General features: G+C 44.4%; 1 protein-coding gene and 1 pseudogene across 2 annotated transcripts; one reads left to right on the top strand and one right to left on the bottom strand.

The window, feature by feature from the left end:
- The first annotated feature begins 23,573 nt into the window (after positions 1-23,573).
- On the top strand, positions 23,574-31,162 carry LOC307102568 (U6 snRNA-associated Sm-like protein LSm8; annotated as a pseudogene). Its single transcript has one exon. The product of its transcript is annotated as a U6 snRNA-associated Sm-like protein LSm8 (transcript).
- A 6,904-nt stretch (positions 31,163-38,066) lies between these two features.
- On the bottom strand, positions 38,067-56,518 carry DNTTIP2 (deoxynucleotidyltransferase terminal interacting protein 2). The gene is made up of 7 exons (XM_079777585.1): positions 56,089-56,518; positions 53,483-55,071; positions 51,691-51,829; positions 48,079-48,174; positions 46,420-46,584; positions 44,573-44,682; positions 38,067-41,437 (listed from the first exon to the last, which is right to left on the bottom strand). Exons 1-7 carry the CDS (start codon positions 56,158-56,160, stop codon positions 41,344-41,346), a joined length of 2,265 nt encoding a protein of 754 aa, XP_079633711.1. The 5' UTR covers positions 56,161-56,518; the 3' UTR covers positions 38,067-41,343.
- Between the last annotated feature and the right edge of the window lie 6,378 nt (positions 56,519-62,896).

Here is a 62,896-nt window from a genome sequence, read left to right as displayed (position 1 = left end):
CCCTCCCCTGCCAGCCTGGTCACCCCTAACTGCCCTTCCCTGCAGGCCTGGTTGCCCCTAACTGCCCTCCCCTGCAGGTCCGGTCCCCCCACAACTGACCTCCCCTGCAGGCCTGGTCGCCCCCAACTGCCCTCCTCTGCCAGCCCGGTCACCTCTAACTGCCCTCCCCTGCAGGCCTGATTGCCCCCAACTGCCCTCCCTTGCAGGCCTGCGCCCACCCCCAACTTCCCTCTCTTGCAGGCCTGGTCCCTCCCAACTGCCCTCCTCTGCCAGCCTGGTCACCCCTAACTGTCCTCCCCTGCAGGCCTGGTCCCCCAAATTTCCCTCCCTTGCAGGCCATCTTGTAGCGGCCATCTTGTGTCCACAATGGAGTGGCCATCTTTGACCACATGGGGGCGGCCACCTTGTGTGTTAGAGTGATGGTCAATTTGCATATTATGCTTTTATTATATAGGATATACCTTTGCAATTATCACTTTAATCAGGATGTAGAACATTTACATCACCCCCAAAATATTTCTTGTTCCCTCACCCCTACCCCAGCCAACCATTAATCTGCTTTCCTTATAGATTTTTTTTGCCTATTCTAGATTTTAAACAAATTAGAATAAGGCATTACGTTCTCTTTTGTGTCTAGCTTCTTTCAGTCGGCATGTTTCTCAGATTCATTCATGTTGTTATGTATCAGTAGTTTGTTCTCTTTTATTTATGAATAGTATTCTATTGTATAAACATATAACAATTTGCTTATCCGCTCATCAGCTGATGGGCATTTGGGTTGTTTCCAGTTTGGGGCCCTTGTGCATAGAATAAAGTTGTTGTGAACATCTGTGTACAAGTGCTTGTGTGGGAATATGTTTTCATTTCTCTTCAGTAAATACCTAGGAGTGGAATTGCTAGACTCTAAGGTAAGATTTAATTTTATTTTTAAAAAAGTGAGTGCTTCCACCCCAGCTGGTTTGGCCCAGTGGATAGAGCATCGGCCTTCGGACTGAAGGGTCCTGGGTTCGATTCCAGTCAAGAGCACATGCCCAGGTTTCGGGCTCGATCCCTAGTAGGGGGTGTGCAGGAAGCAGCCAATCAATGATTCTCTCATCATTACTGTTTCTATCTCTCTCTCCCTCTCCCTTTCTCTCTGAAATTAAAAAAAAAATTTTTTTAAATGCGTGCTTCTATTTTCATGCAGCAATTCCCACCATTTAGTCTAATAAGTAATCATGAATGTATGTAAAGATCTAGCTGCCTGGATCTTCATCACAACATTGTTTACACATTTGCTACAATTGAAGGTACAACCATGTGATGAGTTCCACATGGCAATCCAAATGGCTATTTCAAGCTTCTAGTTCAGGTTAAGGATTTAGCATAAATATCTTCTGAGACTCCTCTATTAAAATAACAATAAAGGCATTAAAATGGCACAAACCCACAATAAAGAAGAAAACAGAAAAGGGGCCATCAGCAGGGACAGCTTTTAACAAATTTCCCAAGTCTTTTCCATGGGCAGACTGGGAGATGCCTCAGGCGGGAAATGAAAAGGATCGCAGAGAGCAGGCATGCAAACGGAGCTGAAAACCACTGACGGTCCACAGATGCAGCAGCTGACACCTCTGTTTGCCCAGATCGGACAGGTGCCAATCACCTTCTCTGGGTCAGACATTGGAGGGCTTATTTCTGAAGAGATTGTACAGACCACCTGGGAAGAATAGTGTGGAATCTGGAAGTGCGGAGTGCAGCCTCTTGCACTCCTGCCCTTAGGGACCCTTAAGAAGAACAACAAACTGGCTTCCGGCCAACTTTCTCTAGCGAGAAGCCTGAGAGTGGACAAACTCTGTCTATGCGCCTCAAACTTCCTGTCAGCCTCCTTATCACCTCAATCTTAAACAAAAATGAAAACCCAAAGTAAACAGACCTGGGAGGAAAGTCACAATAGGAAAAAGTAAGAAGAAATGGACCAATAGGCAAAAATGTGATTCTAGAGGAAATAGAGATAATTCATAGAACAGAAGAGATTTATGAAAATAAACAAAAACTTCTAAAAGCCTCGGAGCAACTGGGAAAATGTGTCACAATGGTAAAACAAGAAAAGGGTGCTATGAAAAAGAAACAATCAGAGAACAAAAAGGAGCTCTTTAAAATGAAAAATGTTTGTCAAAATTAGTAATAAGAAAAATGTCAAATTATGATGTTAAAGAAATCTCCCAAATATAAATTTTAATATGTTAAAGGAAATGCAAAATATGACAGAAAAGACAAAAGATACAAAGGGGTGATTTAGAGGTATGAGATCTAAATAACAGGAATTCCAAAAAGAGAAGTTAAAACAATGGAAAGCTATAAAATAAAAATAGTAAATAATTTTCTAAGATGAAGAAGGGCATGTGTCTTTGATTGCTAGGGTGCAATGGATACTCAGTACAATGAATGAAAAAGGATCTACACCTAGATATAATCACCAAAACTTTCAGAATACCAAGAACAAAAAGTGGATGCTAAGATAGTCCAGAGAAAAAGAAACAAACTCTACTTTGAGGGATTTGATGTTTGGCCTAGAATTTTATACACATTATTAAATAAATAGGCTATGTTCCTTACCCCACATGTGATCCTATAAAATGGGCGCCTGCTCTCGAGAGTGTTATTAAAAGCCTCATTTTCGCCATGCTTCTGTTTCCTAGTCCATCATTTGAAATTTGAACAGGTGAACCATTTCTCACAGGGGGAAAAGGTGAAAAGAATCAATAGAAAAACAGCTTGAAAAACAGATTAAAGGCTTGGAAAACATAATATGAGGATAAAATAAAGGAAATCGGTGGAATGTAAAAAAAAATAAAATAACTTATTTGTTCGAGAAACATTCTCTGTTGAGTAGGGACATTGGTCCCATAAAGAAATAAAAGTAATCCTAGTTCACAACTTTGATCTGCTGTGACCTATATTTATATAGCCAAAATAAAATAAACATTAATTTCTGGCCTTTAACTCTTACAATCAACCTTACACGAACATAAATCACAATGAGGATTTCAGGACAAAATGTGAAAGTATAGATCAGGCTGAGGGAGGTTGGGAGGTGGAAGGGAAAAGAGGTGAAGGGAAAGGTGGGAGATCCTGGTCCTTCCCCTACAGAGTGAGGAGTAAAGAGATACCATCTATGGTAGGGGGGACAGGAAATGGGGGTTTAATTGTATTATTTGAGGTTGAAGAGGAGACCAGGGAAAGCTCTGAGAATAGTGATTTAACTACTATATTTAGGAAAGTTGTGGGAGGAGGTAGGAGTGGAATAGAAATGAGCGAACTCCACCATCACAGTAGAAAGTCAACAGAAAGACTGAAGTTGCTAAATTAATAAATAACATCTTATTTAGAAGTATGAATTCTAAACAGAAATGCTTTTTAAAAAATGTTTAAAATCTGTCTCAGGGGAGTAGGACTAGGGGTAGGGCATATTATTTGTTTTTTGTTATAAGGCATTTGGTATAATTTAATTTAAACCATTTGCATACATTACTAATTAAAATCTTTAATGAGGAATTTCTGAGGTAAGGCTGTGTGGAACATTTGACATGCAAAAAGTTAGAGGGCTATAAATCAAATTGGTGTTAGAAGTTGTCTCTGGGTCTTTGGATAACAGATTGTTTCATTTCTTTATAATTTATACATATTCCATAGCAATCTATTTTTTTTACTCTTATAATTAACAAAATAACATTTAAAGAGTAGCTCTTAAGTTTCTCCTGGGGCACAGGAAAACTGTCTCCAAGGGAAATACTCAGATGGTTATTCCTGATTTGAAGTGTCCACCTCACCCCATTCCCATCCACCTCTCAAAGACTCAGACAGGCAACCGGCCCAGGACAGCCCCATCTGATGTCATGGTCAGGAACCCTTGGATTTCTGCACGGCTTCACAAATATTTATGAAAACTTTGCCTAACTACAGCATCAGCCTTCTCCATGCCAGTGCTAACAGTCAGTAGCCCTCCACAATCCCCACAAGTTCCAGGACCCTCACAACCATGTGATTTTAGTCAGATGAGTGAGCACCCATCTATTGGGCCTAAATAAAATTGGCTAGGGCAGTGGTTGGCAAACTCATTAGTCAACAGAGCCAAATATCAACAGTACAACGATTGAAATTTCTTTTGAGAGCCGAAAACCGACTTCTGCGCATGGGCCACGAAGTTTCAATCACACTGTACATGCACGCCCGCACATGGTATTTTGTGGAAGAGCCACACTCAAGGGGCCAAAGAGCCACATGTGGCTCACGAGCCGCAGTTTGCCGACCACTGGGCTAGGAAGTAACCTTAACCTCTGGTCCAAAGGTCTCTAGTCTTCAAACCAAACTCATTCATGTCTAGTGAAATAGAGTGGGTACTTCACTATAACATACTCCATCCTATATAACAGTGATGGCGAACCTATGACACGCGTGTCAGCACTGACACGTGTAGCCATTTCTGATGACATGCGGCCGCATGCCGAGGATGAAACATTTGGTGCTCCTGAGGATGAAACATTTGCGACTAGAGTCTTGGAGTTAGTTTTTTCCTCAAAGTGACACACTACCCGAGTTATGCTCAGTTTTTTGGCGAAGTTTGACACACCAAGCTCAAAAGGTTGCCCATCACTGCTATATAATAAAAGCCTAATATGCAAATCGACCAAACGGCAGAACTACTGGTCGCTATCATGCGCACTGACCACCAGGGGGAAGATGCTCAATGCAGGAGCTTCCCGCAGCCCGCAGGCCCCAGGCCAGCCAAGGTGGGTGCCAGAGGGGCCCCCCCCATCACTCCACCGGTCGCCCCACAGAGGGAAGTGGTCAGTGACAGTGGTGGGGGGCAGGCCAGCAAGCGAGCAGTGCCAGGCTAGTCAAGGCTGGTGCCAGCGGGGACCCCCCAATTGCCCTTCCAGTTGCCCCACAGATCGGCCCTGATTGCTGGCCAGGCCTAGGGACCCTACCCGTGCATCAATTTCGTGCACTGGGCCTCTAGTCCTATCTAATAAAAGAGTAATATGCAAATTGACTGTCACTCCAACACACAAGATGGCTGCCCCCATGTGGACACCAGATGGCCCGCCACAAGATGGCCAGCAGGGGAAGGCAGTTGGGAGGGACCAGGCCTGCAAGGGCGGGCAGTTGGGAGCAATCAAACCTGCAGGGGAGGGCAGTTAGGGGGGACCAGGCCGGCAGAGGAGGGAAGTTGGGAGCGACCGGGTCTGCAGGGAAGGGCAGTTGGGGGGGACCCAGGACTGCAGGGGAGGGCAGTTAGGGGCAATCAGGCTGGCAGGGGAGCAGTTAGGCATCAATCAGGCTGGCAGGGGAGTGGTTAGGGCGTGATCAGGCTGGCAGGCAGAAGCAGTTAGGGGCAATTAGGAAGGCAGGCAGGTGAGCATTTGGGAGCCAGCAGTCCTGGATTGTGAGAGGGATGTCTGACTACCCGGTAGGATCAGGCCTAAACGGGCAGTCAGACATCCCTCAAGGGGTCCCAGATTGGAAAGGGTGCAGGCTGGGCTGAGGGACACACACCCCCGTGCACAAATTTCGTGCACCGGGCCTCTAGTATTAGGATAAAGACACAGGGTAGAGCTGTACATTAGAGCTGGAATTCACTTACATTCATTCCATTCATCTGTTAATTTGACAGATGAGAAACCAAGACCCAGAGAGGCCAAGGCAGTTGGCCAAGGTCAAAACAGATTCCCACCCAGTCTTTTGTCTCTACCAGAATTTTAAAAGGAAGATAATTAGGGTGTCTTGGGTTTGGGTAACAGGTAACAATCTCTAGATCTCTGGTCTTCCAAAAGTCTACCCTTCACCATATCTGCCTGGTCAATCTTTTGAAAACCCTGCCTGTGGTCATGTTGCCCACCAGAGGCTCCACACTGTCTTCAAACACAGTTCCAATTCCTGACCTGACTCTCAGCCCCCACCCGCAGCTGCCTTTGGGCCCATCATTCCCCAGGAAACCCAAATGATGAACTTGGATTGAACTGGTCTTCCCTCACGTGAAGTTCCAAGGGCAGGAAGTGGAGTTCCTGTGAAGTCAAAGCAGGGTGAAGAAAGCCCCAAGGGCAGCTTCTCTCCCTCTCTGGCTGGCAAACACGCTCCCAGGTCCGCCCCCGAGTGCGTGGGGCAGTCCTCAGAGATGGGACGATTGGTCCTGCTGGGCAGATACTGGGCCTGAGCCAGCATAGACCCAAGGAAGGGGTGATATTCGGAAAAGCTTCAGCAGGGGCGGGGCGAGAAGGGGAAGGATGGGTGAAGTTCTGACAAGTACGGAGTGCTTCTGGGCTATGCATCCTGCCGGGGACATGATTACTAGTGTCCTTGCTTTAAAGGCGAGGGACTGTGGCTCAGGGCAGTTACGCACATGGTTGCTAAGTAGCAGAGGCTCATAACTGGGTCTCCTTCCTCTTGGTGTCAGACTCTTTCCTTTATGCTGCTGGTCCATTATGGGAAACCATCCTCCTGGCATTGGGGGCCCTGGAACAAAGCCCACATCTCCCACGTGTCGTTTTCTCTGAGAAGAGCCTCAGTTATACGATGCTCAGTGCTTGCTGCTCAAAGCCATCAGGCCCGTGGGCTTCTCTCTGGGTTCTTGGACCAATGCTGAGAAGCCCCTTCTTGCCTAAGTGGCTCCATCCATTCCCTGGCATTCAGGAGTGTGCTAGAGCCTGCTCACACCGCCTCCCAAGAGCCAATAGCACACTTTTTGAATTGTACAAGCTGGTTGATATCATGTTGGCAGCTTGAAATCAGCCGTTGTGGGAGGATTTTAAAGCATGAACTTGACAAATGCTACCAATCAGGGATCTCCTCTACCCTCAGCCTGTTGTTAAATATTTACAGACCATCACTAATCTCCATCTGCCCACTTCCTGCCTGGAAGACTATTGAAGATGTTCATATGAGAGCTCACACTTAATTTTCAGTTCTACACTTTCTTTAAATAGATTTAGTGGAATGGTTGTTTTTAAAATATCTTTGTAAACTTGAATGCTTTGTACCAATTTTGGTGGTAACTCTAGGCCAAAAGCCTAAGAAAACAAATGGATTCTTTGTGTAACTCAACCCCCCACTTAACTACAATGCTTAAACTCCCTGTTTTCCACACTCATTGCCATGCCCTTACCTCAGATCTGTATCTTCCATGGAGCCTATAGGAAGAGCTGCCTATCTGGGTTCCCTCCCTCTAGTCTTCCCGAAGTCTACCCTTCACCATACCTGCCTGGTCAATCTTTTGAAAATGCTGTCTGTGGTCAGATCCCTCATTAGAGGCTCCGTAATGTCTTCTAATACAGTTCAAATTCCTGACCTGACTCTCAGCCCCCGCCCCCACCTACCTTTGGGCCCATTATTCTCAGGGAACCCAAATGATAAACTTGGATTGAACTGGTCCTTGCTCATGTGAAGGTCCCTCTCCCTAGAATGCCATCCCCCCCCCTCCACCTCCTTTGTCTTCTGAAACTCAGTTCATGTAGCATTTCACCCATAATTCTGTCTGCCCCTAATCGTTATTACCCAGCCAGGTGACCCAGTCGCCCTTGGACCTCTTAGAATACTTTGGTTGAGGCTCTCTTGTATCCTTTATACCATGACTCCTCCAAAGTGATCTGGACACAATCCTCTGCTACACCAATGCAACACAAAGTGTGGTCCAGACCACAACACTGGTGGTGTGTTAGAAATGTAAATTCTCAATCCCCATCCCAGGCCTCAGTGAATGAGAAATCTGGGGCAGGGGGGAGAGGGAGCCCTCCAGGTGATTCTAGTGCAACTGGTCTACTCTCTACCATTCCCATGGGCTTTTCCTACTCCATGTCCTTTTCTATGGCAGCTCCTCATAGTATCTTTTTACTGTTACTATCTTCCCCTGCTTATTCATTCTGGCAATTTTACCTTCTGGAAGGATTGTCCTAGCAAGGCTGTAGGTGGTGGTTCCACCCACCCCAAATTACATTCCTTTTCTCCATTTCACAAGCCCCAGAATGCTCCCTGTGTCCCCGGCCCCTACTGAGATGTAGAACCTACATTCTGCATTCAGCTAGGTCCACTGTTCCTTGCATCGGTGTGAATTACACGCACTCTTCCCAAAACACTTGCAGCAAAGGCCACCATCTAGGTCAGCAATTCTGTTATCAGTAAGCTTTGAGTGCCGCCACTGTGGCCAGCCCAGGGCAAAGGTCAGGGCTCCCCAGTGGCTGAAGCCATTTTCACTGAGAAGAGGCCCCTCCGTGCCCCCTCCCCCCAGAGGGAGCTCTGTCTGCCTAGAATCGGGTGTGGCTACAAGGTCCAACCCCTGCAGAACCAGGACAGCCGCTTTTTAATTTGGGGGGATAACTTTTTGTTTAGATATAATTCCAAAGTTACAGAAAAATTGTAAGTGTAGTATAAAGAAACCCCATATACCTTTTACCCAGATTCACCCATCACTTACATTTTGCTCCATTTCTTTTACTACGTTAGCATTCTCTTCCCGTATTTTTTCTTAGCCACTGAAAAGCAAATGAGAGACACCATGCCCCTTTACTCCTAAGTATTTCTAAGAACAAGGACATTCTCTTATATAGACACTAGTACAATTATCAACTTTAGTACAAACTTAACGTTGCTACAATACGGTTATCTAAACTATAGTCCAAATTCAATTCATCAATTGTTCCAATAATGTCCTTTACACTACCCTCTCTCCTCCCCCAGCCCAGAATCCAATCCAAGATTAATCATGTATTGCATTAAGTTGCTATGTTTCTTTTTTAAAAATATATATATTTTATTGATTTTTTACAGAGAGGAAGAGAGAGGGATAGAGAGTCAGAAACATCGATGAGAGAGAAACATCGATCAGCTGCCTCCTGCACACCCCCTACTGGGGATGTGCCCGCAACCAAGGTACATGCCCTTGACCGGAATCGAACCTGGGACCCTTGAGTCCGCAGGCCAACGCTCTATCCACTGAGCCAAACTGGTTTCGGCGCTATGTTTCTTTAATCTCCTTTGGTTTGGAACATTTCCTCAGCCTTTCTCTGACTTTTTTGACCTTGACATTTTCAAGGGCACTAACCAGTTATTTGGTAGAGTGTCCCTGAATTTGTTTACCCAGTGTTGCAGGATTCGATTTCGGTAAGCATTCTGGGGGCTAGAGAACCACAGGAGATGATGTTATATTCTTTTCAGTGTATCTGATCAGGGGGTCCGTGATGTCCCTGTGTCCCAATGATTGTACTCTAAGCTCTGATCTCTGTAAAGCCTCTTTGTGAAGGCTGCCCTCTACTGGCTATTTACAATATTGCAGTTGCTATGCCTCTGCTGCACTGGTTGACAAAGTGCCAGAAGCCCAGTACAGACCTTATTGCTCCTGACACCTCGGGAAAGTCATTCAGCCTTATTGAACCTCGATTTCCTCATCTGTAACATGAGCACGGCGGTGCCTGCGTGCTTCCCTCACAGGGATGGCTGGGAGTAGATGTGGCCATGCGGTGTTGTTTTAAGCGATGCTCTCCAGGACTCCTGTCCGCTACCTGCAGAGCCTACAGTGGGTCCCGTCTGTGGCGGCCATGGCAGAGCCGCCTCCTTACCTGAGGCTTCTATGAGCAACAGGTTTCCTTGAGTCTATTTTGAAGGAGCTCAGGGAGGACTAGGACCCGCCTTCAGTGTTTCTGCCCCGAGCGTCCATCTGGGAGTCCCCACTGGATGTGCACTAGCTGTTACACCCGCAACCCCTGGGGTTGCTGCCACACTGCTGCTCCCAGGCTGGGGCCACAGAGAACTCGCCCCCTTCCACGGAGGCGGAGCATGCGCTCCTGCCCTCCGATCCCCACCAAACCCAGCGAACCTGTGCTTTCAGCACATTTACCTGCAGGGCTTTCACCTGCGCTAACCCGGGAAGGGGGAGGCGTGGGGCGGAGATCGTGCAAACTGTTCTACACCAACCTAGTCTCTCACCCCATTTTTTTTGTTGTTGTTGCATCTTCGGACGCTACCTGCCTGCCTGCTTTCTTTCCAACTTTCAACAAAACGCCAGGCTCTGCACTGGGAGAGCGGATGCACACTTGCCCCACAGCTCAAGGTGCACTGGGGGAAGGGAACAAGCAGCGCAGCAATTGCCTCACTAAAAAGATCCCTGTGCCTGAGGCAGGCTTTCAATGGCCCATGTGACTCAGCCACACTTGGTACCTCCCGCCTGGCCCCCAGCCTCCTCATTATGGCTTTATATTTGTTAAGTGCTCTCCCAGGATGCCATAGCGATCGATTTTTGTATGGCCCAAGGAGAAGCTCAGAGAAGGAACATTATAAGAACCTAGTGGCCCGGTGCACGGATTCGTGCACATTGAAAGGAAATTAATTAGAAGAAATATTTTAATAACAAAACCCACGGCCGAAGGTGAGAAATCACACGGCCCCATGAGGAATCAGGCTCCCTCCTCTCTGGTTCCAGGGTGTGTCACCCGAGAACCACCGCTGCCAAGTCACCAAAGCTCGGCAGCACCTGCCTTGAGTGTCTGCCTCCTGGTGGTCAGTGCGTGTCATATGTATCTGCCGGTGGGACAGTTGGACGGTCACTTAGCCTTTTATATCTATAATAATAAAAGCGTAATATGCTAATTAGACTGGACGTCCTTCCTGACATCCTTCCGGATGACCTTCCGGACAAAGCCGGGCTGTGAGGGAAGCTCGAGTCCCGGGTGCCTGCTGGCAGCCGGAGGGAAGCCCAGGTCCCAGGTGCCAGAGGGAAGCTGGTGCCGGCAGCCAGGGGAAGGAAGGCCTACTCTTGCACGAATTTCGTGCATCGGGCCTCTAGTATATAGATAAATAGATCAAGAAAGAGAGGAAACATTTTTCCACATGAAATTAATCAGTTGTCTCTTACTCAGACTTACTCGTCAGAGCAGAAGCATCTGTAGTAGTGAACTTGAGCCCTTCCCTGGGGCCTCTGTGGGGTCTTGGGAGTCTTGAGAACAGTGACTTAATGGATGGAGCTCTGAGCCTGCTCAGAGGGAGGAGCATCACGCAGGCAGGTGATCAGTACACGCTGACTTACAAGTGCACGTCCCTTGTAAAACTGTGGAGGCCAGGCCAGACGGCACTGGCAGGGTGGGGAGAGGCCCTGGTGGAGGGCTGGCCCGCCCAGCTTCCCCTCACCTACATGACTGGAGGGAAGTGATTTCTCACCCATGTGAGAGATACCACTGCCTGATTCATCTGCCTCGCAGGCTGCTTCTGAGTGGAAAATGAAATAAAACATGGGAAGGACCCTGCACCAGTTGTGTAGAGATGCCTTACATACCAACAAATGTATAGGCAACGTGTGTGGACCAGAGCCCTGAATAAGGAGTCACTTTATGACGCAGTTTTACAGTGTTTGTTAGGGAGCAGCCATGCTTGTCTCTGCCTGGTTAGGAGCTGCTGGAACAGAGTGCAGATTGAGCAGCCCCAGTCACGGTCTGTGTCAGGTTTGCGTGGGCGCAATTCACACCTGCGCTGCTTCCTCATACATGTGTACACTCCATACACACACACACACACACACACACACACACACACACAGAATGCTGGGGAAGAATGTGAGTGGGATACTCACAAATTCATCATTACTTCTCAAGGAACAGTTAGGCGAAGAATTAGGCCATCCTGCTATGCAAAGAGCTGAATGCTATTTGGGAACGTAAAATAGAAAATTCCATGAAAGTAAGGACTAGGCTGTCTCTTTCACCACTTATACCCAGAACCTAGGGCCACAGCTGGCACATAGTAAGCACGTATGGAAGCCCACCTTGACCTCCACTATTCTATTACTAGAGGCTCAGTGCATGAAATTTGTGCACGGGGGGGGGGGGGGTCGCTCAGCCCAGCCTGCACTCTCTCCAATCTGGGACCCCTTGAGGGATGTCCGACTGCCCATTTAACGGGCAGTCGGACATCCCTCTCACAATCTACTTAACCCCTTCTGCCTGCCTTCCTGATTGCCCTTAACCCCTTCTGCCTGCCAGCCTTATCACCCCCTAACCACTCCCCTGTCAGCCTTATTGATGCCTAACTGCTCCCCTGCCAGCCTGATTGCCCCTAACTGCCCTCCCCTGCAGGCCTGGGTCCCCCCCACCAACTGCCCTTCCCTGCAGGCCCAGTTGCCCCCAACTTCCCTCCTCTGCCGGCCTGGTCTCCCCTAACTGCCCTCCCCTGCAGGCTTGATCGTCCCCAACTGCCCTCACTTGCAGGCCTGGTCCCTCCCAACTGCCCTCCCCTACTGGCCATCTTGTGGTGGCCATCTTGTGTCCACATGGGGGCAGCCATCTTTGACCACATGGGGGCAGCCATCTTGTGTGTTGCAGTGATGGTCAATTTGCATATTACTCTTTTATTAGATAGGCTAGAGGCCTGGTGCACGGGTGGGGGCCAGCTGGTTTGCCCTGAAGGGTGTCCCGGTTTGGGTGGGGGTTCCCTTGGAGTGTGGGGAAGCCTGGGTAAGGGGCCTGTGGTGGTTTGCAGGCTGGCCATGCCCCCCAGCGACCAAGCGGAGGCCCTGGTATCTGGGGTTTATTTATCTTTTATAATTGAAACTTTGTAGCCTTGAGCAGAAGCCAGGGGTGGCCAGGGCAGGGCAGGAAGCTCGGCTTCCTCCATCACCGGGGACAACCCAAGCCTCCTTCTCTCTCCGTGGCTGCAGCCATCTTGGTTGGGTTAATTTGCATACTCACTCCTGATTGGCCGGTGGGCATGGCTTGTGGTCGTAGTGGAGGTACGGTCAATTTGCATGTTTCTCTTTTATTATTGTAGATTGTAGTGTAGCTTCTGCTTTGGATCTGACAGGAGAAGAGAATTTATGCTTTCTTGTGAACATATCCCCGAAGCAATACTTTGAAAGTATGCTGCAATTTCTAGCTTTGCTTTAATTAGTGAATAATTAATAAATCCTTTGGAAACTAAAACTGTTTAAATAAGCAACTGATGGTAATATTGAAGCCATTTAAGCTGTTGTCCATTGAGTTCTTGTTTGACAATGTCTAAACAACCATCATAGCTAAGGCCAAAATATTCAGGAATGCAACAAAGACAGAACAAAACAAAATCCCCTAACCTATCAGCTATAATTAAAAAAACAGGTGCCAACTTGCATTTTGCTGAAATCCTAAAACTGCCTTCAGGGGCAAGAGAGCAAACAGTACACTAAGGAAAAAAGAGAGAGAGAGAGCAGCTATAATAATAGAACTGCTTTGTCTGTCCCGAGCCTAGGAGGGCAATACCTTCCTGGATTGTTCCACAACATTTACTCTTCAGCCATCTGTTTCCCTAGTCCCTCCACATCCTGTTAAGCCAACACTGTCCCGGTAACAGGAATCCCTGCTGTGACTTTATGGTATTGCTTCAGCTTCCTGTCCTGTTTCTACAGGAGTTTTATTTAGCCTTATATATGAGGGTGCACTTGCATATATGAGAAGAGGGCATCTAAGCAGGGGCTGAAAAAGATAACCCCCAGGGCAGGCCAGCATGGTCTGGACTTGCTTCTGGTTCTTGGGGCCAAGAGCCAAGCATTCCTAGAATGTCTATTCCATGATTGTTTTTTTTTTCCATTACTGTCGACATACAATATTATATTAGTTACAGGTGTACAACATAGTGATTAGACATTTATAGAACTTGGGAAGTGATCACTCCAATAAGGGGTTAATATCCAAAATATATAATGAACTCATGCAACTTAACACCAAAGCAAACAAACAAACAATCCGATTAAAAATGGGCACACAACCTGAATAGACATTTCTCTGAAGAGGACATACAGATGGCCAACAGACATATGAAAAGATATTCAGTATCACTAATCATCAGGGAAGAGCAAATTAAAACTGGAACCGGACAACCAAGGGGTCTGGGCTGCCTGTCACTACTTGAGCCAATTAAGTGGAGACAGGGTTGAATCATATATGAGGGTTTATTCCAATAATGCTGGCAGTGTGGGAGAGCAGCAGGTCATCCACAAAAATCTGCTTTACCCCTTCCCATAAGCCAGATGCTTGCATCGGGTAGAAGGGCAAATATGACGTGGAAAAGTAAGAATTACAGGCATGCGCAAAGTAGGCATGGTGTAATCGTTACAGGTTATAGGCAATGCGGGCTGGGGGTTGCAAAGGGTAGGTGCCTCCGGGCGCCCGCAGGACCAGATTACAGGCAATAGGGGTTGCAAAGGCCAAGCATCTCCAGGACTTTGTAAATCTTTCCATAATGGTAGGCAGTTCCTGGGAAAGGAGGATGGACTGCATTCCGAGGATAGCTCCCATGTCCCGAGGCATACAGCTCTCAGCCAGGTTAGAATGTGCTTTCTCTAATCAGAACAATCACAGTTAACAGAGCACGATTAATATTTCGTACAATTATAGCTAGTCCTCAATATTCTATTTCTGCCCCTAACAAAACCACAATGAGATACCACCTCACACCTATCAGAATGGCTGTCATCAGTAAATCAACAAACAACAAGTGCTGGCAAGGATTCAGAGAAAGGGAATCCTCATACACTGTTGGTGGAAAAGTAAATTGGTGCAGTCACTATGGAAAACAGTATGAAGGTTCCTCAAAAAATTAAAAAAATAGAACTACCAGCAATTACATTTCTGGGTATGTAGCTGAAGAAAACAGAAACACTATTTTGAAAAGATATATGCTCCCTTCTGTTCATTGCAGCATTATTTACAATAGCCAACATATAGAAACATCCTAAGAATAGACAAATGGATAAAGAAGAGGTGGTACTTATATATAATAGAATATTACTCAGCCATAAAAAAGAATAAAATCTTGCCATTTGTGACAACATGGATGGACCTAGAGGTTATTATGCTAAGTAAAGTAAGTCAGACAGAGAAAGACAACTACCATATGATTTCACTTATCTGTGGAGTCTAAAAACCAAAGTAAATAACAAATAAAACAGAAGAAACAAACTAATAGATACAAAGAACAAATTGATGGTTGCCAGATGTGAGGGGGTTGGGAGGATGGGTGAAAAAAAGTAAAGGAATTAAGAAAAAATATTGACATGATCTCACTTATTTGTGGAATCTATTGAATAAAACTGATCAACAAAATAGGGTCAGAGACATGGAGGCATGAAGCAGACTGGAAAATCTCAGGCAGGATACGGGGAGAGATTAACCTGAGAACTTATATGCATGTATGTAATATATGTATAGCCCATGGACACAGACAATAGTGTGGTAAAGGCCTAGGGTAGGGGAGGGACTGGGTGGAGGGGGGAAATGGGGGACATCTGTAATACTGTCAACAATAAAAAATATATATTAAAACAAAGAAAGAAAAACAAATTGCCAGTTATAAAAAGTCATGGGATATAAAGTACAGCGTAGGGAATATAATCAATAATATTCCATGGATTTTTAAAAATTTATCTTTATTGTTGAAAGTATTACAGGTGTCCCCTTTTTCCCTCCCATTGAACCCCTCCACCCCACTCCCACCCCCTCCCCAGGCCTTCACCACACTATTGTCTGTGTTGATGGGTTATGCAAATATGCATATACGTTCTTTAGTTAATATTCCATGGATTTTTTAAAGCTACCAATTATTGAGCATGTGCTAAGTGCCTTACATCTATAATAAGAAAAGCGTAATATGCTAATTAGAACGGACAGCCAAACACCTTCCGGATGTCCTTCCAGATGACCTTCTGGACCAAGCCAGGGCTGCGAGGGCCAAGCCCCTTGCACGAATTTCGTGCGCCGGGCCTCTGGTATGTTATCATATTACCTCATTAGATTGACCTCACAGCTACCTAGTGAGATGGGGGTGTTTTTGTTTGTTTGTTTGTTTGTTCGTGGGGTTTTTTTTTTATCATTTTACAAATGAGGAAATACGTCTGAAAGAAAAGTTGAGTGGCTTGACCTTTCACGTGACTCACGTGGCAAAGGTGCAATTTGAACTCAGGCTGACTCTAAAAACTGTGCTCCCAGCCACTAGGTTCTCAGGCTCCCCTGGTCCTACATCCTCGCTGGCAGCATTCTATTCCTTGAGCGTCAAAAGCATCCCAGCCAATTATCAACACTTTAAAGCCGGGAATCACATGATGAGATTAGCATGTTATAAAGACTCCTCCAGGGGCTCAGGAGGGTGGATTAGGGGAAGATGGTGAGGGAAGAAACACCCGGGAGGCGGCCGATGTGTCTCCATCCGGAGAAGCCCACCCGCAGAGACCTTCCTTTCCCTCCTACCCTGAAAGGATTATTGACTATTTTGGAAATGCGAGAAGGAAAATAAAATGCATAAAACGTTGTGCAAAATCAAGTTAGTGTTGATGCCCAAAAGTCTGGACTGTGCTTCTGCTCTGTATTGTTGTATCAGAGCTGAGAGGACCTGGTCCCAAGCAGCCTCAATCTGGTTGAGCAGTGAAGTCCACCAAAACCAAGCAAGCCAAGCCACACCAAGGCGCTTGCGGAACACACCTACAAAGTACTGGCCGTTCGCTTGTCTATCACCCCCGACCAGAATGTAAACTGGAATCCAAGAGACAGAGACTTTGTCTTATTTGCTCTCTTCTAGCAGACATTCGACAAGTGCTTGTTGAATGAACAAATGAGCTCTGGGCCGTCAGCCCAGGCCTGGCCACATTGGCCTGGCCACTCCACCCCATTCCTTCCTACAGTGCCCTTGCTCTAGTCTTGTGAGCTGGCCTGCCAGTGCATATCCTGCTCCCAAAGGATAAAACGGTTTGGACAGAAACAACTTCTCTCCACATCGTTCTTCCGATGCTGCTGCCCCTCAGTAAAGTGGTGCTTGGCAGTTGTGTGCGCAGGTGAGGGGCCAGGAGGTGGGGCTCATCCGTGGCCGTTGGCAGGTGGAGGCCGACTCCAGCTAAGGGAACCAGAAGGGGCCCATCCTTTCTTCTGTGCAGGACAGTGCATCTGACAGGGCTGGCCGGACCCTCCAACGTGGGCTGTTACTCTCCAGGCCCCCCGTGAAACTCAGTGTTGGGAGAAACACGGAGCAGGGCTCCGGTCTGGCAGCTCCGCCTTCCATCCTGGCCACCCACACGCTGAGATGCACCATCCCTGCCTGCTTTGTTCTTCCACCTCCTCCTGGCAAAGGTCCTCCTCCGCTCTCTGTGGCCCTCTTTCCCTCCCACTCTGTTTCCTGGCTTTATTCCTCCCTGGCTTCCTGGCACACTAACCTCTTTGTCTCCTCTGCCCGTTCTTCAAATGACATTTTTTTGGTGCCCGCTGTACAGTAAGCTCAAAGCTGCCTGCCGGCGCCTTTCCTCCTCCTCCTCTCTGCTGTCTCATAAAAAAAATGCATTTCATCTGGATTTGAAGTTTCCTTCTGGCCTGAGGGGCTTCCTTCCCCAGGGGAGGGCTCCGCTGTCCTGAGGAAGATCCTGAGAGGCAGTTTCGTCGGGGCCGAGAGCTGCAGACCTGGGTTTTGTTTATGCCATGACCCCTCCCCCGCTCCCCTGCAATTCACCCAAATGCACATGAGCTGACCATGACCCCTAAGTGGGCTTAGTCAGCTCTGGGATGGATTCCCTGGTGACAGAGAAGTGGGTGACATTTTCTCAATACCCAAGGTCGAATTAGAGAGCCAGTACACACCAAAGTCCACTCCATGATACAAGATAAGTATATGAGTGAGAAACCGATGTCCCCAAATCAACCTCAGGGCTACAGTCTCCTCTCCAGTGCTGTCACCTCGGAGCCCCCACCTTAGCCGGTGGCTCCCCCAGCACACATTTCAGCTTGCAGTGCGGTATGTGGGCAGCCGGGCCTTCGGATCTCATCCTCCCCACTGTTCTGCTCTGAGGAGCTGGGGAGCAGCCGCCCTGGGGGAGGAGGAGGCTGAGCTCAGAGGGTAAAGGGGCATCTGGAATCCCCACCTGCAGTGAGGTGGTGCACTCTCAGGTTTAAGCTTCTCCCTGGAGGAGAAAGAGCAACCAACACATTTAAAAGTTAAGGTCTCTTCAGAGAGAGTTCCAGGGGTCACCGCAGCAGCAGAAAGCAAACAAGGTCACACTCCCCGCTTTCTGCATTCTCTGCCTGCCTCTCCAGGTGGGGATTCCAGATGCCCCTTTACCCTCTGAGCTCAGCCTCCTCCTTCCCCAGGGCCAATGCCTCGGAGTCAGCACCCACTGCCTGAGTGTTCACACAGCCGCCGGCCACAGGGAGCAGGGACAGAGTGTCATTTAAAGGGCGTGCAACATGAGGGGGGCTATTCTGCACTTTCTTTCCTCCATTTCCGTTCTGGGCAGCCTACATCAGGGTCCAGCCAGAGTCCGCTTCTGCCCCTCTGCCCACGTGCCAGCCCTCTACTGCCCCCACCATCGCTCCAGCCCAGTGGTTCCATTTCTGGATTTTGGCCGGATTCATCTTTCAAAGCTTCCAAGAGAGTGAGGAGAAACTTCTCTCTCCAATTCTTGACACAGAGAAGGAGTTCAGGAAACATGAGCTGAATTTGGTAAAGAATGAAAGGAAGGAGGAAAGGAAGAGAGAGGGGGGGGAGGAGAATTCTGCTCTCTCGAATAGCCTGCCCCCTCGGGGCTCCAGACCCAGAGCTTCTGAAAGCTCCTAAGCAAGGTGTGTGGGTGGTGGAGGATGGGTTGGGGGAGGCAGAGCAGAGGCAGTGAGTTGGCAGGTGCTCCCTTGCGAAAGCCAGCCAAGGGCTGAGAGCTCACAGCTCCCCCTGCCGGCCCTAGACCCTCCAGGTCGGCCTCACTGACCTTCTTCCCAGGCCCTGGGACTGCCAGAGGCCCCGCGCCTGTCTTCACTCTTGCCATTTCTTCTTTCCTCTCTGCTGCACTTTTCTCATTCCTACTCCTTTAAGACCAGGTACACATCTCCATCCCTTCCCAGAGGCCGGGGCTCTTTTTACTCTGCCAGCCTTTGCTCACATTCCTGGTAGAGCTCGTGACAGACTATGCTTGTCTCTATGTCTCTCCCTCTGACAGCTTCATTCACCCATGTATTGGTTCCTGCTTCATTTGTTGAGGGCCTACTGTGTGCCAGGAAGTGATCCAGTGGTGATGATGGGGAGAGACCTGGCTCCTCAGCTCTGCCACAGAGTTCACATCCTGAGGGAGAAACTTCAGGAGCAGTGACAAGATGGTAAATGTGTTGAAAAGGGAAATCAGGGTGCTGTTGGAGGCATATGTGAGGGAGGAACACGTTATCCTGGGGTCAGGGGTGAGACAGAGAACGTTTCCCTAAAGATGGAACATTTCAGCTGAAACCTAAAGAATGAGGAAGCCACGGCCAAGGAGAGAGGTAGTTGTGTGTGTGTGTGTGTGTGTGTGTGTGTGTGTGTGTAAGAGTGTGTGTGTGTGTGTGTGTGTGTGAGTGAGTGAGTGTGTGTGTTGTGCCAGGTGAGAGGAACCCAAGCAGAGCCACGCAGCCAGTGAAGGGAAATAGGCTGGAGGGCCGGGTGGGGAAAGAGCGTGGAAGACCGGGAAGGCCATGTCCGGTGCCAGCTCAGAAAGGGCAGGGCTGTGGCTTGTCTGTTTTGGTAGTCCTGGGGCCCCGCAGAGCGGCAGGTGCTCAAGAAGTGTTTATTGAACAAATAAAGAAATGAAAACCTGTTAGCTTAAAGAAACAGAATGTAAACAGGACCTGGGAATCTGAAAAATGAAACAAAACCTCCTCCTAAGGCCAGCTGTGCCACCACAAGGGCCATTTCAACGTTAGCTGGGAGCCCAGGGCGGGCACAAGGACAGGTTGTAATGGACACATATGGCATGCTTTGCGCTGGTCAGATTTAGCAAGACACGTGGGCCGTTATCCAAAGCAGGCCTATGTGGAACCCGTGTGGGGAATCTAAGTGGCATCTGCCAGGCTGGGATTTTACCCCACAGGGGAGTCTAGAGACAGAGACACAGCCACGGGCTGTCTCGATGCTACTCATCACGGAGGGGCGCTCTCTGCTGGTCCCCCAGTCCTGTAGACCTTGGAGAATCAAAGCATCTTAGAGCTACAGAGGACCCTAGGAATCATCTGGCCAGCCCTGGTTTTATAAATGAAGACACTGAAGCCAGAGAAGTTGAGTGACTTACCCTAAGTTAGTGGCAGGACCAGGCCAGGTCTCAGGTCTCCTGAGTCTATATTCAGTCCTCTTATTAGTACATTTAAAAGGAAGACAGGAGGAAGGGAGAGGAGAGAAGAAGAGAAGGGAGGGAGGAAGGGAAGACATTGCACTGCGGCCATTTCATGGGGAATAAAACAAAGAGCAGTAGTCCATAGTCAAGGGCAACTAGGAAATACAGTGCCTTGTAACAGACTCCTAACCCGAGTTAAGGCAACTTCTGAAAGGCAATGAGCGAGAACCCAAGGTTCACTTTTCTCCGCTAAGGGCTCAGTCTCCGCGAGGGGAGTTTCCACCTCATGGATCCAGGATGCCATTGTCTGGAGTTGTGATCACATATTTTCCTGCTTAAGGCTGTTCCATCCTTAACAAGGAGCCAGGAGCTGGGAGCTGGGACAAAACAGCCAAAGTCTGTCCGAGTCCCTGCTCTTGCATTATTTCCCAGTATCTCTTCTCGCCTTCTTCCTAGTAATAGAAATCCCGACTTTTTAGCTGCCTGGAACAAAGACTACATTTCCCAGCTCCTTGTGACTAAGAGTTGCCTTTGTGACTAAGTTCTGATCAAGGCCTGGGAGCAGAGGGATTGGTGCAGATTGGGGAAATCAAGTAAAAGCATTGATTCGCTATCCGGGGAGATTTTGCACACATACACACCCCTTCATCTCATCCCTCCACCCCCAACACAGACATCTGGCAACATTTGGGGAAATTTTTTAGGGGAAGTAACACTGCCACCTGGTGGGTTGAGGCCAAGGATATTGCTAAACATCCTACAGTGCACAGGGCAGCCCCCAAAACAATGAACTATCTGCCCCACATGCCAAAGTACCAAGACTGAGAAACCTGCCTTAAAGGTAAGGGCATGCTCACCGCGCTCCTTCCTACACCAGCTGGCTGGAGTCTGAGCTGCCACCTTTGACCAGGAGGTAGAAGCAACATGTTGAGGGTGGTGAAGCAGCAAGACAGGCGTCGGGAACCCCGATGCTCCCGAAGCTGCCATATCAGCTGTGGACGGCTCACTTCCAGAATCACACTTTAGTTCACTGAAACGTCTGTTGCTTTGGGTTTTCTGTCCCTTATGGCTGAACTTCCTGACACATCTTCCTCCCTCTTGTTCCTTCGTCATTGCCTTCGACTTCAGTGAGCCCCTGCCCTTCCATCTCTTGCTCCTGGTCTTTGTACCCCTTTGTTGCTCTCAGGTTTCGCCTCCAGATTTACTCAAGAGCTATATTCATCCATTCTGTTTAATCTACTTTTAATTCCAATACTTTCTCCAAGATCCACCTTATTGCAGCTCTGAGACGATCAGGGACGATCAGGTCCTGCTCCTTCCAGAGTGCCAGCCAATCAGGTTCTAACCAGTCCTAAGAATATGTCATATTAATTGAGTTCTAAACATTTCTTTGTAACCCAATTTGCAATGTGGAGCCGCGTTCTCCCAAACTAGGAGCTATCTCTAATGACTAATGTACAGTGGGGGTGCCTGCCCAGTAGAGTGGAGATTTGGCCAATGGGAATGGACCTTGGCCCTTATAAGCACTACCAGCTGGGTATCAGCCCTGCTCATATTGTAGCCTAATAATTAATCCATTCACTTGTGCACTCTTTCAACACTGGTGTGAGTCATGTTCACGGCTCTACCACAGAATCTGCTATGGCAATACCTGCAAGTCTTTCCATTTATGATTATTGTTTACCACCGGCTTAAAAATGACAAACCCAGCTCTCCCTCCAGGGAGCATGCCCCCATACCTTTCCCTTCCTCCTCCCCTGCCCTGCCTCAGGCAGGTTACCATCAGCTTCCTCACTCCCAAGCTCCAAGGGCACTTCCCTTACCTCTATAACTTATTTCCCAAGCCCATTTCTTCTAGGAATTACATTTTCTATCTCTGTAATTTACCCAATAAATGATTTTTTTTTTTTTAAAAAAAAAGACAAACCCTTGGCTGCCGAGTAGGATTTCCCAGCGAAACAGAAGGGAAAGGCTGGCCCCTCTGCTTATGCCTCCTCGTTGCTTGTGGTGGAGAACTCGATATTGAGGCCTTTCCTTCCCGGGATTTTTAACTCTGCTCCTGGCAAGCTGAGAACAAAGCCATAGTGAGCCCACCACTATACAAATGACTCCACAGTGATGTCATCACACTGTCAGGAATACAAAAGTAAATCATTTGTAGTCAGGGATAGATATTCCAGAACAAAAGGGGACTTTCAGCCAGCACATTTGCTGCTGCTTCAGATTGTCTACCTGACACCTTGAAGATATAAAATGCTTGGGATGGATCATTCCAAGGGGAAAGTGGGAAAGAATCAGAGAACAGTCAAACGAAGAGCATCCCGGCCGGCCCCCGTGTCCTTCCCATGGGCTCTTTTAGACACTGTGCATTGGAATGCGCAGCCTCTACTGCTTTCTAGCCTGTCCTATCTTCCTCACTCCACCCCCACCCCCGAGGCTGGGTGCAGCAGGTTCAATAGCCCTTTCCAAATGCAGCCTTCTCCCTGATTACCCCTCTCAGGATGTGACCTCTCTCTTTCTCTGAAAGTCCGATACCACTGCACCTCTCTCACTTGGAAACCTTTTTACCTTGCATCACAGTTGTGTGCCTGTCATTATTTCTATTAGGCTGTAAGCCAGGCACATCTTTTTTTCTTTGTAGTTCAACTAGATCCTCAATCACTACTTGCTGAAGAGATGAAGTCATAGGAAAACACCAAGTACAAATTAATTGAGATGTAATATTCTCCCTGACCCTCTGCAGACATTCAATTCAGCCTGCACACCATTCCCTAAATTAATCACCCTCAAGTACATCCTTCTCATGCCAAAAGGAATAGCTCCCCAGTGCCTGTTGCATTAGATCCACCTTCCTCTTCTTCTTCTCCTTCTTCTTCTCCTTCTTCTTCTCCTCCTCCTCCTCCTCCTCCTCCTCCTCCTCCTCCTTCTTCTTCTTCTTTTTTATTTGTTTAGTCCTCACCCAAGGATATTTTTCCATTGATTTTTAGAGAGAGTGGAAGGGAGGGGAAGAGACAGAAAGGGAAACATCAATGTGATGGAGGCACATCAATTGGTTGCCTCTGGGCAGACCGAGCCTGCAACTGAGGTCCATGCTCTTGACTGGAATCGAACCCAGGACCTTTCAGTGGGCCAACACTCTATCCATTGAGCCAAACTGGCTAGGGGCACTTTCCTCCTCCTGAGTCTAGCCTGCCCGTATTCCCTTTGCCACTACTGGACTCAACCCTTCCTGCCCAACCTTATCTCCCTCATCCCCAACTAAACTACCATAAAGACCCATTTGTCTCTCTGTTCTATCTTAATGTCCAAATTCCTTCATTCTGGAAAATTTCCTTTCCCTTCCCCTATTCCCATATTGCCACCTAGTATAGTTTGGTTATTGGCTTAAGCTCAGGACTAAGATATTTATTTATTTATGTATTTATTTATTTACTTACTTACTTATTTAACTTTATTTTTAGGATGAAAAAGGCCATCATTTAAATACTGCAAGTAGATTTCGTCTGGCAAGAGACAAGTCTTCATAAGTCCTTTAGGGGTGGACCATACCTTTGTTTTGGGAAACTAGATGGTTGGAGATGGATGAAAATAAGAATCCACGTAAGGTTGTTGAGGAGAGAACTGTGAGAAAATCATGAAACTGAAGGTAGATGTTTTCAGTCTGAGAAGCTGGGTGTTCTGTTTGGTAGCAGACATGAGGTCTACAGTCAAGTAGGAGTGGGGTAGGGAGGCAGAGAATGTTTTTTGGATTGCAACAAATTTAGCTGATGCTGTATCTGAATTTTGGTTTGTTCCTGCAGGATGTGGGATTTCTTTATTGAGAGTTGCTTGCTAATAACAGCAAAAAGTTGTTACATACTTATCACGTGCCAGGACTGAGATAAAATTTTGCAAGGACTAATTCCTGCAATCCTCACAATTTTAGTGTTTTTCAGATGAGGAAAAGAAGGTTCTGAGAAGTTAAAAAATCATGTCTTGCAAATAGGAGGCAGATTCCAAGATGTGAACACCAGGAGTCTGACTCCACAGCCTGGTTCCTGACCTCTACAAGTCTTTGTTTTTTAAAATCTCACACTTGTAAAATTGTTTTGGGTTATGTTTTATAATTACCATAGTAGTAAGTGCTTATTATTTGGGAGTATAAACTCAAAAATATTTTACTGGTAGGGTTGTCCAATCACATTTTGCCTCTTTTTCATATACTATCTTGGTTATTGCCTATTGCTCCATATTCATAGGTCATAATTCTCACAAGGAATTTGAAGTCTCCTTGAATTGTATCTTAAACTTCCACTCTGTGTCCCACGTAGACCCAACTCTATCCTCCTTAAATACTCGCTGAGTTGAATTAAACTGGTACTCCAACTACCTTCTCCCTCTGGAGCAAAGCAAAGCTAGTGAAAATATGTAACAGTATAGTAGATTTCTACATCTTCTGGGGAAGGCTGAAGCTGCTTCCAAGCATGCAAACAGAAAAACATCTTCACTTAAAAATAATTATGCTGTACAAACATGAAAAGTGTTATTACAGATTCCCAATGATGTATAATGGATTTGAACTTTAAAACACCAAAGTGAAGTAGGGTTTAAATTTAGGGTTCTGCTGTTCAGGGAACTCAAAATTGCTGAAGGGCTGAGAATAGCACGCTCATGGGTGGTTATAGTCCATGCTTTGGCTCCCTCTGTTGGCAGGAAAGAAGCGGTAATTCGGTCATTCTTTTACCTGCAGGAATGCTTGATTCCGGTTGTATAATGGCCACTGTTCAGTGTATGTACTGCCTGTGAAAATTAATCTCTCAGATTTAGCAAAGGGGGAGACCAAACCAACTGTAACTCTCTCCTCAGATGGCAACTAAATACACATCTTCACCCCTTTTACACTGCTGCCTCTGAAGCCAGACTCACGATAAACCGCTTATTGTCAGAGACACATACAGCCCTCATTCATGTGGCTTTCCCAATCTTTTAATTGTCGCGTGTGAAAAGTACAGTTTGTCACACGAGACTGCTGGCCCTGTATCTTTTTTAAAAAATACATTTTATTGACTTTTTACGGAGAGGAAGGGAGAGGGATAGAGTTAGAAACATCCACGAGAGAGAAACATCGATCAGCCGCCTCCTGCACACCCCCCACTGGGGATGTGCCCGCAACCAAGGTTCATGGCCTTGACCGGAATCTAACCAGGGACCCTTCTGTCCACAGGCCCACGCTCTACCCACTGAGCCAAACCGGTTAGCGCTGGCCCTGTCTCTTGGTAACGTTTTCCATGACATAAGGAGTTTGGAATCAAATATCTAAAATTCTCTGATTCATTAAGTGGAATTAAGGACACACACACCTTTCCTTAGCACAAGGGTTCTTTCCCAATTCCCCTTGCCATAACTTTTCTATGAGTCTAAGTTGCTATTTACTCATGTCAATGACTCATCATGGGAGAGTGGCTCCACCATCTCCAAGCCAAATTCCTCTGTATGGTATTCCTACAGGGGCACTGAGCATCTCTCTTCCCCTCTACTGCCATGTTCAAGCCCAAGGACCAGTGAAGACTCTGAGATGCCACCAGTGCCAGGCACATTGCAGAGTTCGACAGAAATTTGTTTAAATAAGTATGATTGAAGTCATATCCTATTTTATTTTTAAATATATTTTTGTTGTTTAAGAGAGGGAGAGATAGAGAGATAGAAACATCAATGATGAGAATCACTGATCGGCTGCCTCCTGCGCGCCCCCTACTGGGGAATCGAGCCAGCAGCCCGATGCTCAACCATTGAACCACACCGGCCAGGCTAACCGTTTTGTTTGTGTGTTTTCTTTGCAGCTTCCCTTCTTTATAAAGGGGACAATAGGACCTGCTCATGGTATTGTGTTGGGGTTAAATAAGAACGTAAGATACCTAGGGCACTAGCATCTCCCTTTCTCTCGTTAGAACACTGATTGAGACGGCTCCGATGCCTGGTGATGCTGGACAGGGAGGAATGGCGCGGACCACGGCCGGGCTGAGGCTGATCCTGGGTCGGTGCAGAGCTGGGCAGTGGACCAGGCTGCAGAACGCGCACAGCGGCGGCTCCGCAGTTTCCACCGAGGCGGGGCTCGAAAAGGGGCGAACTGATTGGACCGGGAGGCGAGGGATTTCGTCCTGCAGCCGTGGTTGCATAGCAACCACGCAGTTTTTATTTAGCTCTTCTATTTCAAGTGGCTTCAAAGTCGTAAAGATGGGGATAACCGGGGCACTGAAGAGTCCCCCACCCCTCCGAAATCACTCCCCTGATTCGTGGCGAACGCGCCCTTCGGAGCAGGCTCCGGCTTCGGCGCCCGCCACCCCCGAGAATCCCCGCGCCCGCCCGCGCCCGCAGGTCCCCGGCGCCCCCACGCGCGCAGTCCCCCGCAGGGCTGCCGCCCACGCAGCCGCGTGCTCCGGAGGCGCGGGCTCGGGCCGCTGAGCGGCGCCCACGGGGCAGCTCCCGGCCCTGGGGCAGGTCCCCGCGAATGCTGCGGATGGGGGCGCGTCGCCTCCCTCGGTCCACCAGAGCCCGGAGGCCTCCGAAATGTGGCCCTGGGTCTGTGGGGAGCGAAGTGCAACCCCAACCCCGTCTCAGCAAGCCCCGCGCACATAAGCACTCACAAGCCCGCACACAGACGTCGCCGCGCCCGCGCTCCGAGCGGCGGGTTGGGGCCGCCGGCGGCCAGAGGAGAGCCCGGGACCCGCGCGGAGCCGCCGCCGAAAGGTGCGACGTGAGTGCCCGGCGCTACTCGGCCGGCTCAACGGCGCAACGGCCGGCCCGGAGCCCGCACCGCCGGGGCGGGGGACCCGGTAGGCGGGGCGCTCGGGCAGGAAGGGAGCCGGGGAGGGAGCCGGGGAGGAAGCCCGCGGTGATCTGTCCTGCGCGGCGGGGTGCGGCGGCTCGGAAGGTCCGGAGACCCGGCTGCGGCTGCCCTCGGACCGACCAGCAGGGACCGGCGGCTTGTGGCCGCTTGGATCACGGTGAGAGGCGGCCGCCGGGGGAGGACGAACGGATGGCTGCGGCCCGTGTTTGGTGGCGGCTGCCCTGGCTGTCACGGTCCCGGCGACACAGACGGACGGCCAAAGGGGCACAGGGAACGGCGCCGAGCCCTCGCCTCTGGTTTAACAGAGCAGATGCGCGGAGGCTCCAACAGGTGGCTCCGTGGCGCAATGGATAGCGCATTGGACTTCTAGAGGTTGAAGGCATTCAAAGGTTCCGGGTTCGAGTCCCGGCGGAGTCGTAACCTTTTTTCTTCGCAATTTATTATAAATCCCTGTCATTTCTCTCCTTCCTCTCCTTTTCCTGAACTGTTGAACGCTTCCCGCTCCGCGATCTCTCTCCCCCCTCTGCATTCGGCTTCTGCGGCCCCTTCCCCTACAGCCAGTCACGCGGGTTTCGGATCTCCCCAGCGGCCCGGGCTGGTGTCTCCGGGCCTGGGCACCGCCGACCTCCAGGAATCTCATCCGGGAACGGGAAGGAGCGGCCCCGGGCGGCGGCGGAAAAGACACCGTTGGGAATCTGGCCTCGCGGTTTGTCCTCAAAGGAGAAGGCGGGGAGGCCGAGTCTCGGGTGCTCTGGGGGAGCTGCCCTCACGCCCAGGGCGGGTCCTCCCTTGTCCGGAAGGCGACTGCGACCGCCCTGGAGGGGCGAGGAAGGACCAGGAGACGCATCTCCTCCCTTCGCTGCGCGGGGCCGGCTGACTGCCCCGCCCGCCCAGAAGGCTTCCAAATCGTCACCGGAAATCCTCGTGGAATCCTGTCAGAAATGCAGATTTCTGGGCGCCACTCCCGGACTGTAATTCAGTCGAGGGGAGGCGGGGCCCAGAACCTGTATTGCTGATAAGAATGCCACCCCCCCCCCCCCTCCCCTAGATTCCTGTGCAGAGGTCTCAGGTCCCCTCCGCCCGTCAGCTCCTCCAGGCGGAGATTACCACCTGGTACCTCTTCTGACAACTTGTACCTTTGCACAAGATTAGGATTCCACCTTAGTAAATGCGAGCAAATTAATGAATAAGTGGAATTTTTAAAATTCATTGTAACAAACGAACTTGATTCATGCCAAAAATACAAAATCCGAAATTGTCAAGAAAGGTACAAGAAAGAGTAAACACCCTTATTGTTCCTGTATCCCAGTCTACACGCCATTAGGGAAAATAATTTCTTGGAAATATTTTCAGATTTTATGCACATGTTAGCATTTTTATATCTATTGTCTTGTTGTGTGTTTATTGATGTCAGTCATTTAGGTGATACACAATTGGTAGTATACTAGCTTTTATTTTTCTCCTTTCTCTTTATTTCTTTTTAAATATATTTTTTATTGTTGATAGTATTACAGATATCTCCCATTTCCCCCCTCCCCCACCCCCCCACCCCCCTCCTGCATTACCCGCCTCTTCCCAGCCCCTACCCATCCCCTCAGGTCTTCACTACCCTATTGCCTGTGTCCATAGGCTATGCATATAAGTATGTAAGTTCTTTGGTTTATCTCTTCTCGTCCCCCCAACTCCAGACTGAGGTATACTTGCTCCTTCTATTAAGGCAGGTAGAGCTGCCTTGTTCCACTGTACATGTGTATCATGGAGATTTAACAGCCCCCAATAGTTTGGCATTTAGGTATCCAGTATTTTCCTATTACAAGCAATGCTTCCGTGAACACCCTTGTTCTTACATTCTTGTACACAAGTGCACGTATATTCCTAGGAAGTTGAACTGTTGGGTCAAAGGTTTGTGCATTCTTTGATAGGTATTGCTAAATTGCTCTCATAGAGACTGTATCATTTCACTCTCACCAGCAATCTGTGGGCGTGTCCATTTCGCCACAGCCCACATGTTATCAAAAAAGATTTCTAGTTGTAGTTTCATGTCTTTTATTATAAGTGAAGCTGAGCCTCTTTACATACACAGAATAATTTGTATTTCCTTTTTGTGATTTATCTGCTGTGGTTTTTCTTGACTTTTGCTATTGCATCATTTGGTCATATTAAGGAGACCAGCCCTTTGTGATTATGTTATAATCTTTTCCAGGTTATTAGTCTTTTGGTTTTGTTTATGGTATTTTATTTTTTGCCTTACTGAAATTCATATATTTGGATTATCAATCTTTTCTTTTATGGCTTCTAGGTCTGGGGTTATACTACCTTCAGATTATTAAATAATTTCATCATATTTTAGTGTTTGTAGTTTTATTTTTATATTCAAATCTTTACTTCATCTGAAATGTATTTTTTATAAGGAGTGAGGTGAGAGTTTTGTCCAAGAATCACTGATAATGAATGCCTCTCCTTTTCTACACTAATTTGAAATGCCCCCTTTATCATTTTCTGAATTTCCATATGCATTTGGGTTTCTGGATCCTCTCTTCTCTTTCATTGGTCTGCCTGTTTTAATTCTGATTGACCAGAACTGTGCTATTTTAATATCACAGTAGGGCCAGTCCTCTCTAAAAATATGTTTTCTAAAAATACGTTTTTATTGATTTTCAGAGGGAAAGGAAAGGAGAGGGATAGAGAAAGAAACATCAATGAGAAACATCATGGATTGGCTGCCTCCTGCAAGCCCCCTGCTGGGGATTGAGTCTGAAACCTGGGCACATGCCCTGGCTGGGAATCAAACCGAGGACCTCTTGGTTCCTGGGTCGACATTCAACCACTGAGCCACACCGGCCACGCCCTTATAACTTTTTTTAAAGATTTTTTTTACCACCTATTCTTGAATTGTTATTTTTCCAACCTAATGTTAATAATTAGCACTTATTGAGCACTTGTTATATACGATGGCCCCAAACTGAAATAACCCAGATGTCTATTAATAATTATCTGTTTGGAGAAAGTGTGGTAGAGTCATATAATTGAGTACAATGCAGACCTTTAAAAAATAAGGAAGATCTACATATACTACTGTGAAAAAATGCCAAGATTAATGGAAAAGGCTGATATGCAAATCAATATGTTTAATATTATTCCATTTGTGTTAACACATAATAATAATAATAATTACATAAGTGCATTACTATGATGGAGAGTGCATAGAAAATTTCTGGAAGGACATACAGGTACTGGGGCAAGAGCAGCAGTAGTATGGAGAGTGGGAACTTCTTTTTTTACTGTGTACTTCTTTGTAATGTTTGAGTCTTCTTCATAATAAACCTACCTTGCAATAGAAAAGTTAATTTTTTTTAAGGTAAAGGAAAAACACCCTAATGCTAATGAGAAAGGGGAAAAAGGCATTTTGTGCCTGTTCTTAGATCACTTGCACATGGCATCCCTGTTCCTGCATACCCATTAAAGATTTCCCTAGCTTGATTTAACATTTATTGACCCCATACACTCTACTAGATGCTGGGACTCAGCTATAACTACACCCTCATACTAAGAGTGGAGAAGCATGTGAACAAGATAACTCTTTACAGAATGATTCCAGCAGGCGCTGTGTCCTGAAGGTCATGTACAGCATGTTAAGGGGTGTGGACTTTACCCTAAAACAATGGGAAGTCACTGAGTAGCTTATAGGGGGGATGTGTCTTGTATCATCCCTCTGGCTGCAGTGTGGATCCCAGGCTGGAATCGCACAGACCAGAGGCCGGAATACCAGTCAGGGCAGTTGGAATTATCTAAGTAAGAAAATGGTGAGAGGCCTTTTGTCGCCCGCGCCGCTGCGTTGCCCAGAGTGTCGGCCGAGCAACATGACTTCCGCTCTGGAGAACTACATCAACCGAACTGTTGCTGTTATTACTTCTGATGGGAGGATGATAGTGGCAACACTGAAAGGTTTTGACCAGACCCATTAATTTGATTTTGGATGAAAGCTACGAACGAGTGTTCAGCTCTTCACAGGGAGTGGAACAAGTGGTACTAGGGTTGAACATCGTAAGAAGTGACAACGTTGCAGTCATTGGAGAAATTGATGAAGAAAGATTCTGCGCTTGATTTGGGGAATATTCGAGCAGAACCTCTGAACTCAGTAGCACACTGAGGAAAAATTACATACATTGGACAGCTGTAAATCTTTGTACAGAAACTGATAATGCTGAGGATGATATGTGGAATTTTTATAAACGTGTAATTGTGCAATTTTGACTCTTGATTAATTGTGATATGATATGTAAATTATAATATTTTTACATTTTGTTGAATAAAGATTTTTTTTGTCTAAATCAAAAAAAATGGTGAGAGTTGGAATTGAGAAGGTGGTTTGGAGAGACATATAAGTGTACAAATTGGAGACATATCAAGGGAGGCTGAATTGATGGTATTTACTTGATTAATTAAGGGATACCTAATTGATTAATTAAGGAAAAGCCTTCTGTTTCAAATAGGGCAGATGGGTGGATGCCAAAATATCCACTGGGCCAACTAAGGAGAGAGAATGGGGTTTGGGGAAAACGAAGTACCAGTACAGATTTGCCTGTGTTGAGTTTGAGCCCTCTGTGGAACATCCCTGGAGAAGATGTACAGTGGCAGGTGGATATGCAAATGCCCAGCACTCAGCAAGCTCTCAATAAATGTATTTATTGAATGAAAAAACTAAAGGAAGGTAGGTATGTGGGAAGAGAGCAAAGGAAAAGAAGAGACAGTGTGGAGCCCAGGAGATCGATCTAGGCTTGAGATTCATTATCCTGCAGATGGCATTTAAAACTCTGGACTTAGACAAGATCATGCAGGGAGTGTGGAGTGAGAAGAGATGACAGTTGACAACAGAAACCCAGAGCACAGACATTTGAAGGCTAGGCAAAGCTTAATGAGGTCTTCAAAGAAGCCAAGACAGTACCCCTAACTGGTTTGGCTCAGTGGATAGAGCATTGGCCTGTGGACTGAAAGGTCCCAGGTTCAATTCCGGTCAAGGGCATGTACCTTGGTTGTGGGCATGTGTGCAGGAGGCAGCTGATTGATGTTTCTAACTCTCTATCCCTCTCCCTTCCTCTCTGTAAAAAATCAATAAAATGTATTTTTGAAGAAGAAGAAGAAGAAGCCGCCACCAAGAGGGTAGCTAGAGAGGTAGCTAGAGAGGTAGGAAGGAAACCAGGAGAAAGTGTTACCTCCAAGAACTGATGGAACAGTTTCCCCTAGAAAAGGGAATGAAGAGGAAAAGGGCCACATCTCATATTTTTCTAAACAACTGCTGTATGGCAGCAACTTTAACACTCACCATTTAATTATATCCCAAGTTTTAAGAAGTATGAATTACCCTCATTTTACAGATGAGAAAATTATGGTGCAAAGATGTTACGAGTAAGATGAAAGGATTAGCTTAGAATGATGGAAAAACGCCTCCTCTTCTGAGGCAAGTAGGAAGAGGACAGAGATAAAAGCATGAAGGTGGTGAAGGGAAAACTGAGGTGCTCATGTTTGAGGACCTATTTTGTGTGTGCTCTCTCCCGTAGCTGTGCCCAGGATTCCAGGAAGGTATTGACAAAGTGGGAGCTGCCACACAGGGTGGAGACGTTCCCATCTTATTGCCACTTATGGCCAATACAGACTCTAAAGACCAGTGGCCAGGAGTGGTTTCATTTCAGGGACTTTGTATATCCCATCAGCATTTAAAAAACAAAACCTCTCCGAGGCCCCCCTTCATTGTGGCACTGAGCAGCACCTTGGAGAAGCTGGCCTTGGTTATTGGCCACTTCCTTTACAGCAGCCTGTGCCCATGCGCCCAGTTCTGAGGCCCCTGGGTCAAGCTTTTGCCACCCCTACCCGCTGCTTTATACCCACTGTCCCCACAGTTCTTTTGTCTTTAGTTCTCATGCACTATGCACTCAGAAAAATCCAGGCTTAGTTTTGTTATTGGTTTTTTATTCTCCAGCTTTCAGTGCCAAAGAGGCTAGGCTGTTAGATAGGTGGGCACTGCCCAGGAAATATATTTCAATAAAACCTCATTCACTTTCAATTTTGTATCTAACCTATTTTTTTGAGTATTGGCTTTGTGCAAGGAATTATGTTGGAAGGAAATATAAAGAGGAATGCGATCAATCTCATTTTCTTAGAGTTATCCTAGTGAGGGACAGAGAGCCATGGATTGGTGATTCCATTAATTAATTAGGATTGGATTTGGCTATGAGTGACAGGAAACTCGAAATAACAGTGGATTTGGCAAGATAGAGGTTTCCAGGGAATGATAGCAATTTGATCATAAGAGAACCAGGTTTCTCCTTGTTGTTCCTTCCTCAAAATACAACTCCCCGCTCTTGTTCCAAGATGATTGCTTCTGCCTCTACCATCAGGTCAGCACACAGCTCCTCTCTAAACTCACCTTTCTGTGAAGGACACTTTCCATAAGTTGCATATACACTTTCACTCACATCCCATGAAAAGGTGGGAATCATAGCTCCCCTCACCCCCAGGTGGCTATATTTCCAGCTATAAATCATGTATTCTTTAACAGTAAAAGAAAGAGAAAAGTTCAGCAGTTTCTGCTGGTGATACTGAAGCAGGTATGCAGATAGCAAAAGTGCAAGGCCAAAATAAAATATAAATGTGACAAAAGAGTTATACTTACTTGCTCTGTAACCTTAGGCAGGTTACTTAACCTCTCTGTGCCCGTTTCTTCAGTTATAAAATGAGGATAACACCTACCTCATAGGTTTACCTAAATTTTTGTATATGTATGTAATATATATGTTCTATATGTACATGCATATGGAACAGTTACATAAAAATAAGTTGTATTTGCTAAGTGATTACAAATAAAATAAGAACAAGCACAGTAAAATGGGAAATTCAAGAGTATACACATCAGTGGAGAAAATATGAAAAAGGATTTCATGAAGAAACGTAGACTGTCAGCTCTGTGATGCCTGGGATGACCCTATTCCTTCCCGGGGCACCCCAGGACCAAGCACAATGCCTCGCACAGAGTAGATGCTCAAAATATTGGTTTCTGAATAGGCCTAAAAGGTCAGTAGTATTTTATTAGGTGGGATGGAGGTAAGAAAAGATATTAGAGAAGTTAACCATATGAACAAAGACATAAATGATGAAAACTCACTGTATCTAGCACAGTAGTTGGCATGCATGGCACTCGGTATATGTTGACTGCCTGCAAGCATTCAATATCAACGTTTGGTTTGGCTGAAATGTATTAGTCAGGTCCAGGCAGAAATACACATCACTCTAGAGCAGTGGTCGGCAAACTGCGGCTCACGAGCCACATGCGGCTCTTTGGCCCCTTGAGTGTGGCTCTTCCACAAAATACCACGGCCTGGGCAAGTCTATTTTGAAGAAGTGGCGTTAGAAGAAGTTTAAGTTTAAAAAATTTGGCTCTCAAAAGAAATTTCAATCGTTGTACTGTTGATATTTGGCTCTGTTGACTAATGAGTTTGCCGACCACTGCTCAGAGAATTTAATATAAGGGATTGTTACACAGGTGGTAGAAATGCTGAAAGTGTAGGCACCCAGAGATGGCAACAGTAGGAAACCTCTATCACCTCTAGTGCTAGAGAGAGAATGGGAGGAGATGGTGTTACCAGAACCCAGAAGCCTGAGCCAATAGCTGGGAGGCTGCCTGGTGGGATCTGGGAAATGGCAGAGCCACAACCCAACTCAGGGCAGCGAGGGAGATAAATATCCTGACTTCTCCCCTTCTGCTCTCCAGTCTTAGGGCATTGTCTTACCTGAAAGGGAATTCGAGAAATGTAGCTTCTGGCAACCCAGAGTAAAGCAGAGAGAAACAGGCAAATGATCAACACAAATGGAGTTTGGTGCATGGACAGGGGAGTGGGGATTATAAACCTGTGGTGGCATCATTTTATAGAGGATCTTGAATGTCAGATCTTGAATGTAGGTTTTCCCGCATGTTTTGTTAAGCAAAGGTGGCCCATAGAAGGTAAAATGCAGGAAGTCATTAAAACTGTTTTAGGAAGACTTCCCCAATGGGGGTATGATAGCAAACAGAGAAACAGTAGCTTTCCTTTGAGTACCTGTTATGTGCCAGGCACAGTGAGTGCTAAGTGCTCATTTAATCATATCAGAAAGATGATGTTTCTGGTTCTGGATATGAGATGACTTCATGATACCTGGCTGGGCATATCAGTTATTGGAATAATGTGCATCTGGAGCAAGGCTATAGAGATAAAAGATGGAGATTTTTGAGTCTTCTGAAGAAAGGTGAGAGCAGAAGCTGAAAGAGAGGGAGGACAAAATATTCAAGTCACACAGTATAAGAAATAAGAGGTCGGGCATTATGGGAAACCCACAAGTGGTGGGCCGAGTAAGAAAGCCAGTGAAGAAAAGTTTATTTTCCTGCAGAAGCCAAAAGAAGCTAGAGCTTCAAGAAGGGAAAGGTCGGCCTGGCCAGCATGGCTCAGTGGTTGAGCGTCCACCTATGAACCAGGAGGTCATGGTTCGATTCCCAGTCAGGGCATATACCTGAGTTGTGAGCTCGATCCCCAGTGTGGTGTGGGGGCAGGAGGCAGCCAATCAGTGATTCTCTCTCATCATTGATGTTTTTGTCTCTCCCTTCCTCTCTGAAATCAATAAAAAGTTTTTTAAAAAAGGGGGAAATGTGCCGGAACCGGTTTGGCTCAGTGGATAGAGCATCGGCCTGCAGACTGAAAGGTCCCAGGTTCGATTCCGGTCAAGGGCACGTACCTTGGTTGCGGGCACATCCCCAGTAGGGGGCGTGCGGGAGGCAGCTGATCGATGTTTCTCTCTCATTGATGTTTCTAACTCTCTATCTCTCTCCCTCCCTCTCTGTAAAAAATCAATAAAATATATTTAAAAAAAAGGGGGGGGGATGTCAGTGGTGTCAAACATTTCCTGGTCAGAAGAGATAAAGACGGGGCGGGGGTGGGGGGGTGGGGGGGGGGGAGAGCCATTGACTATAGCAGATGGGATGCATATAGAAATTGTTTCTCTAACAGGTGGAGTTAAGGCTAACCGGATGGCCTTGGCTGGTTGAGTGAAGTAGGAGACAGGGTAATCTGCTGAGGGTAGGAGTGAGTTTTGGGAGGCCTCTGGGAGAATGCAAGCATGCTGTTTATCTCCCATGAGCTCCTTCTTGTAGGGGCTATGTCTTCTTCACTGGTGTACCCTAGTACTTAAGTAATGCATAGAACTCAATTTTGTGGTTACTAGCTGACTTGCAGAATGATGAATGAATTTGGTGGGAGGTAACCCAAATTGAAAATAAATGTGGAGTAGCAGTGAACGCTCAGCTGAAAGTCAATAGCTTCATTGTACTTTCCCAAATCTCAGTAATCTGGACAGATAAATAATAGTTCCCTGGCTGGGAGTAAATGAAAAGAAGAAACAAACAAAAAACCTAGAGAATAAGATGAATGGGATATAGAAATAATTTTTGAAATGTATAACCAATTGGGTCCAAATTGGTTGGGAGGAAAATGTATCCTGATGGGGGTGGAGGATTGTGAGAATAAGTGTCTGGAATGCTTGAGATCATGAGTTCACAATACTTGGGCTTGGGGCCCAGGCATCAGTATTTTTGAAACCACATTAGGTAATTACAAGTGCAGCCAAGGTTGGGTTGGAAGGAAAAGAGGGAAGTCTAACAGGAAAGTGGATTGAGATCGTCAAGAGTTCAGAATCCTGACCACTGAAGTTTTAAGTAATGAGTCGAAGGCCATGATAGTGGTTAGCTGAGGTGCAGTGGAAATGAAGGTAATTGAAATTGATGAGATTGAGTTTGAGAAACTGTAGGGTCATCATGATTCCAATGCCTCAGACTAAATCAGGATAATTATTTCACTAAAAAAATAAGTCAACCCTAAAGGACTATAGTCAGGTAAAATATGCAACAAGGGCTAAAGTTGTGATCAAATGAAGGACAAGGAAAGGCACTGGGCCAGTTTAACAACCTTTTATTTCACGTGGACACCTGCTACCCTCCAGATCAAGGCAGCGGAGATGACCTTCTGTCAATAGCTGAAGTAGGGAGAAGTGACAGATTTGGCTGGAAGGGCAGATGTTACAGATAAATTCCAAGGGCCCTCCCCCATTTTTCTACCCCTCTGCCCTTTGGTAACCATCAGCTTGTTCTCTGTATCTATGGGTCTGTTTCTGTTTTGCTTTTTTTAAAAATATATTTTTATTAATTTCAGAGAGGAAGAGAGGGAGAGATAGAAACATCAATAATGAGATAGAATCACTGATCAGCCGCCTCCTGCTGCCCCACACTGGAGACCAAGCCCACAACCCGGGCATATGCCCTGACCAGGAATCAAACCGTGACTCCCCACCCCCACCCCAGTTCATAGGTCGAGACTCAACTACTGAGCCATGGTGGCCAGGCTGTTCTTTCATTTCACTTAGCATCATACCCTCTAGGTGCAACCATGTTCTTGCAAATGGCAATATTTCATTCCTTTTATTGCTGAACTAGAGGCCCAGTGCATGAAATTAATGCACCGTTAGGGGCCCTAGGCCTGGCCAGCGATTAGGGCTAATCTGTGGGGTGACCAGGGACCCCGCTTGCACCTGCCTTGGCCTGGTGTCACCCACTCACCTGCTCCACCATCCCACCATGGTCCTGCTCTCATTAGGGTCCATCGGGGCCAGCAGCACCTCCACTGCTGCCTGCTACCAGCACCATGCTGCCCCCTGGTGGTCAGCACACGTCTAATTCCTGGTCAGTTGAACTCCCACCCATGGGGACAATTTGCATATTAGGCTTTTATTATATCCTATATGCTAAGTGTCTGGTCATCCAGTCGACCGTTCAGCCAATCAAAGCGTAATATGCTAATGATACGCTAAGGTCGCTCAACCACTCCCTATGACATGCACTGACCACCAGGGCAGACGCTTCAACCGGTAGGTTAGCTTGCTGCTGGGGTCTGGCCAATTAGGACTGGACACACCCTGGAGCCCTCCTGCAATCCCTCCCCAGTTGGCCAACCTACCACGGGGACTGCACAAGATGGCCCCAATCAGCCCCAATTGCCGGCCAGGCATAGGGTCCCCACCCATGTATGAATTCATGCACCAGGCCTCTAGTAGGATATTACATTGTGTGTGTGTGTGTGTGTATATAAATTCACATCTTCTTTATCCATTTATCACCTATCAATGGGCACCAAGGTTGCTCCTGTATCTTGGCTATTGTAAATAATACTGCAGTGAACATAGGGGTACATACATCTTTTTGAGATCCTGTTTTTGTTTTCTTCAACTACATACCCAGAAATGTAATTGCTATCACATGGCAGCTCTATCTTTAATTTTTTTTTGAGGAATCTCCATCTGTTTTCCATGGTGGCTGCACCAATTTACAATCCCAACAAAAGGGTTCCCTTTTCTCCACATCCTTACCAGCACTTACTGATTTTCTGATGGGTATGAGGTGGTATCACATTGTGATTTGCATTTCCTTGATCAGTGATTTTGAACTTCATTTTTTGTCTATTGGTCATCTATATGTTGTTTCGAGAAATGTCTACTCAGGTCCTCTGCCGTTTTTAATTGGATGGTTTTTGAGTGTTAAGCTGTATGAGTTCCCTATATATTTTGGGTAGTAACCCCTTATCAGGGATACCATTTGCAAATATTTTCTCCCATTTAGTAGGTTGTCTTTTTGTTGTTGATGGTTTCCTTTGTTGTACAAAAACTTTTAAAATTTGATATAGTTTTTATTTTTGTTGTTGCCCTTGCCAAAGGAGACATATCAAAAAAGATATTTCTAAGACTGATGTCAGAGTTTATTGCCTGTTTTCTTCTAGAAATTTTATTTCAGGTCTTACACTTAAGTCTTTAACCCATTTTATTTTCATATATGGTCTAAGAAGATGGTCCAATTTCTCTTTTACATTTATCTGTCCAGTTTTGTTCCAGCACACTATTGAAGACTGTAGTGAAAGTTGTGATAAAGCTTCACATTTCAGAGGTAAGCTATGACTTACTCTTCTACTAACTCATTTTCTCTTTCCTTAATGAACAAGACGTCAAAATTTCAGAATGTTGCATGGGGTTTGAGGTCAGAAATTTGGTGCCTGAGTCCTACCAGTCCCTGCTTTGCAAATCTTCTAAGTAGGCTGTAACCATAAGGAAGAACTGCCAAAGTGGAAGTACCACTCAGGGTGCTAGAAGAGCACCCTGACTGCAGGACTTCTCAGGTAAGCCATAAGAATAATCCTTCATCCCTTACCTTTAATAGAAAAAGTCTGGCTCAGGAATGCCCCAAGTTCAATTTCCGCTTGTTTGGAAGAGGATGACAGGCTTCTCCCTAATAGGGCAAGGGTGACTACACATGGTGACCTCTTAATACAGCAACCTTATTCACTTCAATCTGGGAACTTTCCTTACCTTAGAGAGCGACTATGAAGGAGGTACATGGGAAGTAGAACGTCCTAAATACTACATGCTGAGGCCATTTAACCATGCTAGAACCTTCAGTGTCACACAAAATTTGTGGGTTTTGTTTTGGTTTTATAGCAATTTTTATGCTATACTGTTTAAACTAAGAAAAATTTCAATTATCATCCTACTTTTAAGAGAACATTACAAGGTGCCAGACATGTTGGGGAAGCGTTTCAAATCTTCCAGATTTGCTTAGCTGTCAGCTGAATACTACTAATTCAATAGCATGTAAAAGCACCAAGCCGTGCCCCATCAAATCATGAGATACAATGAAAACAATGGTTATTCTGAGTCACTGATTTTTGGGGTAATTTGTAATGCAGTGATAACTGGAACGAACATGCACTATGAACCACCCATCACCTGAGGCTAAAAGAGTTTCTGTCTTACAGTTGGTGTTTAGTGAGTATTTATTAATAACCTTTTCCATTTCAGAAACTCCCTGTACCTAATTTCACATTTCATTTTGAGATATTTTCTTTGATAAAACACTGATCTGCTATGACATTTAATTACAGGTCATGCTGTTGACCCTGCTTCATGGAAATTATTAGTAAGTGGAAGCATTCCTTCTTTACTTTTAAAACAGGAAACATTTCTTTACTTTTAAATTGTGTAACAATGAGATGAATTTTACACTTTAATTAGATGCTTAAGGAATTGATTACCTAGAAAGTCTTTTTTGTTTTATCACTAACTGAAAATGTTATAGGTAGTTATTCTGAATAGTTGCCATTGCTTGAGACTGAATTGCAATAGTATTAATTTTTTTTTTCATATGAGCATGTTTTCTTCTAACTTGCTATTTCTAAGAGTAGGATCCCATGAATTTATCCCAAAACTTTACTCAAGGTTCTATTGAACTTTTCTATACAGCCTCCCTGCCCCTTACCCCTTTTCATTTTCTTAAAAAACTCTGCCATTTATGGTCTCGATAGCCAAGTATTGCCTCTCATCTCACATTCTTATGGGAAGGAACCAAGGACGTTTTCTCAGGTCTTAATAATAGAAATGTTTCTTTAAAGTAGTTGTTTTTATCTTATGGCAGAACACTGACACAGAACTGATTTTTGTGTTAGATGTTAGAAAGTTCACAGCCCACCTTTACCATGTGTCACAGAACTGTTTTATTAACTTTCACCCTGGCTTCATCTAATTTATTCCATCCTCAATTTCCTTTCTCTAATTTGTTCACTTAAAAAAAATAGCTGTGTTGTATGCATTTTTTAAATAAGCTGTCTTAAAAACATTTTGAAACAAGACAGGCTATTTTAGAAATCGTTCAAGATGTTAAGGTATTTTGAAAGTCCTTCTTTCATCAGCTTTAACCCAATCTTTCTATGTAGTCTTCATTATTTTTAAGTCTTTTTGTATCATTCCTTGAGTTTCAACTATGACTTTTATACTGGCCACAAACAGATCTGTGCATCTCAGTCCAGATCTCTGTATTTTTTGGACCTAAATTTACAGCTAACAAAAGAGCATTTCCTGTCTACTATCTTTCCCTTACACACACCCCACCCCCTACATCTTTAATTAAAATACTGTTAATTACAATATGGTTACATATATCTTTGATCATATTCAAGTTTTTTGAATGTTAACAAACGTTATACTTTCTAAATCTCTTTTAATTCAATTTTCTTTAATAACCAAGCATTGAAAACTTTACAAAATGTCCATTAAATTTGTTAACGTTCTTTTCCTTTTTCCCTTCTATGGGTCTAAGCATGGGTGGGATTTTTGTAGATGCATCTACTTTTACTCCAAGGGGCACATGATCGAATCTCACTCAAATCAACTTTTCCAAACAGAAAAATCCCTATAAATAAATAGGGCCAGTCTATGTTAATTTTTTGTGATGGTGCTGGTTTCGAAAGACATCTTTGGTAAATAAATAAAGGGGAGAGGTAAAATACTGTGGTCTGCTTGGCGAATCTTAATTGCGAAATTTCTTCTTCTTTCGGAACTTCTTTCCTGCTGCATTTGCTGTTTTTTCAGCCATGATCTCTGAGTACTTCCTTCGGTTATATCTAAAAATAAAAACCAAACTTTTAAGTTCTAAAGTATGACAAATCAGACTTTACAAGTTAATGTAACATTTTGGGGAGGTGCAGCCCGCTTTTAAATCTCAAATTTTTATGTGTGCATTTTTACCATCTATTCATCACATTTGTACTAAGTTCCACCATGTGTAAGGAGCCATACTAGGAGTTGGGGACAGAGGAGTGAACCAGACAAACTCCCTGCCCTCATGGAGCTTATGGTCTAGTGAGAAAAAATGACAACTATAGAGGGAAGCTTTTGAAAACTTTCAGTCACTAGAAACCCATGCATTACATCCAGCTAGTATCAAATGCTTTAAATATTTTTGTGGGATAAAAATGTAAATAAAGGACTAAGGAAAACAAAAAGTTGCACTTACTTGTAAACACACAACATACTTCTTAGAACCTTAAGAAACATACCAAAGACCAATGGTTTTCAAAATATGGTCTGGGAATGAGACCCTTCCAGGAGTCCATTAAGTAAACACTATTTTACAAGGATACTAAGACAGTGTTGCCTACCGCATGAGTGTACAGGGAAGTTTTCCTGAGGCTACAGACACAATGTGTTGTATCACAACAGACTGAAACAGAAGCAGGTAGGAGGCTCCAACTGTCTTTAAGCCAGACATTAAAGAGATTTAAATTTAATTATTTTTGTCTTGTTCATGAAAATATGTTAATGTGTAATGGGTTTATTACTTTAAAATGAATTGATAAATATTCTTAAAGTTTCTAAATTCTAATTTCCATTATAGTGAATATTGATAAATGTAACCCACAGAACACAAGTTCTCTGGGTCTTCAATAATTCGTCAGAGTGTAAAGGCATCCTCAGACCAGAGAATTGCTACTATAGACTCTATTTCCCCATTGGGCTTTGGAAACACAGAAGCACAATTTACTGCAGAAAAAATAATGCTGTGGTAGCTAGAAGCTGTCAGTCCAGTTAATTACGAAGTTAAAAAATTCTCTAAACATACAAAATTCCTTTGTTCTAAAGCACATTCACTGTGTTAAATAAATGTTATCACATTACTAAAGCCGAGGATTAGCTAAAATTCCCTCTAAAACAGAAGCTATTTAAGCCTTTACAACTTTACAGCCCATTCAATGCCCAAAACACAACTTATACAGACTTTCTAACAAATCTAAGGTTAGATTAAAAATAAAACAAAGCCAGCCCTGACCAGGTAGTTCTGTTGGTTAAAGCATCATTACAACAGGCCAAGGTTTTGGGCTCGATCCCTGGTCAGGGCACATATAGGAATCAACCAATGAACGAATAGATAAGTGGAACAATAAACTGATGTTTCACTCTTTCTCTCTCTCTCCCCTCCTCTCTCTATCTCTAAAATCAATAAAAATAATTTGAAAAAAATGAAACAAAACTAAAAACTACCTAACAAAGAAAAGCACATTTTCCATACCCACAATCTATATTATTTTTAGAACCCTTGATAAATATTTTCACTTTTGCTATTAAACCAATCTGGGATTTTAGCAGAGGTATGCTTTTAAATCTCCTATAGTATACTAGAGGCCCGGTGCACGAAATTCATGCATGGAGGAGGGGGTGGCCCCTCAGCCCAGACTGCACCTTCTCCAATTCGGGACCCCTCGGGGGATGGCGGTTGGACATCCCTCTTGCAATCCGGGACCACTGGCTCCTAACCGCTCATCTGCCTGATCACCCCAACCCCTCTGCCTGCTGGCCTGATCGCTCATAACTGCTCCTCTGCAGGTCTGATCGCCCCTAATTGCCTCTACCTCGGCCCCCGGCCACCATGGCTTTGTCTGGAAGGAGGACCAGAGGACTGGAAGATGTCCCGGTCAACCCCGTTTAATTAGCATATTACCCTTTTTATTAGTATAGATAAGTAGCTGCTTCAAGCTTTAAACATATTCAAATTGTTCCCATCTTTAAAAATCCTAAGTCCACATCTACTAGCCCTGCCTCTCTCTTCCTCTTCACAACAGAACTTCAGAGAGGTATGTCCATTTCTTCATTTTCTTTTTTTAAATTGCTGAGACTTCTTAAATGTCTTTTTTATTTAAAAAAATATATATTTTTCTATTTATTTCACAGAGAAAGGGTGAGGGAGAAAGAGATAGAAACATCAATGATGAGAGAGAATCACTGATTGGCTGCCTCCTGCACGCTACTTACTGGGGATCGAGCCTAAAACCTGGGCATGTGCCCTGACCCGAAATTGAACAGTGACCTCCTGTTTGACACTCAACCATTAAGCCACAACAGCCGTGCCATTTCTTCATTTTCAACTCACTCTCCAGTTGTTTTCTTCCCCATCACTCCCCTAAAGCCCCTGCCAAAGTTACTGTAACTAAATCCAAAGGAAGTTTTTTTAGTTCTTATCTCTCAGCAGCATTTCTATTAATCACTCCCTCTGGCTTATACCTGCTTAAAACATTCTCTTTCCTTGACTTCTATGTCATTGTGTCCTCCTGGTTTTCTTAATATCCCCTTGGCTATTCTTTCCTAGTCTTCTTTGCAGGCTCATTCATCTCTAACCAGTCAAATACTTTCATCTCTCTAAAGCAGTAGTTCTAAACTGGGAATGCTTATGCTCTGCAGGGGGCATTTGGAAATGTCTGAAGACATTTTTATTGTTATGAATGGAGTATTGCTACTGGCATATAGTGGGAAGAGGCCAAGGAGGCTGTTAAACATCCTACAATGCACAAGAAAGTCCCTCCTAATAAAGAATTATCCCATCCAAAATGTAAGTAGTGCTGCTGTTGAGAAAGCATGATAAAATAAAGCATTTAAAAATATCTGAAATTTTGCCCTAACCGGTTTTGCTCAGTGGATAGAGCATCGGCCTGCGGACTGAAGGGTCCCAGGTTCGATTCTGGTCAGGGGCATGTACCTTGGTTGCAGACACATCCCCAGTAGGGGGTATGCAGGAGGCAGCTGATCGATGTTTCTCTCTCATCGATGTTTCTAACTATCTATCCCTCTCCCTTCCTCTCTGTAAAAAATCAATAAAATATATTTTTTTAAAAATAAAAATAAAATAAAAATATCTGAAATTTTAAGTTTACGTATATTCTAAAGGAAAGCATACATATTATAAAGTGAAACATAAATTCCTTTACCTTCTAAACTCAGAATCGGCCAACAGTTCTTCCACAATAGTTTTCTTCCTTTGCTTCTTGGGAATTCGTGAATGGTAGAAGTCAGCTGGATTGTCAACAATGGTGCCAATCTATGAGCAATTGATAAAATAAGTCATATGACACCTGAATGCAATGTTGCTTTCCTATTTCAGAGTAGCTCTTACAAAGTGTATTTATAGAAGTGAAAAACATAAGCATACATTACACCAACATTAAAGTTAATTTTTGCCATTTTTAAGAGCAAAAATAAATCACCTATTCAATCTGCATTAGGTCCTAATGACATTTCATTAGTTTATAATAAACCCAAAATTCCTTATATAATTTAGTGCTAGACAGTAAATTCTTGATGAACGGTGTAATTAGAGGAAAAAAGTGGGACAGATAATATAAACTCTTGTTTTAGCTTCCCAATTTAATGAAATCAACACATAAATTCTACTTCACCCCTATTTCATCTCCTAGATCAGTGGTCGGCAAACTCATTAGTCAACAGAGCCAAATATCAACAGTACAATGACTGAAATTTCTTTTGAGAGCCAAATTTTTAAAACTTAAACTTCTTCTAACGCCACTTCTTCAAAATAGACTTGCCCACACCATGGTATTTTGTGGAAGAGCCACACTCAAGGGGTCAAAGAGCCACATGTGGCTCGCGAGCTGCAGTTTGCCGACCACTGTCCTAGATTATTATAAATGCTGCCAGCTTAGAACCTTCTTATTGACCATTCTTCATTAGTTCATAGATTCAAACAAGTAAATTTTACCGAGTGTCTACTATGTGCCAGACACTGTCCTGGTTTAGGGAAGCAAAGATAAAGATCTTATGGTCCCTGGCAGTGAGTAGCTCAGTCTTAGAAGGAAGATCCACAGATAGGTAACTACAAAATTAAAGCATAACACTGTATTATGCTGAACAAAAGATTACAATGCTCTAAAAACTGAGTGACCAATTGTGTCTGAGAGAGAGAAAGGTTTCACAAAGGATGACATTTTAGCTTGGATTTATATGGGTAAAATTTCACCAGCAAACATGGCAGAGCCAAGCACACGCAAAGTCAAATGCCAACAACAGTCCGTGCACATTCCGAGAAGACTGAATAGTTGAGTGTGTTCACGCATAAGAGGGCTATGTGACAAAGTGAGGGCTGGTGAACTGGTTTGGGTGCAGATTGTGAAAGGCCCTATCAAGGTCACAAAGAATCACTGAAGGTTATCATTAAGTGATATTTGTGCTATCACTGAACAGACTGCCCCTTTTTAAGAATAACTGGCTGCAATATGGAGGATATACTAGAAGGGAGGGCAGACTATTCTAATTAATAATCCAGATGAATGACATGAAAGGTAGTCAAGAACAAAATGAACTTGAGAACTCCAAAGGATGACTCCATGACTCCATTGGACTTTCATCTGAAAATACTTTGAAAACAAATTTTTAACTTATTTTCTAGTTGCCTGGGGATATCCCTCTACCCTGAAAAGAAGAGTTGGTACAAATGATTCCCTCCTTCCCCCTCCATTCTGTAAGAATTCTTGCTCATAAGAAGCTAGTAGGATTCATAGATGGAACACCCACCTTATAGGTTCCTTAACTTTTAGAGAGCTGACCTAGGAACCTAGTTACCATCTGTAACATTGTCTCTCTCTATGGAAAGCCATTACAAGCTGGTGGCTGTATGAATTAGGTTCTGACCATTATATGGCTTGAGCAGATGTGCATTGCAAATATTCACCTATCTTAAGAGTAAACAGAAATAACACTATAATGCTTTCCAAGCTAAAATCCACAGAATGTCACCACCACTATTCTGTTTGCTTCATACCTGGAAGTACTTAGGGAAGCCATCCCTGTCGTTTTTCTTATAAAACCTTTTTGGGTCCATGCCAGCTCTCATCTTCAGTGCTTTGAGATCATTTTTTAGTTCATCTGTTAATTCTGGAGCTTTCATACCAAACCAGCCATCACCTGCTGTTTTTTGTCGTTCTTTCTGAAATTCAGATTTCAAAAATAAACAACATTCTAACTTTAATAAAGTGTATAAACTATACCTTATTTCCCCCAAAATTGTACACACAGAAAATTTCATTAATTAAAACAAATAAGGTGTTACTTTACAGAATGTATTAGTCTCCAGATTTATTTTGTATAAAAGGAATGAAACCACAAAAAGTGATCTCTCTGGTAAATTAGGTAAAGCATTACCAATTCCATACATGAGGGCTCCTTTAAATTTAATTTTGTATTTTAGTAAGAATTGCTGACTTACTGGGAGAATAACCCACAGCTTTAATTTCTATTGTCTAAAATAGCCTACACAAGAGATAATGTATAAAAACATTTTTGCTTCTGAAGCTTATATGTAAACATTAACACTTTTCTTTAGCCACTTAGGTATCTCAAAGTTACTCACTCCAACAGTCCAAAAATCTGTATTACTTCTTAAAAAATAAAAATAACCTGGCCAGTGTGGCTCAGTGGTTGAGAGTCGAACTATGAACCAGGAGGTCACAGTTCCAACTCCCGGTCAGGGCACATGCCAGGGTTTCGAGCTTGATCCCCAGTGGGGGATGTGCAGGAGGCAGCCGATCAATGATTCTCTCTCATCATTGATGTTTCTATGTCTCTCTCCCTCTTCCTTCCTCTCTGAAATCAATAAAAATATATTTTAAAAAAATAAAAAATAAAAATAATAAATTAGCCCTGGCCAGTGTGGCTGAGTTGGTTAAGCATCTCATCCCATGCACCGAAAGGTTGCCAATTCAATTCCTGGTCAGGGCACATACCCAGGTTTTAGGTTTAGTCCCCGTCAGGGTGCATATGGGAGGCAACTGATTGATATATATCTCTCTGTAAAATCAATTAAAAAAACATATTAAAAAATTATTCTTTTAAAAACTCCTAGCAAGTGATTTGCTTAATTTTTTGTTGCATTCATACAACCAATATTATCAAGTATCCACCATGTGCCTAGGTCTATCATATTAGTGACATTATTGGAGCACCTTCCTTAAATTTCCTCCAAACTCTCTTGATAACTTCTTTATGCTTATCAGTTGAAATGTCAGATGGAAGCAAACCCTCCCACCCCCCCATATTTTACTAAAGAAACCAGTTCATTTGGTAGATTAAATAGACCAGATTTTTAGCTGGCTACATACATTAAATTCCCTTCAACAGACTGCAACAGACAAACAGTTCTTGGCCTTTAGTGAATGGTACCCATAAGCCTAGAGGAATAGACAGTGATCTTGCATGGTAACTGTCATTGTTTTTAAGGAAAAAAGTTATATCTATGTGCACCATTCAGTGCACTTTCACTTTGTGAAAATCCATATAAAACATGTTTATGGAACCACATTTTATAAGCCGTTAGGTATCCGTACAATTTTCTTCAAAAAAAAAAAAAATTTTAGTTGTATAACCATGTCATATATGAGCTGAACATATCTGAACATTCTAAATAATGAGTCACTGTACTTACTCTACGTTGTTTTTGAAGCTGATGTTTTGATTCACGATATGGTGGGACACAGTAGTTTTTTTCAAAATCAGGAGTAATGATGGCTTTCTGCATAATCTGTGAAAATATTAAATTTGTTCTAAAATTACAAAATGTCATATAACTTTTTCATCAATTTTTGCCTTATTATGGAAACATCTCTCAGACTGAAGACTACTCCAAATATATTCACCTTTTTAAAAAAATGTTATTGATTTTGGAGAGAGAGGGAGAGAGATACAAACATCGGAGAGAAACATCAACATCGATCAGCTGCCTCCTACACGCCCCCCATTGGGGATAGAGCGTGTAACATAAGCATATGCCTTGCCCAGGAAATTGAACTGGTGACCTCGTGGTGCACAGGTCAACGCTCAACCACTGGACCACACTGGCCAGGCTATATTAACCTTCTTTATGCAAAGTTGTACCTGTCTTTAAATTAGTATATTATATTACAACTAGAGGCCCTATGCACAAAATTCATGCAAGAGTAGGCCTTCCTTCCTCCGGCTGCCAGCAATGGCTTCCCTCTGGCACAGGGGACCCAGGCTTCCCTTGCAGCCCCAGCTTCATCTGAAAGGTCATCCAGAAGGACGTCCATTTAATTAGCATATTATGCTTTTATTGTTATAAAAATGTTTTAGAAAGCAAACTGAAGGATTATTTTAGGAAATTTATGAAATTGATCAGTTCAACTTTCTTTTACTAATCTGAATTTGCACACATTGGATTTACATTGTGTCCACTTGTATTTATTGGTGTGCAACCAGCCACCTGCACCCAACAACTGGATAATGGGAACAATACCACAATGACTCTTGAAATCCCTGAAGAAAACCTGACTGGTTTTTAGTAAGTTCTTATGATGTTGGTAAACGGCTTGTAATCTGAGGAGACAGGCTAGACCAGTGGTCGGCAAACTCATTAGTCAACAGAGCCAAATATCAACAGTACAACAATTGAAATTTCTTTTGAGAGCCAAATTTTTTAAACTTATACTTCTTCTAACGCCACTTCTTCAAAATAGACTCGCCCAGGCCGTGGTATTTTGTGGAAGAGCCACACTCAAGGGGCCAAAGAGCCGCGTGTGGCTCGAGAGCCGCAGTTTGCCGACCATGGGGCTAGACTATTAAGTACATGATACAGATTTTGATTCAACAACATATACTTTTTATGTTATACTAATGAGATCATCCTATCTAGACAAATCTGCTTTTTGCAACTCAGTGTATCTCAGATTATCTTTCAATGTCAATAAATACACAGGTCAACAATTTTCTTAATAGCTGTTATACAACACAGGTTTCCTTCTGACATTTAGTTTTAACAGTTTCTATTAAACATTTTTCCATTAATCATTATAAACACCACCTCTGCACACTTGTGATTACTTCTGTAAAACAAATTCCAAAATGTGTTATTTAAAAATTGTACAGGTAATGCTAAATTGCCTTGCATTCAAATAGTATAAACTCCTACCAACAGTTAATCAGGGCCCTTATCTTTATATTGCCACCAACACTGGGTATTATCTTCTTGTATGTTGTCAGTGGTGTCTCTTGGCTATTTTCATTTGCTGTTGATCATCTTTACACATCAAGTCCTCTTCTGTGGGAATGCCTGTAGTTTTTTGTTTTTGTTTTGTTGCTTTTTTTTTTTTCATTTTAAATTAGGGTTGTGTTCTTACTAATTTATAGAAATGTATTTTGTATCTTAGTGATATGAATGTGGTCCTTTACTTGTCTTTAAGGTGTTTTTAATTGCTTAACATGTTAAGCACCAAGCCTGTTTTGTCTTCCTTTCCCTTTAGCTCACGATATCTGATTTCACCAATATGCTGGCTGCACCAGTGACTGAGGAGGTCTGGATGAAAAGTACAGTGTCAGTCACCGGTGACTGACATGGCGCTTAACATGTTAAGTTAAAAAATTTTGTGTAGTCAGTCAAATCTGTTAATCTTTCCTAAATTACTTCTGCATTTTTTGTCTTTTTGCCTAGGATGATTAAATATTATAATAAATACCATTTATATGACTAAAAGAAGCCTTAGGGTAATTAGTAATTTCTCCCAGTGCAAGAACTAAAAAAGACTATTCCTTTGTCCTCAAATTAGTTCATAGGAATACTGCATATATTAATTTGGTTAATAACATTTGACATTATCAATTATTAATCCAGACATCCCCAATTCAGGTTTAGGCTTAGAAGTTTCTGGGTAGTACAGTAGCAGTCTAGACTTTCCTATCACTCAGAAAAGAGAGCAAGCCGTTTAACAAATTATTAAGAACTTGTTGTGTGTCAAGTATCATACTAGGGTTTAAGATAGTGGTTCTCCATTGGGAGCAATTGGCAATATCTGAAGACATTTTTGGTGTTTGTGAATGTGTGTGTACACGGTGTGGGGTGTGGATGCTATCTAGTGGGTAGAGGCCAAGTCTGCTATTAAACATCCTATAATGCGCAGACACTCTCCCACAACAAAGAATTATCCAGTCCAAAATGCAAATATTGTGAGGTTGAGAAATCCTGTTTTAGGAATACAAAGATACAAGACAATAAAATAACAATTATATAACGATTAAATTAACAATAAAATAACGATTAATAATGGATTCAATCGATACTGGGTGTTGCAGAAGCACAAAGGTTAGGGGAAGAACTAGTGTCAAAGAATGTCTCTCAAAGACAGTGATCTATCTCTACATTAGCCTGGAAAAGACCAAGGGATGTTTAGGTAACTATAGAAGTCTTTGATGACAAGAACGCAGCAAGTGAATAGAGTTGGAGTAATAAAGGCACCTTAAAAGCTCTGAGGAACCACTGAAAGACTTAAACAGAATATCATGCTCAGATTTGTTTTTAGGCAATCTAGGAAGAGTATGGAGAATAGCTTGAAGAACAATGAGTAAGAAGGCTATTGCAGTAGTCTAAAGGCCTGCATGAGCCAGTGACACTGGGGTGAAAGGAGGGAACAGAGTAGAAAGTATGTAAGAAGCCTTGTAGCCTAGGTTTTCTGACTGCAAAATAGAAAGATTCTGGCATCATTAACCATGATAGAGAATACAAGAGGAGGAGCTGGTTCAGGCAGGAAATAGAGAAGTAGGGCAATTAGTGAGGTCAAGTGCCTGAGCACATATGAAAGAACAGACAACAGGCACCTGGATTTAAAGTCTTGAAGAAACACCTGAAGAGGCAGCAAGGCTCGAAAATACAAATGTGAAGCTGTGCAAGGGGACAGCTAAAGCTACCCTATGATTTTCTTCTGAAATTAAATGTACAATTTTAAGTCTTTTTCTGGTGAGGAAGGCAGGCACTCACAGCCTTCAGATTCTCATCACAGTCCAGAACAGTTAAGAACTAAAAGTATAGCAAGAAAAGAAAAGAAAATATAACTCCCCCTGGGATCATAACTGGTGGGTGCAAGACAGTCATCCTTTGCAGCTAGGACTTCATAAAAAAGAGTAACGATTGTTCTGGAAAGAAGGAAAAAAGGAGCACAGCAGGCCTGATGTGATTTCACTGTAGGAAAATTGGTCTCTTATCAAGGACTAATCATTTCTACAAGTAATTGGCTGGTTCTATGTAACTGACCTCATTTTTCTTTTTCTCCTTGATCTGTGTTAGGGTTTTCTTGTTTGATTGTAGTTTGTCTGCATTAAAATTTATATACAAACCACCCAATTGCTTGATACTCAGACCAGGGTCTATGCTGCTGCTTGTCAACTTCAGACTGAAAGAGAAACGATCACTTAAAGATCAAGTAATTAAATCAAAATGGAAACAATTGAGACTATTTCAAAATCATTTTTTCCCCTTCTCTCCCCCTTTACTGTCAACGACCAAAACAAATCCTTATCTTTACAATGAAGTTTTGAAAATCTGAACAAATACATAATCTAGTAAAAGACATTAAGAAAAAAATTCTGGGCCCTAACTGGTTTGGCTCAGTGGATAGAGGACTGAAAGGTCCCGGGTTCGATTCCAGTCAAGGGCAGGTACCTTGGTTTCAGGCACATCCCCAGTAGGAGGTGTGCAGGAGGCAGCTGATCGATGTTTCTAACTATCTATCCTTCTCCCTTCCTCTCTGTAAAAAATCAATAAAATATATTTTTTTTAAAAAAAAGGAAAAAATTCTGGGATGAATAATGAATTAAAAAAGTTTTTTGGGAGCACATGCAAATTTATTCCCCAGATTTTCTTTAAGAGGATTAAGTCCATATAATATACCAATAGATTTCTTAACAGGATTTTTATAAAGAAAAGAATTACAGAAAAGATGAGCTGCCACTGGCAATTTGGCTCAACTTCATATGTAGGTAGTGAGTTAATAAATGTACATACTTTCATCTCTAAAACCAATGAGATAACACATGAAGATAGTAACTCTGATAAAAATTAAAAATAAAACCAATGAGAAAGACAGGTTCTTCTACTCTGAATTTCCAAGTTATCCAAACTTAGAATATTCTGGGTAACCAAAGGCTTTGGTAGTGCCACTAAACCAAGGAAGTTTTAAACAGATGAGCATCCATATTTCCCACAGCAACTTTTTAAAAAATATGTCTTTCCCCAAACCTAACAAATTACTCTTCTGCTGTTGGCCTGGGGTCCTGCTATATTAATGTAATGAGAATTTCTACTTTATATTACTGAAAAGTCCTTTTTATAAGCAAGTATAAAAAGACAGTCACTTTCTTTCCTAATTATTCATATAAATAGAGCAGCTAAAAGTTTTGATAATCAACCTTTACTGGAAAGTGAAATTCTATTGCAGTGTCTTTAAATTCTCAACCCTGAATGTACATTATAATTATACTACTATGGAGGACCGTGGCTTTTAAAAAATAAAAATGCCTGAGTCTATCCTCAGACTGATTTCACTAGGCATCCATTAATATGTAATTTCTTATAAGGATGCCTGTATTTTGTGGATACACTGCTACCACGGCCTGTACTTGGGAAAAACAAATTTAAAGCAGAGAAAAAGAAACTAAAGAAGTAGCCCTAAACATTAATGCCTTTCAGTGGGTGATAGATGGCTTTTCTTTATTTTCAACTTCTCTACAATCAACATACAGTAAAAAACAAATTCTTTTTCTTCCCTTTTATATTGCTATTAACAATCATGCAGGAAAATACTAACAAATTATTTTTAATGTATCACCAAAAGAAGCACTTTTAGCTATCATTGTTGGGAAAAATATGATTAACATAGGCATCCAGAGAGATGAAGGAAATTCTGGATAAAAGAGCTCTTCCATATAGAACTCGAGGCAATAATTTTCTCAATTCCCTGGCTTTTTAATATTTTATATTTTATGGTAAATTAGCCACTTGAAATGTGTATCAAAAACTTACTTTTTAAAATAAAGGTAAGACTTACAGTTTAGACGTTGTGCCACTTAGTAAGTCATCTTCATCACTAAACTCATCTTCATTTTCATCTTGGTCTGATGGTTCTTCACTTTTTTCATCCTCCTCCTCTTTTTCTTCCTCAATGGCAACCTCACTTGCCTTGTCTTCCCCATCCAAGTAAAATTTTTTATCAGCACTTAATCCAGGAGTTGTGTCAATTACAAACAATGCATTGTCACATAACTTATTTTCTGAGTCGCCATGTAATGAGCCCCTTTGAACACTATTTTCAACAAAACACACAGTGTCCTCTTCAATCTCACTGTTTTCAGACTGCTGGCTTTCATCACTGCTGAGAAGTAATAAAACAGAATCATCCTGAGATGTGTTGAGCTCAGACTTGTCCAGTTTGGTATCACACTCAAAATCTACATCTCTTTCTTCATTCATGTCTTCACTATCAGCTATAATTGTGCACTCTTCTTCATCACTACCACCGCCATCACTAGATGTGAAGTCACTTCTTTTTACGGTGCTCTTTCTCTCTTCAGTCCATCTGTCTATTTCCACAACTGCAAATGTTTGAGCTAATGATTTCATTATAGCCTCAGAGTTCAGACTTGAGGGCTTTGATGTAGTTTTGTTATTTTGGGGGGTTGAATGCCTTTGAGAAATTAACTGCTGAAGCCCAGCGTCCTGAAGTTCAGGAAAACTCAACTCAGAATTTTTCTCATTAATTTCTTTCCCCTTATCTATCATTCCTTCAGCTTCTTCATCTAAGCTCTTACAATTCTGCTTTGTTATTTCTTTGAGAGGTGCAACATTGGCCTGTCTTTCCTTTATATTAAGACGTTGGCATTTTTGCACTGTTGGTTTTTTTCCTGACTTTCCATGGAAGGAATCATTATCAATGTCATTACAGATTTCATTAGAGAAATTTGGCTTATTTATCCGAGAAAGAGATCTTGCTTGTAAACAAGAAGTTTGTCTAGTATCTGAATTCATAGATGTATTTATCATTTGCTTTTCATTTCCTGGTATAATTTTAGTATCTTTCTCCTCTGTTTGTGCCTGTAATTTCCTCTGCATACTCCTTGTTGTTCTAGTCGCAATTCCAGAAAATGTAGAAATTTCTGAGCATGATGATTCAGCATCAGAAATAGCTTCTGAATGTAATTCTTGGCTTGGATCTGTTAGGGATTTAGCCTTACTTCTGGTTCTTGTAGAAGGCACAATTCTAGAAATACCTGAAGCATGCGATTCTGCTTCAGAGACTTCTTCTTCAGTCTGAGACTCACTTATTGAAGTTATTTTCAGCCTTTTCCTAACACTGGACACTGGAGTGCATGCAACTAAGATTTGCCTTCTTCTAGTTATTCTTAAAATGGAATTCTGGGGCTCAGATACAGAACAACAACTTGACTCTGCTTCAGAGGTCTCTCCATCAGTAGCTGGTTTGTTCATTTCTGATAATGAGGCTCTAGTTCTGCTCTTCCTCTTTCCAGTTTTAGGGATTGGACTTTGTTTCCTATTGCTCTGTGATTCAGCAGTACTTGAGTCATCAGATGGAGATTCCTTCCTGCCTTTTGGATTCGACTGAATTCTTTCAGCAGAATTCTGTAAGCCAGAGAACACACACTGTTAATAAGACATGGGCAAGGTGAGTGAGGCACTACCCTCAGGAGAAAATTTTAAGACAGCACTAAAAAAACTAAGTAAACTAGAAGCACTAAAAAAAACCTCCAGTAAACTAGATGAACACAAAACCCAACACCACCATCCATTATTTAAAAAAACTTATATTCTGTATCTGTCCCTGCATTTGCAGGGCCCTGCTTCACTCGCCTCACCCAAGTCCTTGAGTCTGGCTTTAGAGAGCAAAATAATAATAATGGTAATAATAATAGAAAATATTTCTACACCTAAAAATGTCAAATATTCTAGGTGGACCTATATTCCGAAACATATGGGGAAGAGGGAATAAGGAGACTATTATCTCTGAGCAAAGATATGCTTAGGAACACAGACCAATAGAACTGGTCGCTGCCCTTACCTTTGCATACGTAAGAGAATTAACGTTCGTTTTCCTTCATCACAGAATCAGAGGTAGCAACAACTAGCGCCCCCGAGAGCCACCAGGCGGCATCACTGTAGACCTCCCCACGCCAAAAGGAGGTGCTGTGGGGTCACCGCCAGCCTCCCCATGAGAAAAGGTGCCCTTCACTCCAAACCCGCTAAATTAGCTCACGCTTGGTGGCCAAAATAAACCCTTAGTACGGTGTTAATAGTGAAGTTAAAAGGTCTGAGCTGTTCATCTGCATTGGAGCTGAACTACCCAAAGCAAGTTAACCAACCTCTCGGTTCCACACTAAGGACCGCCTTAAAGACAGCAACGGAAGTGACGAGCTCAGCGGCGGCCGGTACGCAGCCGCGCGCTGCAGGCTCGTCCAGAAGCTCCAGCTTCAGGGCCGCCGCCCCCCCACCCCACCCCACCCCCACCACCACCGCCACCGCCACCGCCACCACCACCACACTCTGCGCGGGACCCTGGCGCCGCCCCCCGCCCCCGCCCCCTCCCTGGGCGCCACTCTGCGAAGCGGCGAGCAGAAATAAGGGAGCCTCGCTATTTCCTACCTTCTGCCTGGAGCTTTCAGGCGACGTAGCTTGGATGTCGGCCTGAGGCCGCCCCGACCTGGTGATCACCATCTCACCGGCGGGCAGCCACCTGGCCGGTCTTGGTTCCGGAGCCACGGAAGTGCGTCAGAGAAGGGTCTCGCTCGCGGTTCCCGCGAGAATTGTGGGTCTCGCGAGAACCTCTTCCCTAACCTCCGCCCGCCGGCCGAGTTCCGGCGGTCCCGGGGATTCCGCGGGGTTCCCAAGGACACGGGGCTTAGCGTTTTCTCCGGGCGTACCATCCTTTTGCCGGGAGAGCACGTTGTGGCGGCGGTGACACTCGCAGTGACAGAGGCCTTCGTCCCCGTTTGCCCTTCTCCATCCTTTCGGCAAATTCTAAAGGTTTTAATGTAGCCTGGGGTGTGGCCGAAAGAGACGTTTGCATTACGTATACTTAAAAAAAAATCATTCTTGTATTATTTGTGAAGTTAAATATAAATAAAATAAAATTTAAATTTAAAGAATTGGTTGGGGTAAAGATGTTTGTTAAATTTCCCAGGAACTCAGACTAGTTAGGAAGGTATATAATCTAAAGGTGAGATGGTGACTAGGGATTGGGAATAAGCAGAAAAGAAGAAATGTTATAGAAATTGTAAAGAGAGTGATAAAAAAAAATGCCTTGCAGTGAAGGGGAGAGAAAGACCTGAATCAATAGAAGCTTTTGGATTTCTTTCAGGATGAAGGGTGGAGAGCTAGAAAGTTTGAGGGGAATGGAAAGAGATTGAAGTAGATGGATGTTGTTGGAAGTGAGAAAGGATGAGTGCCTCACTAAATGTGTTCTTTTCTACTTCTTTTATAACAGAAAACCTTTTTCCACCCTTACAAAACACAGATTTCTCAGTGGGCACACTGCCACTCAGCTAAATAGCTCCTTGCATGGTTTCCCTTGCAGCCAGATGTGGCCAAGTTTTGGCCAATTACATATAAATTGAGTGTTGTGTAGTTCGTAAGGGACATCTTAAAAGCGAGGATGTCTTCCCTTGCCTCCTCCTCCTCCCTTCCCCCTCCCCCTTCCCCTCCCTCCTCCCCTTTCCTCCTGCCCCCTCCTCCTCCTCCTCTTCCTCTTCCTCCTCCTCCTCCTCCTCCTCCTCCTCCTCCTCCTCTTCCTCCTCCTCCTCCTCCTCCTTCCCCCCTTTCCTTCTCCTCCTCCCTCTTCTTCTTTTGGTTAATCCTCACCTGAGTCCATTGATTTTTAGAAAGAGTGGAAGGGAGAGGGAGAGACAGAAACATCAATGTGAGAGAAACACAAAAACACATCGACTGGTTGCCTCCTGCATGCACCCTGACCAGGGCAGAGGAACCTGCAACCAAGGTACCTGCCTTTGACCGGAATGGAACCCAGGACCCTTCAGTCTGTGGGCTGATGCTCTATCCACTGAGCCAAACCGGCGAGGTCTTCCCTTGCCTTCTTTAACTTCATTTTACACCATGAAAAGTAGTGTGTGCTATCTGGTTTGCAAGCAGCAAGTTTGTGCCACTTTAGTGATGGCAGAGGCGTGAGAAAGAAAAAAGCATGGGTCCCAGACAACTGGTGGAGCTGCCATATCAGTCTTAAACAGACTACTTCTAGATCTGTTTCATGTGAGAAAAACACTTGTCTTTTTTTAAGCCACTGTTATTTGGTGATTTTCTGCTATTTGCTGACAAGTCTAGTCCCAAATGAAGAATGGACTAAAAAAAGAGAGATGGAGGGTGTAGCCACAGAAGAATATTCCTTTGATGCAGGAGGGAAGAACTGATATTTGAAGCAGAGAGGAGAATGTGAATGTAGGGAAATTAAAGTGGAGAGAAGAAAAGAGAAGGGGATTTTGGATCAATAACTCCAATCCTATCTAATAAAGAGGTAATATGCAAATTGACCATCACTCCAACACACAAGATGGCCGCCCCCATGTGGTCAAAGATGGCCAGCAGGGGAGGGCAGTTAGGAGGGACCAGGCCTACAAGGGAGGGCAGTTGGGGGCGATCAAGCCTAGAAAAAAGGGCAGTTAGGGGTGACCAGGCCTGCAAGGGAGGGCAGTTGGGGGCAATCAGGCCTTCAGGGGAGGGCAATTAGGGTGACCAGGCCTGCAGGGGAGGGCAGTTAGGGGTGACCAGGAGCAAGGGAGGGCAGTTGGGGGCAATCGGACCAGCAGGGTAGCAGTTAGGCGTCGATCAGGCTGGCAGGGGAGTGGTTAGGGGGTGATCAGGCTGGCAAGCAGAAGCGGTTAGGGGCAATCAGGCAGGCAGGCAGGCAAGAGGTTGGGAGCCAGCAATCCTGGATTGTGAGAGGGATGTCCGACTGCCCATTTAGGCCAGATCCTGGTGGGCAGTCGGACATCCCTCGAGGGGTCCCAGGTTGGAGAGGGTGCAGGCTGGGCTGAGGGACCCCCCCCCCCCCCCCCGGTGCACAAATTTTGTGCACTGGGCCTCTAGTTTTCTATATAAGAACATTCATCTGCTCAAGAATGGGAAATGTTTAGGTTGGTTCTTGTGGGAAATATGGTGAGGAGCAAAAAGAAGGAATTTTGGTTGAGCCAAGTAGCAGTGAGACTATGTAAGCAGAAAAACAGAAGAGAAAATAGGCTAGATTGAAGAGAAGGTAGAGGAAGGAAAGTGAACATATTGAAGGTCAAAGCAGCATAAGATAACAGCATCAATCATAGTAATAGCATTGAGCACTTACTATATCCTGAGTATTAAGTGCTTTACATGTGATAACTCATTTAATCTCTACAAAAACTTTAACATGAGTGTGGATGAAAATAGGGGCCACATACTAACCTGACAAGCTCAGGGAAGGCCTTCAGGGCAGTCTTGCAAACTCAAAGACCTAAAGTAACCACAAACGATGGTCTGAAATTAAAACTTTAACTAAAAGTAGTTTATAGTTTACTAGAGGCCTGGTGCACAAGTTCGTGCACAGGTGGGGTCCAGCCGGCCAGCCCCAATCAGGGCCGATGGGGCCGGGCCAGCCAGAGGAGGGGCTGCGGGAGGTTGGCTGGCTGGCCCCGCCGCCTGATCAGGATGCGGGGGGGGGGGGGGGGGAGGGGCGGCTGGGAGGAGGAACCTGGAGAAGACCCACTAAGATGGAGCTGAGCATGGGCCCCAGGATTCCCAGGGAGGACGGCCTCAGCAAGGAAACAGAAACCACCAGAAGGCTCTGCAAACAGGCCCTGAGCTCCCTTTGGCCAGGCGGACTCAGAGCTGGTGTCTCTGTGTGTACAGCCCGGCACTTGCCTTTGTCTGTTGGTCAAATCCATTGCATCGAAAAACTTGTTCCCCTTCTCCTCTTTGGGCCCTTACAACAAATACAGGCCAATTGGAAGACGCGGGCCCCCATGGCAGAGCCAGGCCCCACAATCACCTGGAATTTAGGCCTAAAACAACTGGGTACCAATCTCCATGGAACAGAACACACTGTTTTAGAGTCTTAATTCTCCCCTAAAATGTGCACTACTGCTCCTCTTTAGCCAGGATAGACTGAACTAAGGAACCAAAGACCGAGTTTCCTTTGAGGTGGGATCCACCGGGAGCCAGCTGGTGGCAAGGCCCCTCCCAGGCGGCTGCCTTCCCCCCAAGCTCGGTGTGCATTGAGCCGGTCGGTTTCTGGCAGTGCCGGGTCCTGGGCTGCTGGTCGGGTGGCAGGTCCACAGGGTTTCTCTCCACCACCTGGCCTCCCTCCTGCCTGGTGTGCCAGGCGGCTGTTGCTAGAGCTGGGACTCGGAGAGCAAAGGAGCTGGCCCGCGCCAAGAGGGACCTGCAGATGGCCAGGCTATACCCCACACCCCGCTTCTCAGACTTACTCGTGTGGATCCAGCCAAAGCCTGCTGCCCGAGACTGGCGCCACGTGGGGAGGGTTGCAACGGGAAGAAAGGCACCCTGACCTGCCAGCCTTGGTGACAATCATCTTGGAACCCAGCTGATTGAATTCATCCCACAAAGCCTTCATCTCAAGCTGCATGCTCATGCTGGCCACCTTCACATTCTTCTTTACCAGCGCCTTGGCAGTGGCTGCACAACTGGCCCTGGGGCCCTTGGGCTCGGCAGTGGCGCTGGTGGCAACTCCTGCGGCCAGCTTGTCATAGCAACCAGTTGTTCTGGTCATTCCACTATAATGGTCACTGAGCTTTTATTATATAGACTAGAGGCCCATTGCAGGAAGATTCCTGCAATAGGGCCTCCTGCTGCGGTCTCCCCTGCTACCCTCCCTTCTCCGAAGCCCCACTTGCTTGCTTCTCCGCAGCTTCACTCCCTTCTGCAGCACTTGGCTTCTTTCTACGCTGTCTTCAGTCTTCTCTCTGCACCTGGATATGCAAAATAACCGCTATCTTGGTTGGGTTAATTTGCATACTTGCCCTGATTGGCTTGTGGGCGTGGCTTGTGGGCGTAGTGAAGGTACGGTCAATTTGCATGTTTCTCTTTTATTAGATAGGTTGTCCTAGGCCAGTGGTTGGCAAACTCATTAGTCAACAGAGCCAAATATCAACAGTATACAACAATTGAAATTTCTTTTGAGAGCCAAATTTTTTAAACTTATACTTCTTCTAACGCCACTTCTTCAAAATAGACTCGCCCAGGCCATGGTATTTTGTGGAAGAGCCACACTCAAGGGGCCAAAGAGCCACATGTGGCTCTCGAGCTGCAGTTTGCCAACCACGGTCCTAGGCCAGTATCTTCCCTGATAAAGGTCAATCTTTACCTTAACTGAGCCTATTGTATTTTTGTATCTAAGATAACATACCTGTGAAATGTCAGGGTAACTTATAACTTCCCTTTTTCAGGACCACTCAGGGCACAACCAAATATGCCTGGGCGGCCAGGACTTGAGACTATAAATTCCTTCATTATTGTTAATTGTTGACTGTTAACTATCCTATACCCACTTATGTAAAAGAAGTATGTGTCTATCATTTTACTTTTTATGCAATCCCAGAGGTTCCCCCCCCACCCCCCACCCTTTGCTTTCTCCTGCCTCCCTAATCTATCACCAAGGGATTTCATGTAACCCACTTATATCTCTTCCTTTGATTGTAATGTATAAAATAAGGTGATAAACTGCCATTCTCCGGAGCATTATCCCGATCCATTGAGATTCTGCTTCCCAGCAATTGTCGACATTTTGGCTCAAATAAACGCACAAAAGTTCTTTACAGGTTTGAATGTTTTTACATTAACATGAGCAAATACATAAAAATAGAAATTAAGATCACAGGAGTAGGTATAGAAAATTAGGAAAGTATTTGAAAATTAATTTGTAATATTCACTTGCAAGCATGGCTCTTTAAAGTAAAACAGACAAAATCCCAAACATTATCTAAAAAGGTCAAAAAACAAATACCAAAATTAAAATGTCAGTACATATTCGTAATCTGAGAAAATTGAGCTAGTCTACTATCAACAGGTGGTCTGATGGTAGGCAAATTACAAAATGTTCTGTTTTGTTTTATGTGTCTGTCCTGTTTCCCTATTTCTACCTTCTCTGCCTATCCTCTTTACCCAAAGTGGATTTGGAGCAAATACAGTATTCTCACTTTTAGATAAGTACAGTACAAAAATATAGTAGTAATTATTCAGTCCCAAAGAGAAACTCTACCTTGATAGTCTGATAGTCTATATTTTACTAGCTAAACCCTTAAACTCAAGGATTGGCCCTCTGGAATTTTAGGCATTAACTAAAAGATGAAAGTTTTAGTGCGTGAGCCTTCTTCTTTTTTTTTAATGCAGAAATATTTATTTTGGTTTCCTTCATTGTTTTTGGAAATTCTGTTTTGGTTTATAAAACATAGAAATAGTCAACACGGTAAAGCAAACATTCAAAACCACCAATGTGGCAAGTTATTGACTTTTTGTGCAGTGAACACACACACACACACACACACACACACACATACACACACACAGGCTATGATGACGACTTGAGTGCAACCTCCTGTGCTGTGCGCCATGTGTACTCACACCCAGAAGCGACTGCTTCAAGTGCATAATGACAACTTACTCCAGTCACATGTGGCAAAGGCTTGTGGTAAGTGAAATGCTGCTAATTTCCCAAATTAACTTAAAGAAATCCTGGGAGGAGTGACTCCCAGGAAATGAGTGTTTGGATTTCCACCCCCAAGAATTTGGCTTGCCGAAACATTTCTCAGGAGTCAGGAAGCATGACGGCAGGAGAGCAAGTTTATTACCATCCATTTCCATTAGTACCCACGTCTATGCACTTCCTTAATGTCTCAGAGACGTGCCTTGCCTGAGAGTTTATTCTGGGGAAACGCCAGTTAATCACAATGGGAACTTCTGATATGAAAACCACATTAAAAACCTGTTGGCCATCACAGAGGGATGTTCAGTGGAGATAAAGTGGACAGTTACTTAGGCTTCACAGTTGAGCATGGTCTTGTCAGGTGATTCTTTCTTTCTTGAAATGCTTGTCTTCACTGTCGAGTGTAAGGCAGATTTTCTCATAAGCCCGGGGACAGAGGGAGGGAGAGTCTGGAGAGAAGGCCTCGAGAGCACCCTGCCCCGTGGGCACCAGAATCCATTCACCCTGGGAGCGCCCAGTGAATGAGACTCAGTATCTATATTATCCTGAGTTGGTCTGTCCTGCACTTCGCTGGGAACCTTTGGCTCCAAAGGAACAATAAAGGAGTGAGAGGAAGAGCAGGCATTTAAGAAGCCTTCATCCAAGAGGACATGAGCATGGGGAAGGGGTGGGGAAGAGGAGCTGACAGGGAGAAAAAAAAAAAAATCTCTGGTCCACTTGTGACGTTCTCCAGCTGGGCTGGTTGTTTGT

The sequence above is a fragment of the Cnephaeus nilssonii genome (assembly GCF_951640355.1).
Source record: "Cnephaeus nilssonii genome assembly, chromosome: 7".
NCBI classification, from domain to species: Eukaryota; Metazoa; Chordata; class Mammalia; order Chiroptera; family Vespertilionidae; genus Cnephaeus; species Cnephaeus nilssonii.
Note: the sequence above shows the minus strand (reverse complement) of the source record. Positions and strands in the feature narration are given on the sequence as shown.

Excerpts from the sequence above, each read along its gene's own strand:
- DNTTIP2 (XM_079777585.1), bottom strand. The coding sequence starts at position 56,160 with ATGGTGATCACCAGGTCGGGGCGGCCTCAGGCCGACATCCAAGCTACG. Across the intron at positions 55,072-56,088 it reads CTGAAAGCTCCAGGCAGAAG|AATTCTGCTGAAAGAATTCA; the intron begins GTAGGAAATAGC and ends TCTGGCTTACAG. Across the intron at positions 44,683-46,419 it reads GCTTCCCTAAGTACTTCCAG|ATTGGCACCATTGTTGACAA; the intron begins GTATGAAGCAAA and ends AATTGCTCATAG.